The sequence below is a fragment of the Somniosus microcephalus genome, unplaced genomic scaffold (genome assembly GCF_052327205.1).
Source record: "Somniosus microcephalus isolate GS21.2 unplaced genomic scaffold, FLI_Smic_1.0 unresolved_chr5, whole genome shotgun sequence".
NCBI lineage: Eukaryota > Metazoa > Chordata > Chondrichthyes > Squaliformes > Somniosidae > Somniosus > Somniosus microcephalus.
The window spans coordinates 42,243,385-42,315,205 of record NW_028225183.1 but is presented as its reverse complement, the minus strand read 5'-3'; the positions used below and the strand labels follow the sequence as shown (position 1 = coordinate 42,315,205).

The window sequence follows — 71,821 nt, the reverse complement described above, 5'->3', positions numbered from 1 at the left end:
CAAAGAACATTACAGATATAAAGTCGCTCCTAAAAGAGAGAAATGCAGAAAGAGAGGCTGTTCCAGCATTCAGCTGATTGGACAGAACAGGCGGCTGTTGAAAACATACAGCGAGTAAAAATTGACCAAATACAACAGCACAGTTAACAGCGATTTACACCATTAACAGGTAAGATAACGACTTACCTGAAACTCCAACGGTTGCAAGAACAGGATAGTAAATGTCTTCTATCTGATGGATTACTGGTTTTCCCATTTCTGTGAGAAGCAGCGACTTCTGTTGGATTTGAACCCACAGCTCCGGCAGGCACTCTGAGCACATCCATTCCATTCTGTCCTGATTTATACAGGGGATAATTCTCCACTGACAGGTTATACCCCTGATCATTGCTATTAGTTACAGTTACTTGAACAAACACATTACATCAGCAGCTTTGACTCCCACTTAAATAATGTGGTGGGTAAAACACAAACACTCAAGGGCACATTATCTTAATCAGACCTCACTCGGGAATAACGCTGAAAGCTGTGCTCCTACAGGGCTGAACCTAAAATAAACGGCTTCAGTTACTGTTTCCAGTAATTGTACTGATCATGTTCACTCCTGTCAATTCATTTATAAATTTTACCGATTCCTCCGCAGTGTACACTGAATCCTGGGACACAGGCAGATGCGTTTTGCTCTGTCCCTGCTATTTCCCTGTTAAAATATGAAGTTTGAGTCTCTGTCACAGGGACAGTTAATGGCCATGTTCAGGACTGGAGCCCAGAAATGATTGTGGGTGATAGAAGGGGGCGGACAATGAACGGGCCACATTGACATTCCTCTATCCGCTATTTACTGCAGATAGTTCCTGTTTATCGTACATTGGTTAATGGCTCCAGTAAAATTTGAACTGTACCACCTCCTGACACCATTCCTTCAGTTCATTCCTGGCCGTCCAGCAAACCTCCACCTTCCACCAATGCCAACCGATCCTAAACTCTGCTGTCCATGTCCAGCTCTCCCCAGTCCCGCTCGCTCATCACCCTCACCCTCACTGAGTCTCAGTGTCTCTCACTTTCCCAACGACTTGAATTTTAAATTCTTATCCTTGGGTTAAAATCCCTCGATGGCCTCACCACTCGCCATGTCCACCATCTCCTCCAAACCTGCAGCAAACCCACCCATGATCTCTCCATACCTCTGACACTGGCCTCATTCGGTGGGACTGCCCTCAGTTGGTTCCAGTATTACCGATCAGATGGTAGCCAGAGCATCTCCAGCAATGGCTTCTCTTCCCACACCAGCACCGTGAACTCTCGAGTATCTGAACTTTACATTCTTGTCCCTCCTCTTCCTCATCAACATGCTGCCATTTGTGACATCATCAGTAAACATGGATTTAGCTTCCACATGTTCGCTGCCAACACCCAGCTCCAACTCTCCACCATCTCTATCCACCCTCCACTACCTCTGTGTTATCAAATTGCAACAGTCTGCTTTGCATGAGCTGCGATTTGCTCCAATTAAAGATTGGGAAGACCGAGGCTGTCATATTTGGCCCCACCACAAACTCCATACCCATGTCACCGATGCCATTCCACTCCCTTACTTTTATTTCAGGCTGCATATGAAGTTTTGTAACCTCTGATCCCTATTCATCCCTGACCTGAGCTTCCGACTTCATATCATTTCAACGAGAAGAGATTCCGTACTCTCCTCTAATCCGTCGTCTCTACATTCCTTTGTTTTTGGCCACTTTATTGGCTTTCCCTTGCTTGCTTTCATGTTTACCTAACTGAACGGAGCCCCTGCATCTACATGCTTCCCATTGAATCATTCAGTGGCACATATGGCTTCAGCTTTGACATGTACGCAGATGACACCAGTTTTACCTGTCTGTTCCACTTTCTCTATCTCTCTCTCCCTCTCTCTCTCTCACGTTCTATGTCTGTGTCTCTGTTTACCTGTCTGTGTCTCCTTCGGTCTCCATCTCTCTGGTGCTCTATATCTGTCTATCTCTGTCCGTATATTTATGTCTCTTTTTTTCATTGACTGTCTGCCTCTGTCCATGACCCTCTGAATGTGAGTCTCTGTCCGTTTCTGTCGGTCTGTCCCTGCCTCTGCCTACCATTTGTTCTGTCAGCCTATCTCTGTCCATGTACCTCTGCCTGTCAGTCTCTATCTGTATGTCCTTGCCTCTGCCTGTCTCTTTCTCTGTCTGTCTGTCTCTGTCTGTGTCCGTCTGCCTCTCTGCCTCTGTCTGTATCCCTCTCCCTGTCAGTCTCTGTCGTCTCTCTCCCTATCTCTGCGTATCCGTCCACCAATCTCTGCCTGCCTGTCTCTGTCCTTCCATTTAAGTATGTCTGTATTTATCTGACTGTCCCTGCATGTCGCTCTTTGTCCATGTAAGTATGTCTGTCTCAGTCTGTCTATCGCTGCATGTCGCTCTGGTGCCAGGGTCATGGATGTCACTGAGTGGCAGCAGGACATTCTGAAGGGTGAGGGAGAACAGCCAGATGTGGTAGTCCATATAGGTAGCAACGAAAGTGGTAGAAGGAGGGACGAGGTCCTGCAAGCAGAATATAGGCAGCTAGCATATAAATTAAAAAGCAGGATCTCAGAGGTAGTATTATCAGGATTACTCGCAGTGCCACGTGCTAGCGAGAGCTGAAATAGGTTAATAGACCAGATGTATGCGTGGCTGGAGAGATGGTTCATAATGGAGGGATTTAATTTCCTGAGGCATTGGGACTGATTCTGGGGATGGTGGAACCTGTACAAGGCAGACGTGTTACACCTCGGCAAAAACGGTACCAACATCCTCACAGTGGGGTTTGCTTGTGCTGTTGGGGAGGATTTAATCTACTTTGTCAGGCGGCTGGGTACTTAAGTGTGGGCCCAGAATGGAGAGAAACAAAGCTGGAAGTGCAAGTTAGAAAATACTCCGTAAAACTAGTAGGGAGCAGAAACAAAAGCCAACAGTAAAGAGGGTCAAAGTGCAGAAAAATATTAAACAGGCAAAGTTGAAGGCACTTTATCTAAATGAACGTAGCATTCGCAAAAAGTTGGATGAATTAATAGGACTAATAGAAGTAAATGTTTTTGCCCTTACAGAGACAAGGTTGCAGGATAACCAAAGCTGGGAAATGAATGTTCCAGGGTACTCAATATTTAGGAAGGACTGACAAAAAGGAAAAGGAGGTGGCGTAGCGCTGTTAATAAGGGATGAAGTCGGTATGGTAGAGATACCAGATCTTGGCTCGGCAGATATGATGTCGAACTGGAATCAGTTTGGGTGTAGCTAAGGAACTGCGAAGGGCAGAAACCATTGGTGGGTGTTGTGTGTAGACCATCTAACAGTAATGGTAATGTAGGGCACAGTATCAATCAAAGGATTAGAAGTGCATGTAACAAGGGCAATACGGTAAACATGGGGGACATTAATCTACACATTGACTGGCCGAATTAATTCCCACTAATGGTGTAGAGGTCGAATCTTTGGAATGCATGATAGATGGTTTCCTGGATCAGTATGTGAAGGAACCAACCAGGGAGCAGTCTATTCTGGATCTGGTACTGTGTAATGAGAAAAGGCTCATGAATAATCACGTGATAAATGGGCCTTTAGGGACAAGTGACCATAATATGATTGAATTTTATATTAAGTTTGAGAGTGATGTAGTCCAATGTGAAACTAATGTCTTCAATCTAAACAGAGGAAACTACAATGGTATGAGTGACAAGTTGGCCGTGGTAGATTGGGAGACTACACTAAAAGTTATGAAGTTCGCCATACAATGGCTAACATTCAAGGAATAATGAATAATTTGCAACAAACATATATTCATCTAGAGCTTAAAAACCCAAAACGAAAAATGATCCAACCATGGCCAATAAAATAAATTAAAGCTAGTATTAAGTCAAAGGAGTAGGCTTATAAAGGTGTCAGAAAAAGCGGTCAGCCTGAGGATTGGGATCTTTTTAGAAATCAGCAAAATGGGACGAAGAAATTGAAAAGTGGAATATGAGCAGAAACTAGCGAAAAATATAAAAACGGATTGTAAAAGCTTCGATAGATATGTTAAAAGGAAAAGACTGGAGAAGGTAAATGTAGGTCCTTTACAGTCAAAGACGAGAGAATTTATAATGGGGAATGAGGAAATGGCAGAGAAATAAAATAATTACGTTGTATCTGTCTTCACGGAGATAGACACAAAAAACCTCCCAGAAATACGAGAAAACCAAGGGTGCGAGGAGAATGAGGAACATAAAGAAATTATTAACGGTAAAAAAAGAGTACTAGCAAAATTAATGGGACTAAAGGTCGATAAATCCCAAGGACCAGATGACCTACATCCTAGGATTTTGAAAGAGGTGGCCATTGGAATAGTGGACGCATTGTTTGACACCTTCCAAGATTCTATAGCTTCTGAAACGGTTCCTGCAGATTGGAGGATTGCAAATGAAACCCCACTATTTAAGAAAGGACGGATAGAGAAAGCGGGGAACTACAGTCTTGTGAGCCTCGGAAGAGTAGTTGGGAAAATGCTGGAATCTATTATAAAGGATGCAATAACTGGGCACTTAGAAACTAATAGTAAGATTGGGCAGAGTCAACATGGAGTTCTTTGAGGATGTAACTAGTGGAGTAGACAAAGGGCAACCGGTAGATGTGGTGTATCTGGATTTTCAGAAGACCTTCGACAAGGTCCCACACAAGTGGTTGGTGAACAAAATTCGGGCATATGGAATTGTCAGTAATATACTAGCATTGAGAATTGGTTAACAGACAGACAACAATGAGAAGGGATAAACGGGTCTTATTCAGGATGTCAGGCTGTGACTAGTGGGGTAACGCAAGGATCGGTGCTTCGGCCCCAGCTATTCACAATCTATATCAATGATTTGAATAAGGGGACTAAATGTAACATTTCCAAATTTGCTGATGATACAAAGCTAGGTGGCAGTGGCAGTTGCAAAGCGGTTGTGAAGAGGCTTCAAGGGTTTCTCGACAGGCTCAGTGAGTGGGCGAGAACATGGCAGATGGAATATAATGTCGATAATTGTGAAGTTTGGTAGAAAAAAGGGAAAGGCAATTTCTTAAATGATGGAAGATTGGGGAATACAGATGTTCAAAGGGACCTGGGTGCCTTTGTACATGAGCCACTGAAAGTGAATGTGCAGTTGCAGCAAGCATTTAGGAAGGCAAATGGTATGTTTGCCTTCATTACAAGAGGATTTGAGTACAGGAGTAAAGAAGTCCTACACCAATTATATAGGGCCTTGGTGAGACCACACCTGGAGTACTCTGTGCAATTTTGGTCTCCTTAGCTAAAGAAGGATATACTTGCCATAGAGGGAATGCAACGAAGGTTCACAAGATTGATTCCTGGGATGGCGGGACTGTCATATGAGAAGAGATTGAGTAAAGTAGGCCTGTTATCTCTTGAATTCAGATGAATGAGAGGTGATCTCATTGAAACAAATAAAATGATTACAGGACGTGTTGGAATGGATGCTGGGAGAATGATTCCCTTGGCTGGGAAGTCTAGTACCAGGGGCCACAGCCTCAAGAAAAAAGGTATGCCATTCAGGACTGAGATGAAATGAAATTACTTCACACAGCGGGTGCTGAATCTTTGGAGTTCTCTACCCCAGATGGCTGTGAAGGCTCAGTAATTGGGTATATTAAAAACAGAAGTTGATAGATTTCTGACTAGTAAGGGCATCAAGGGATATGGCGATAGGGCCGGTGAATGGAGTTGAGGCTAAAGTTCAGCCATGATGTCCTTGAATGGCACAGCAGGCTCGAAGGGACGGATGGCCTACTCCTACTCCTATTTCTTATGCTGTTATGTTCTTATGCCTTTCTCTGTCTCTGCCGGCACCTGTCTCTGACTTTCTCTGTCTTTCTGCGTACACAATTTTGTTTTTCTTCTTTTATGCTGCCTCTGTCTGTTTGTCTCTGCCCATGCCTGTCGCTGTTTCTGTCTACCTCTCTCTGTATATCTGTTTCTGTCTGTCAGCCTCTGTCTGTCTCTGTCGCTGCCTGCCGATGTCGTTGTCTTTCTCTCTCTGTCTGTTTCTGTCCTTCTGTCTCTGCCCGTCTGTCTCTGTCCGCTTTTATCTGTCCATAGTTCTCTGTTTGTCTATGCCAACATGTCTCTCTAAGCCTGTCTCTGTCCGTCTGTCTGTCAGTCACTGACCGTGTATCTCATTCTCTGTCTTTCTCTGACTGTCGGTCTGTATCTATCTCTTTGTCTCTGACTGTCTTTCTTTGTTCGGGTCCCTCTGTCTCTCAGTCTCTTTCTGTCCGTCCCTGCCTCTGCCTGTCTCTCTGTCTGTCTGTCAGTCTGTCTGTCTGTCTGCCTGTCTGGCCATGTCCGTCTGTCTCTTTGTCTCTGCCCGTCTGTCTCTTTCTGTCTGTGTCTGCATGTCTCTCTAAGCTTGTCTCTGTCTTTGTTTCTGTCTGTGAATCACTCTCCATCTGCCTCCATCCATGTGTCTCTGTCTCTGTCTGTCTCTGCCCGTTTTCTCACCCTCTGTTTCTGTATGCCTATATCTGTCTGCCCGTCTCTGTATCTCTATCTCTATCTTTCCCTTTCCTTGATTGTCTCTGTCTGTATCTGACTGTCAGCCTCTCTCTGTCTCTTTTTCTCTGTCGGCCTGTCTTGCTCCGACGTTCTCTGTCTCTTATCGTCTGTCCATTCCCGTCTGTCTTTGTCCATCTGTTTCTGTCCCTATGTCTTTACCTGCCCGTTTCTGTCCGTCTGCCTTTGTCTGTCTCTGAATTTTCCTGTCTCTTTCTCCGTCTTTCTGTCTGTCTGTCTCTGCAAATGTCCCTCTCTCTGTCGGTCTCGGCCTGTCTCTGTCTCGGTCTATCCCTTCAGGTCTCCATATCTGCCACTTTCTGTCTCTGTCTGTCTGTATCGGTCTGTATCTGTCCATCTCTCTCTGTCTCTGTCTGTCGCTTTCTCTGTCGGACGGCCACTGCCCGTTTGTCTCTGTCTCTTTCGCTGTCTGTCTCTGTTTGTCTCTGTCTCTGCCTGTCTCTGTCGGTCTCTTTTTCTGTTTCTGTCTATCTCTGCCCATCTGTCTCTTTTCGTTTGTTTCTGCCTGTCTGTCTCTGTCCGTCTGCCTCTGTCTGTAATGGCATATGTCTGTCTATATGTCTGTTTGTCTGTGTCTGTCTCTGTCCCTGCTGTCTGTCACTGTCTGTTTGTACCCATCTGCCAGTCTCTATACGTCTCTCTATGTCCCTCTGTCTATCTCTGTCTCTGTCCGCCTTCCTCTGACTCTTTGTATCTGTCCGGCAGTCTCTGTACTTCTGTTTCTGTCCACCTGTCTCTGCCATTCTCTCTCTGTCCTTCTGTCTCTGTACGTCTGTCTCGGTCTGTCTCTGCATAACTTTCTCTGCCTGTCTCAATATCTGCCTGAACTTGCCACTGCCTGTCTCTGTCTTTCTGTCGCCTCTGTCCATCTGTCTCTATATCTGTGCCTCTGTCTGTCTCTTTCCATGCCTATGTCCATCTCTCTCTGCCCGTTTGTCTCTGTCTGTCTGTGTCTGCATGTCCCTCTAAGCCGCTATCTGTTTTTTATGTGCATCTCTGTCCATATGTCTCTGTCTGTATGTCTCTGGCTCGGTCTGTCTCTGCCCGTTTGTCTCACTGTCTTTCTCTGTCTGCTTCTACCTTCCTCTGCCTATGCCTGTCTCCGTCAGTCTCTCTCTCGCTTTAACTGTCTATCTCTGTCAGTCTGCCTCTGCCCATCTCTCTCTGCCGATCTGTCTCTGTCAATCTAGTACTGTCCAACTGTCTCTGCCTATTTGCCTCTGTCCGCCTTACCCTGTCTGTACCAGCCAATTTCTGTCTGTCTGTGTCTCTCTGTCTGTCTCTTTCGCTGTCTGTCTGCCTCTGCATCTTTGTATCCATCCGTTAGTTTCTGTACTTCTGTCTCTGTCCATCTCTCTACCTGAATTTGTCTCTGACTGTCTCTGTTTTACTGCCCGTGTTTGCTCTGTCTGCCTGTCACTGTCTCATCCTGTCTCTGTCTATCTGTCTCCCTCAGTCTGTCTGTCTCTGCCTGTCTCTGTTTCTCGCTTTCTGTGACTCTGCCCTTCTGTCTATTGTTGTCTGACTTTATCTCTGTCTTTCACTCACTGTCGCTGTCTGTCTCCGACTTTCTCTGTCTCTGTCTGCCTGCCTTTGTTCGTCTCCATGTGTATGTTTGTCTCTGCCCGTCTATCTCTATCCATCTGTCTCTGTAGGTATGTCTCTTCCTCTCTGTCTCTGTGTGGCTTTGTCTGTCTCTGCCTTTGTCTGCCTGTCTAACTCTGTCTCTGTCATTCTATCTTTGTCTGTCTTTCTCTGTTGTCTGTCTCTGTGGCTACCTCTGTCTGTCTCTGTCCCTGTCAGTCAGTCTGTCTCTGTCTCGTTGTCTCCATCCCCATGTTTTTTCTCCTTCAGTTTCTGATCGTCGAACTCTGCTTATCTGTCTCTCTCTCTCTGTCTGTCTCTGTCTGTATCTGTCTGTTTATGTTTGTCTGTCTGTCTTGTTTGTCTGGCTCTGTCTCTTTAAATCCATCTGCCAGTCTCTGCACATCTGTCTCTGTACATCTTTCTCCATCAATCTGCCTCTGCCCGTCTATCTCTGTCTGTCTTTTTCTTTCTGTTTTTGTCTGTCTCTGTGTCGGTATTACTGAGACTGTGAATTTTTAATTCTCTATATCTTTGACAAAGTCTGTCTGTCTCTTTCCATCTACCTCTTTCTGTCTGTCTCTCCTTGTATGTCTCTGTCTGTCTGCCTCTCTCTGTATCTGCCTCTATCTTTCTTTCTGTCTCTGTCTGTCACTGACTCTCTCTGCCTCTGTCTGCCACATTCCGCTGTCCAACAGTCTCTGTTTATCTGTCTCTGTGCAACTGTCTCTGACTGTCTCTGTCCTTCTGTCTCTTCCCATCTCTCTATGTCTGTCTGTGTCTGCATCTCTCTCTAAGCCTGTCTCTGTCTCTGTCTGTTATTCTCTGTCCATCTGTCTGCGAACGGGCATGTCTCTCTCTGTCTGTCTTTGCCAGTTTGTCCAACCGTCTGTCTCTGTCTGAATCAGACTGTCTCTGTCTGTCTATATCTGTCTGCCTATACCTGTCTATCTGTCTGACTCTGTCTTTCACTGTTTGTCTCTGCCTGTCTCTGACTATCTGTCTGTCTCTTTCTCTTTTTCACTGCGTGTCTGTCTCTGTCCGACTCACTGTGTCTCTCTCTGACTGTCCCTTTCCATTTCCCTCTGCCTTTCAGCCTCTGCCTGTCTGTCTCTGTAGGTCAGTCTCTGTGACAGTCTGCATCTTCTGGTCTCTGTTTCTGCCTCTGTCTGGCTCTATCCGTCTGTCTCTGCCTGTCCCTCTCTGCTCATCTTCCTGCTGTCTCTGCCCATCTGTCTCTGTCTGTCTGCGTCTGCATGCCTATCTTTTTTTTGTTCATTGATGGGATGTGGGCGTCGCTGGCTAGGCCTGCATTTAGTGCCCATCCCTAATTGCCCTTGAGAAGATGGTAGTGAGCCGCCTTCTTGAACCGCTGCAGTCCATATGGTGTAGGTGCACCGACAATGCTGTTAGGAAGGGAGTTCCAGGATTTCGGCCCAGCGAAAGTGAAGGAACGGCGATACAGGTCCAAGTCAGAATGCTGTGTGGCTTGGACGGGAACATGTAGGTGGTGATGTTCCCATGCGTCTGCTGCCCTTGTCCTTCTAAGTGGTAGAGGTTGCGGGTTTGGAAGGTGCTGTTGAAGGAGTTTTGGCGAGTTGCTGCAGTGCATCTTGTACATGGTACATACTGCAGCCACAGTGCCCCATTGGTGGAGGGAGTGAATGTTGAATGTGGAGGATGGAGTGCCAATCAAGCTGGCTGCTTTATCCTGAATGGTGTCGAGCTTCTTGAGTATTGTTGGAGCTGCACTCATCCAGGCAAGTGGAGAGTATTCCACCACACTCCTGACTTGTGCCTTGTAGATGGTGGTATGGCTTTGGGCAGTCAGGAGGTGAGACACTCGCCGCAGAATTCCTAGCCTCTGGCCTGCTCTTGTAGCTACAGTATTTATATGGCTGGTCCAGTTCAGTTTCTGATCAATGGTAACCCCCAGGATGTTGATAGTGGGTGACTCAGCGACGGTAATGCCACTGAATGTCAAGGGGAGATGATTAGCGTCCCGCTTGTTGGAGATGGTCATTGCCTGGCACGTGTGTGGTACGAATGTTACTTGCCACTTGTCAGCCCAAGTCTGAATGTTGTCCAGGTCTTGTTGCATATGGACACTGACTGCGTCAGTATCTGACGAGCCTTGAATGGTGCTGAACAGTGTGCAAACATCAGCGAATATCCCCACTTCTGACCTTATGATAGAGGGAAGGTCATTCATGAAACAGCTGAAGATGGTTGGGCCTAGGACACTGCCCTGAGGAACTCCTGCAGTGATGTGATGTGATTTAGATGAATGACCTCCAACAACCACAGCCAACTTCCTTTGTGCTAGGTATGATTCCAGCCAATGGAGAGTATTCCCCTTGATTCCCATTTACTTCAGTTTTACGAGGACTCCTTGATGCCACACTCGATCAAATGCTGCCTTGATGTCAAGGGCAGTCACTCTCACCTCACCTCTTGATTTCAGCTCTTTTGTCCATGTTTGGACCAAGGCTGTAATGAGGTCAGGAGCTGAGTGGCCCTGGCGGAACACAAAGTGGGCGTCAGTTAGCAGGTTATTGCTGAGTAAGTGCCTCTTGATAGCACTGTCGACGACATCTTCCATCACTTTGCTGATGATTGAGAGTAGACTGATGGGATGGTAATTGGCCGGGTCGGATTTGTACTGTTTTTGTAGGCAGGGCATACTTGGGCAATTTTCCACATTGGCGGGTAGGTGCCAGTGTTGTAGCTGTACTGGAACAGCTTGGCTAGGGGCGCAGCTAGTTCTGGAGCACTTCAGTGCTATTGCCGGAAAGTTGTCAGGGCCCATAGCATTTGCAGTATCCAGTGTCATCAGCCGTTTCTTGACATCACGTGGAGTGAATTGAATGGGCTGAAGACTGGCATCTGTGATGATGCGGACCTCAGGAGGAGGCCGAGATGGATCATCCACTCGGCACTTCTGGCTGAAGATAGTTGCAAATGCTTCAGCCTTGTCTTTTGCACTCACGTGCTGGGCTCCACCATCATTGAGGATGGGGATATTGTTGGAGCCTCCTCCACCTGTTAGCGGTTTAATTCTCCACCACCACTCACGATTGGATGTGGCAGGACTGCAGAGCTTTGATTTGATCCGAGGGTTGTGAGATCGCTTAGCTCTGTCTATCGCATGTTGCTTCCGTTGTTTGGCATGCAAGTAGTCCTGTGTTGTAGCCTCACCAGGTTGACACCTCATTTTTCGGTATGCCTGGTGCTGTTCCCAGCATGCTCTCCTGCATTCTTCGTTAAACCAGGGTTGATCTCCTGGCTTGATGTTAATGGTAGAGTGAGCGATATGCCGGTCCATGAGGTTACAGATTGTGGTTAAATACAATTCTGCTGCTGCTGATGGCCCACAGCGCCTCATGGATGCCCAGTTTTGAGTTGCCAGGTCTGTTCGAAATCTGTCCCATTTAGCACGGTGGTAGTGCCACACAACACGGTGGAGGGTATCCTCATCATGAAGACGGGACTTCGTCTCCACAAGGACTGTGCGGTGGTCACTTCCAGCAATGCTGTCATGGACAGATGCATCTGCAAAAGGTAGATTGGTGAGGACGAGATCAAGTAGGTTTTTCTCTTCTGTTGGTTCCCTCACCACCTGTCGGAGACCCAGTCTGGCAGCAATGTCCTTTAGGACTCGGCCAGCTCGGCCAGTTGTGGTGCTACCGAGCCACTCTTGGTGATGGACATTGAAGTCCGCCACCCAGAGGACATTTTGTGCCCTTGCTACTCTCAGTGCTTCTCCCAATTGGTGTTCAACATGAAGGAGTACTGATTCATCAGCTGAGGGAGGGCGGTAGGTGGTAATTAGCAGGATGTTTCTTTGCCCATGTTTGACTTGATGCCATGAGACCTCATGGGGTCCTGAGTCAATATTGAGGACTCCCAGGGCTACTCTCTCCCGACTGTATACCACGGTGCCACCACCTCTGGTGGGTCTGCCCTGCCGGTGGGACAGGATATACCCAGGGATGGTAATGGTGGTGTCTGGGACATTGGTTGTAAGGTATGATTCGGTAATTATGACTATGTCAAGCTTTTGCTTGACTAGACTGTGGGACAGCTCTCCCAATTTTGGCACAAGCCCCCAGATGTTGGTAAGGAGGACTTTGCAGGGTCGACAACTAAGCTTGTTTATTTCTGTGATACTGTATCCATCTGTCTCTGTCCGTGTGTTACTGTCATGCCTGTCTGTCTCTGTTCGCCTGTCTCTGTCTGTCTTTCTCTGCCTGTCTCTCTCTGTCTGTCTTCGTCTCTGTTTTTCACTTTCTGTCTTGGATATCTCTGAATGTCTATCTCTCTCTTTGTCTCTGTCTGTCTGCCCCATCCTACTGAATCTTTCACTCTCACCCTGTCGCTGCCTGTGCCTCTCTGCCTGTCAGTCTCTGTCTGTCTGTCGCTGTCTGTCTGTCTCTGCCTGTCTGTCTCTGTCAGTGTGACTCTGTTTCTGACTGTCTGTCTCTGTCCCCCTGTCTCTGTACTTCTGTCTCTTTCTCTGTCTGTTTCTGTCGGTCTGTCTGTCTCTGCCTCAGTCTGTATCTGTATGTCATTATGTGGCTGTATCTGTCCGACTGTCACTTTTGCCGTTTGTCTGTCTCTCCCTGTCCGTCTCCACACATCTGCTTCTCTGTCTCTGTCCCTGTCTCTGCCTGTTTCTGTTGGTCTCTTTATCACTATGTATGTTTCTGTCTGTCTCTGTCGTTTTATTTCGCTGCTACTGTCTCTCTCTGTCATTCTATCTCTGCCCGTCTGTCTCTGTCTGTCTGTGTCTGCAGGTCACTCTAAGCCTGTCTCTGTACCTGTCTGTAAGTGTCTGTTTACCTGTCTTTTTCCATGTCCCGCTGTCTCTGGCTGTTCTGTCTCTGTCTTTAACTCTCTGTCTCTGCCTGCCTCTTCCTGTCTGTCTGTCGCTGTCTCTTTGTCTCTGTCGGTGTGTCTCTGTCAGTCTGTCTCTACCTCGGTCTGACTATCTTCCTCTGTCTGTCTGTCTCTTTGTCTGTCTGTCTCTATGTCTGTCTGAGTGTCTGTCACATTCTCTGTCTCTCGGTCTGACTTTGTCTATTTGTGTTTTTCCATCTGTCTCTGTCTGCCTCTTTCTGTCCAACCACGTTAATCTGCCTCTCTCTGCCTGTTTATGTCTCTGCCTGTACCTGTCGGTCTCTTTCTCTGTATCTGTCTGTCTCTGTCTCTGCCTGTCTCTGTCGGTCTCTTTCACTGTCACTCTCTGTCTCTGTACTTATGTCTCTACCCGTCTGTCTCTGTCTTTGTCTGCATGCCTCCCTAATCCTGACGTTACCAGTGTATGCGATTCTCGGTCCGTCTGCCTCTGTCCATGTGTCTATCTGCTAGTGTCCGTTCGACTCTCTCTGTCTGAATCATTCTCTGTCTGCCTCCATCTTTGTCTTTCACTGTCTCTTCTACAGGTCTCTGAATTTACGTCATTCTCTGACTCTTTGTCTGTGTATGTCTATCTCTGTCCGTCTTTCTCTGTCTGTGTCTGTTTTCCTCTGTCCCTGTAACTCGGTATTTCAGTCCCTCTCTGTCTGTATAGACTGTGTCCATCTGTCTCTTCAGTGTGTCACTGTTTCTGACTGTCTGTCTCTGTCCAATTGTCTCTGTCCATCTGTCTCTTTCTCTGACTCTCTCTGCCGGCCTCTGTCTCAGCCTCTGTTTGTCTCAATCCATTTGTATTTTTCTGTCTGTCTCTGTCGCTGTCTGCTCTGTCTGTCTGTTTCTCTCTGTCTTTCTCTGTCCGTCTGTTCCTCTCTGTGTGTCACTGTCTCTGCCTGTTTCTGTTGGTCTCTTTCTCTGTATCGGTTGTCGCTTTCTCCGTATATGTCTGTCTCTGTCCTTCTTTCTCTGCCTGTCACTGCAGGTCTCTTTCTTTGCCTCAGTTTGCCTCTATCGGTCCCTAACGAATATTCTCTGTCCATCTGTCTCTGTCCACCTGTCTCTGTCCACCTGTCTCTTCCTGTCTGTCTCTGTCCATCAGCCTCAATCTGTATCTGCCTCTATCTCTCTGACTCTCTATTTGTCTTTCGCTTTCTGTCTGCCTCTGTCTGTCTGTTGTGAGCTATGGGGGCGGTTTGTGGTGGATGGACAGTATGTGGCCACCAGATGGAGACAAAGTCCCCCTCTCACTCCAACTCAGGTGAAGGCCACACCCACCTCCAGCACACCTGAGGCAAATCTACCCATAGCTCAGGAGATCAAAAGGCAAACTAGTGCATCTCTTCAGGGCCAGTGCCTGAGAAGAGGGCCAGTGCATGAAGAGAGGGCCAGTGCCTGAGAAGAGGGCCAGTGCCTGAGGAGAGGGCCAGTGCCTGAGGAGAGGGCCAGTGCCTGAGGAGATCTGGGCCAGGACAGGGCCAGTACCTGAGGAGAAAGCCAAGACAAAGCCAAGACTGCTGTTGGGGCCCAGCTTGCAGCTGCCACAGGGAGGTCTGCTGTTGAACCCCGGTGGAATATTGATTAGTTCTGACAACCTGATGTGATCCCTGGACCGGCTGAGAAAGCTACAGTGGTAAACTAACCCTGGCTTATTGTTTTTGGGGGAAAACTGATTTAAGGACTGCCTTCCTAACCACCCGGGGCAGGTGATGGTTTTGTTCTACATTTTTCTTCTTGAGCTCATATGTTGTTGGATTTTGCCAGACGTGAAACTTTTTCCCCGTTTTCTAAAAATAAAAATCAGCTGACTGCTGTATTTCATTGACCAATCTTGTGACTGTGCTTGTGTCCTCCATCCCACATCAACACACCCTTCGGTCTAGGTGGTGGTTGATTACATATGGTGGAGAATGCTGGATTTAGCCCTCTGGTGGCTGGGAGGACAAAGCACACATTGTTCAAAACCCTTTGGTGGAGCGATAGAGGCCAATCTGCAGGCCTTTGAGAGGACATTCTTAACAGGTGTAGTGTGTCACGAGTTGAAAATTTATTACACTGTGCCTTATCGAGCTGTGAAGAAAGGAATCCCCATACAACTGTATTGTGCCTTTGGAAATTTGTCGAGTGACACGAAACACAGTATAGAATGGCATAAAGTAGGAAAAAGCCCACAAAAGTAAAAGCTGAGAATGGAATAACAATCATCGATTATGGGACAGAAGCTTGGCTTAAAATTGAAAAAGCAAGAAAAAGTCATTCTAGAATTTACTACTGCCGCTCTAATTTAGTGAACGATATGAGTAGCATTCTGGATCCAGATGTTTCACTCAGTGAATTGCGGGATTCCTTATCAGAAGTAGAAGAGAAATACAAAAAAAAACTATGGTCTCCAATGCACAACTAGACAAAGAAAAATCTAACCTCGTCTACCAAGTGGATACACTAGAAGTTGATATTGAGCAATTGGAGGAGCAAATGGCAGAGCTATATAGAGAAAATGAGGAAAAATCTAAGGAACTCTAAGATTGAGAATGTGCACACGTATTCTGATCGACTAGAAAATGGCAGAGATCTACAAATTCTTGAAATGCAGAGAGATGCGAAGAGGCAGTTGAGTGAGTGCAAGTTTAAACTGTCAAAAGCAGAACAGGATATTGCCACTGTTGAATAAAATGTTGCCAGACTCGAGGGACAGGTGCTTCGTTCTATAACAGCAACAGAAAACTCCGACAAAATAGAGGATGAACTAAAAGCAGAAAAGAGGAGGCCGTTTGCTCTGCCTGCGCCCCTTCCCGTAGGTCGGAGCTGAGGGGGGGGGGGATATGTGAGCTTTGGGGTCGGTTTGTGGTGGATGTACGGCATGTGGCCACCAGATGGAGACAAAGTCCCCCTCTCACTCCAATTCAGGTGAAGGCCACACCAACCTCCAACACACCTGAGGCAAATCTACCCATTAGCTCAGGAGTTAAAAAGGCAAACTAGTGCTTCCCTTCAGGGCCAGTGCCTGAGAAGAGGGCCAGTGCCTGAGGAGAGGGCCAGTGCCTGAGGAGAGGGCCAGTGCCTGAGGAGAGGGCCAGTGCCTGAGGACAGAGCCAGTGCCTGAGGAGAGGGCCTGTGCCTGAGAAGTGGGCCAGTGCCTGAGGAGAGGGCCAGTGCCTGAGGAGAGAGCCAGTGCCTGAGGAGAGGGCCAGTGCCTGAGGAGAGGGCCAGTGCCTGAGGAGAGAGCCAGTGCCTGAGGAGAGGGCCAGCGCCTGAGGAGAGGGCCAGCGCCTGAGGAGAGGGCCAGTGCCTGAGGAGAGGGCCAGTGCCTGATCCAGCCTCTGAGGAGAGGGCCAGTGCCTGAGGAGAGGGCCAGTGCCTGAGGAGAGGGCCAGTGCCTGAGGAGAGGGCCAGTGCCTGAGGAGAGGTCCAGCCCCTGAGGAGAGGGCCAGTGCCTGAGGAGAGGGCCAGTGCCTGAGGAGAGGGCCAGGACAGGGCCAGTACCTGAGGAGAAAGCCAAACAAAGCCAATACTGCTGTTGGGGCCCAGCTTGCAGCTGCCACAGGGAGGTCTGCTGTTGAACCCCGGTGGAATATTGTTGAGTTCTGAGAGCCTGATGTGATCCCTGGACTGGCTGAGAATGATCCAGCTGTAAAGTAACCCTGGCTTATTGTTTTTTGGGGAAAACTGATTTAAGGACTGCCTTCCTAACCACCCGTGGCAGGTGATGGTTTTGTTCTTCATTATTCTTTTTGAACATCATATGTTGTTGGATTTTGCCAGACGTGTACTTTTTTCCCCCGTTTTGTAAAAATTAAACACAGCTAACTGCTGTATTTCATTTATAATGTTGTGACTGTGCTTGTGTCCTCCATCCCGCATGAAAACACCCTTCGGTCTAGGTGGTGGTTGATTGCACTGTCTATCTGCCTGTATCTGGCCATCTGACTCTGTCAATCTGTCTTGCCCTTCCTATCTCTGTCCTTCTGTCTATGTACCTCTGTCACTCTTTGTCTGTCTCTGCATGTCTGTCTCTGCCTATGTCTGTCTGTGCCAGCCTCTACCAGTGCTGTCTCTGTTTCTATCTCTGTCTTTTTTTCATCCTGGCTCTCTCGTTCTGTCGCTGTCTGTCTGTCACTCTCTGTCGCTGTCTCTGCCCTGTCTCTGTCGGTTGCATTCTCTGCCTCTGTCTCTCTCCGTCTGTCTCTCTACAGCTCCCTCTGTCGCTGTCTCTGTCTTTCTCTCTCTCTCTCTTTAACTGTCTGCTTCTACCTGTCCGCCTCTGTCTCGTTGACTCTGTCAGTCTGTCTCTGTCTCGTTGACTCTATCGTTCTGTTTCAGTCTCTGCCTCTCTGTCAGTTGATCTCTGTCTGCCTGTCTCTGTCTGTCTTTCTCTGTATCTGTCTCTTTATCACTCTCTTTGTCTGTCTCTCGGGCTGTCTCTGTCTCTTTGTCGCCTTCCATCTGTCTTTGTCCTTCTGTCTCTTCCCATCTGTCTGTGCCCGACTGTCTTTTTCTGTCTGCCTCTGTCTCTGTGTCTCTGGCTTTCTGTATCTTTCCCCCTTTCTCTGTCCAACCATCTCTTGTCTGTTTGTCTCTCTATTTAAGTCTGTACCTGTCTGTCTTTGTCTTTGCCTGTCTCTTACTCTGTCTGTCAGCCTCTCTCTGTCGCTACCGATCTGTCTGTGCCTCTGCTAGTCTATTTCTCTGTCACTGTCTCTCCCTGTCTGTCACTGCCTCTGTCTTTCACTGTCTCTTTTATGTCTGTCAATATCTCTGTCTGTCTGTCTTTGTCTCTTTGTCTCTGCCCATCGTGTCTCTGTCTATTTGTCTGTATATGTCTGTCTCTGCGTTTCTCTGTCCATGCCTGCATATATCTGGGCCAGTCTTTGTTTCCGTCACTGTATTGATGTTTATGCTTGCTTTTCCATTTTCTCTGTCTGTCTGTCTGTCTCTGTCTGTCTGTCATTAATGGTCACATACGCTGCCGTGTCTCTGTCGTGCTCTTTCTCTGTCTCAATCACTGACCTTCTGCCTTTGCCCGACTCTCTGTGTCTGTCTGCATTTCTCTCTAAGTCTGTCTTTGTCCCTGTCTGTCAGTCTCTGTCCATCTGTCACTATCTGTGTCCCACTGTCACTGTCTGTCTCTGTCTCTGTTTCTGTATTTCACTCTCGATCGCTGCCTGTCTCTGACTGTCTGTCTGTCTCCATCTTTTTGTCTCTGTCGATCTCTCTCTATTTATCTATACCTCTCCGTCTGTCTCTGTCTGTATGTCTCTGTCAGGCTGTATCCACCTCGGTATTTCTGTCTTCCTCTGCCTCTCTGTCTCTGTATTTCTGTCTCTTTGTCTATCTCAGTTTCTGTCTATTTGTCTGCCTCTCGGTCCACCTCTGTCGCTTTGTCTCTGGCCGTCTGTCTCTTCCCATCTGCCACTGCCCATCTGTCTCTGTCTCTTTCTCTTTGCCCATCTGCCTCTTTCCGTCCATCTCTGTCTGCCGGTCTCTCTCTGTCTATCTCTCTCTCTGCCTGTTTCTGTTGGTCTCTTTCTCTTTCATTGTCTTTATCTGTCCTTCTGTCTCTGCCAGTCTTTCTCTGTTTTTGTGCGTCTCTATGATTCTATAAACATTTTTTTATCCATGTCTCTTATTCTCTGTCCATCTGTCTCTGTCGGTGTGTCTCGCTCTGTCTCTCTCTTTCTCTTTCTCTCTGTGCCGGTCTCTGGCTCTGCATCTCTCTGTCTCTATCCGTCTGCATCTGTCGTTCTGTTTCTGTCGGCGTCTGTCTCTGTCTGTCTGCCTCTCTCCTTCTATCTCTGTCCATTTGTCTCTCTTTGTCTGTCTCCATCTCCTCCTGTTTCTGTCAGTCTCTTTCGCTGCATCAGTCTGTCTCTGTCCTTCTTTCTCTGCCTATCACTGCAGGTCTCTTTCTGTGCCTCAGTTTGACTCTGTCGGTCGCTACCGAACAGTCTCTGTCCATCTGTCTCTGTCCGCCTGTCTCTGTCCATCTGTCCCTTCCTGCCTGATTCTGTCCGTCAGCCTCAATCTGTATCTGCCTCTATCTATCTGACTCTCCCTTTGTCTTTCGCTTTCTGTCTGTCTCTGTCTGTCTGTCTATCTGCCTGTATCTGGCCATCTGTCTCTGTCAATCTGTCTCGCCCTTCCTATCTCTGTCCTTCTGTTTATGTACCTCTGTCACTCTTTGTCTGTCTCTGCATGTCTGTCTCTGCCTATCTCTGTCTGTGCCTGGATCTATCAGTGCTGTCTCTGTTTTTATCTCTGTCTTTGTTTCTATCCTGTCTCTCTCTGTCTGTCGCTTTCTGTCTGTCACTCTCTGTCGCTGTCTCTGCCCTGTCTCTGTCGGTTGCATTCTCTGTCTCTGTCTCTCTCCGTCTGCCTCTGTACATCTGCCTCTGTCGCTGTCACTGTCTTTCTCTGTCTCGGTCTTTAACTGTTTGCCTCTGCCTTTCTGTCTCTGTCTCGTTGACTCTGTCGGCCTGTCTCTGTCTCGTTGGCTCTGTCGGTCTGTCTCAGCCTCTGCCCCTCTGTCTGTCGGCCTCTATCTGTCTGTCTCTGTCTGTCTTTCCCTGTGTCTGTCTCTGTATCAATCTCTTTGTCTGTCTCTCGGGCTGTCTCTGTCTCTTTGGCACTCTCCGTCTGTCTCTGTCCTTCTGTCTCTTCCCTTCACCCTCTGCAAGACCCTCTCTTTCCATCTGTCTCGGTCTCTGAATCTCTGGCCTTCTGTCTCCTTCCACCTTTCTCTGTCCGTCCATCTTCGTCTGTCTGTCTCTCTATTCAAGTCTGTACCTGTCTGTCTTTGTCTTTGCCTGTCTCTTACTCTGTCTGTCAGCCTCTCTCTGTCGCTACCCATCGGTCTGTGCCTCTGCCAGTCTATTTCTCTGTCACTGTCTATCCCTGTCTGTCACTGCCTCTGTCTTTCACTGTATTTTTCATGCCTGTCAATATCTCTGTCTGTCTGTCTTTGTTTCTTTGTCTCTGTCCATCCTGTCTCTGTCTTTTTGTCTGTGTATATCTGTCTCTGCGTTTCTCTCTCCATACCAGCATATATCTGGGACAGTCTTTGTTTCTGTCTCTTTATTGCTGTCTATGCTTGCTTTTCCATCTTTCTCTGTCTGCCTGTCTGTCTCTGCCTGCCGTCATTTACTGTCGCTTACTCTGCCATGTCTCTGTCGGTCTTTTTCTCTGTCTCAGTCTCTGTCCCTTTGCCTTTCCCCGACTCTCTGTGTCTGTCTGCATTTCTCTCTAAGAGTGTCTTTGTCCCTGTCTCTCAGTCTCTGTCCATCTGTCACTATCTGTGTCCTGCTCTCACTGTCTGGCTCTGTCTCTGTTTCTGTCTTTAACTGTCTGTCACTGCCTGTCTCTGACTTTCTGCCTGTCTCCGTCTCTTTGTCTCTGTCGATCTCTCTCTACTTATCTATATCTGTCCATATGTCTATGTCTCTCTGTCTCTGTCAGGCTGTCTCTACCTCGGTCTTTCTGTCTCCCTCTCTCTCCCTGTCTCTGTATTTCTGTCTCTATGTCTATCTCTGTGTCTGACTATTTATCTGTCTCTCGGACGGCCTCTGACACTTTGTCTCTGACCGTTTGACTCTTTCCATCTACCACTGCCCATCTCTCTCTTTCCATCTGTCTCTGTCTCTTTGTTTTTGCCCTACTGTCTCTTTCTGTCCATCTCCATCTGACGGCCTTTCTCTGTCTACCTCTGCCTCTGCCTATTTCTGTCGTTCTCTTTCTCTTTCCCTGTCTGTATCTGTCCTTCTGTCTCTGCCAGTCTTTCTCTATTTTTGTGCGTCTCTATGATTCTAAAAACATTATTTATCTGTATCTGTGATTTTCTGTCCATCTGTCTCTGTCCGTGTGTCTCTCTCCGACTCTCTCTTTCTCTTCCTCTCTCTGCCAGTCTCTGACACTGCATCTGTCTGTCTCTATCTGTCTGCATCTGTCCTTATGTTTCTGTCGGCGTCTGTCTCTGTCTCTCTGTCTCTCTCCGTCTATCTCTGTCCGTTTGTCTCTCTCTGTCTGTCTCCGTCTCCTCCAGTTTCTGTCAGTCTCTTTTGCTGTATCAGTCGTCTCTGTCATTCTGTCTCTGTCTGTCGCGGCTGCTCTCTTTTTCTGCCTCCATCTGTCTCTGTCTCATTTCTTTCACTGTTTGACTCTGTCTCTTTGTCTCTTGTCTATCTGTCTTTATCTGACTCTCTAGGAAGTTCTGTCCCTGTCATTCTTTGTTTATGCCTGTCTTTATTCTAGCTGTCATCCTCTCTCTGTCCCGGCCCATGTCTGTGTCTCTGCCTGTCTATGTACCTGTCACTGTCTACCTCTGCATGTTACTGCCTCTGTCTTTCATTGTATGTCTCTGTCTCTCACTGCATCTGTCTGGCTGTCTTTGCCTCTTTGTCTTGGCCCCTCTTTTCTCTGCCTTCTGGCTCGGCCCGTCTCTCTCTGTCTTTCTCTCTCTGTCTTTTTGACTCTGCATGTCTCTCTCTCTGTGCATGTCTGACCGCCTCCCTCTGTCCCTGGCCATCTGTCTCTCTCTCTCTCTGCCTGTCTATACCTCTGAATCTGTCTATCCCTGTCTGTAACTGCTTCAATCTTTCAATTTCTGTCTCCTGTACGATAGAGTTTACCTGTAGGATTTAGTAAACATTATTAACATTCTACAACCATTTTTATATAACTATAAAATGTGAAATTGTATGTTAAAAACCTAAAATTCCTGTGTAACTGGCGAATGGCTGAGACCAAAGCAGGATGGGAAAATTATGCCAACCTGACTAAAAACCTCTGTTTGAAATGACTGAATTATGGAATGCAGTGCTAAAGAAACACGGTGACTGTCAGGGACATGGGTTTCGGTAATGTTATGGGGAAGTGATAAGAGCTATAGGAGAGAGAATGGAGTTGGAGCCTTCATTTTAAGCAGCAGAAAAATAAACTCTTTACAAAACACCTCAAGGATGTTCTGTAAAGTGAAGTTCTTAGATAAGGTTAATTTGTAATGCACAGAAATAGGCTGAGTGGAACTAACGAGGTCATCAGATCATTGTTAAGAAAAGGGGAGGTAATCATAGACCGTACTTGTGAAGGTCAGAATGGTGAGACAGCCCAAGCAGCTGCAAGTTGCTATGTATTTTGAAGGGGTAAGAAAGGTACAAAGGAACAGCTATTGAACACTGGAAGCAGCGCAACACCAGAGGATGAGAAGCTTCAGTCAACAGAACAGAGCAAGAGAGTAAAGAGACCGCGCCACAGTCACTCAGAAGGAATGCCGGATTTCATGAAACAGACTGCGACTATCGTCTGGTGAAGTATTACTTCTTTCTACTGGATGTTTAATGCTTAATAAACCTCGTTTACTTACACACAATATACCTGGACCCAGAGTGGTTTGTGTAGCCATGGACTGTTTTACTGATACACAATGTACCTGGACCCGGAGTGGTTTGTGTCGTCACAGACTGTTTTACTGACACACAATGTACCTGAACCCAGAGTGGTTTGTGTAGTCAAGGACTGTTTTACTGACACACAATGTACCTGAACCCAGAGTGGTTTGTGTAGTCAAGGACTGTTTTACTGATACACAATATACCTGAACCCGGAGTGGTTGGTGTAGTCACGGACTCTTTTACTGATGCACAATATACCTGAACCCAGAGTGGTTTGTGTAGTCAAGGACTTTTTTACTGATACACAATATGCCTGAACCCAGAGTGGTTTGTGTAGTCACGGACTGTTTTACGGATACCCAGTATAACTGAACCCAGAGTGGTTTGTGCAGTCATGGACTATTTTACTGATACACAATATACCTGGACCCGGAGTGGTTTGTGTAATCATGGACTGTTTTACTGATACACAATATACCTGGACCCAGAGTGGTTTGTGTTAACATGGACTGTTTTACTGATACACAATATACCTGGATCCAGAGTGGTTTGTATAGTCACGGACAAATTATTATAAAGAGCTTCTGAAAGCTACAGATTGGTGGCCAACGTGGGGGTGTGATGTTTTACTGAAACCAGATCTATTGTAGATAAGGCAGGAGCTTGGATTTTTGCTTAGATTTTCGTCTGATCAACGAAAGTCCTGGTGGAAAGTTAGGTTATCTAACATATTGTTTCTCTTTTACGTACAGCAAGATGTCATGGGAGAATATTTTTGCAGACTTTGAAATGGTTAATGAAGATGTGCGGGAATGTACAGTTACAGTTGTTAGTAGAATAATGTCTATCAAATGTTAAAACCAAGTCAGAGGACAATCAGGATAAATTAGAAAAAGACAAGCTACGGCAGATAGAAGAGAATCTAACGTTAACGGAGGTAACAAAAACGTTAACGGGCGAGAAGTCAAACTGGGAAAAAGAGGCTGTAGAGTTAAAAAGTAAGATTTATGTTCTTCAGTGCCTGGTCGATGCTTCGACAGCAATAATTCAGCAACAGAGCATTAATACAGTTCAAGCCAGCACTGCAATGCAGAACCTTGAGGAGGCTTGCTGTCAGGTAGGCTCCTAAACAAAAGACAATGAACATCTTACCAGAAAATTAAATGGTTCACAAAAAACCCTAAGAGAGGCTCTTCAGCACCCCGAAATGGAATCGGACCACTGAGAGTTTCATATTAATATACAGCAGTTGGAAAACCAGTTGGGTAAACAACGGGCTGTAATAGCGGCGCAAGAATGGCAGTAAGCATGGTGCGGTTGATAGATTGTAAGAAATGGAAGAAACGTTTAACCGAGGCCTCAGATGTTGGAATTCATCAAACAACATTTTGCAGAAAACGACGGTGGAAAAATTAACATTTGGAGATGGTGTGGATTGAACACAGTACCTTACCATGGAGCTACATCCGCAACTAGTGTTTTGCTGTATTGAAGGATAGAAGGACTGGCAGCCTTATCTTTCTAATCTTCCTTTGTGTTCCAAGGCTATGCTGAAGTAGGAGCACCTGATACAACTGAGTGAAGAGAAGAATTCTGGGCTGGTCAATCCGAGAACAGAGAAAGTGGAAATGAAAACGAAGAGTTGGGGAATTTTTTGGCCTCTTCCCTCTAGGAAAAAGTAGAGTGAGTGGAGAGCTCACATCGGCCTTTATCATTATGGAGGGGTTAAAATCATAGAATATTACAGCACAACAGGGGCCATTCAGCCTGACGTGCCTGTGCCGGCTCTTTGAAAGAGCTGTCCAATTTCCTCCAACACCCCAGCGTTTTTCCAACAACGCTGCGAATTAGTTCCCTTCAAACATATGTCTAATTGCCGTTTGAAGTTGCTGTCGAATCTGACTCCACTACCTTTTTAGGTAATGCGTCCCCGCACTTTAAAAACATCTGTGTGGCAATATATATTACATGTATGACGTCTGGTTACTTGTCAGAGGTATTAGTTTCTCTACCTGCTCTATCAAATCCCTTAATTATTATGCATATCTCTATGAAGCAACCCTTATTGGCATAGGGTCAAGCAATCAGAGAGTTAAATGCGTGGCTCAAAGAGTGGTGTGTGAAAAGTGGTTTTAATTCATGGGGCACAGGCTCCAGAACTGAAGAATGAGAGATCTGTTCCATTGGGACGGGCTCCACATATACCGGGCTGGGACCAGCATCCTGGCGAATCGAGTAACTAGGGTTGTAGATAGGGCTTTAAACTAAAACAAGGAGTGGGAAGGATGAGTTGTGGGGAAATTTGGAAATCTAAAGAGAAAAGTCAAGGCCACACAGCAATGTAGTGATTGGGTAAAAATAAGCATAATGTAACAGGAAGGGACAGAATTTAATGGTACCACTGCAGAAGAGAATAAGTTCAAAGCTGGGAATAGTGGTCAAAAATTAAAATAAACCTTCTTTATCTGAATGCGTGAAAGATTCGTAACAAGATAGACGAATTAATGGCACAAACAGAGATAAATGGGTTTGCTCTAATAGCCATTACAGAGATATGGTTGCATGGTGGCTAATGTTGGGAACTAAATGTTCCAGCATAATTGACGTTTCTAAAAGACAGCCAGAGGGGAAACGGAGGGGGAATGGCCCTCCTAATTTCAAGATGGCATAAGGAAAGTAGTGAGAAAGTAACTTGGCTCAGAAGATCAGAAAGTAGAATAAGTATGGGTGGAGATAAGGAATAACAAGGGACAGTAAACACCCGTAGGTGTAACATTTAGGCCACATAGGAGTAGCAATACCGTTGGGCAGAATATTAATCAAGAAATAGTAGGAGCTTGCAACAAATGTAATGCAATGATATTGAGGGATGGTAATCTTCATATAGACTGGGGAAATCAAATTAGCAAAGGTAGTCTGGAGAAGGAGTTCATGGAATGCTTTCGGGACAGTTTCCCAGAATAATATGTCATGGAATCAACCAGGGACCAGACTGTTTTAGATCTTGTATTGTGTAATGCGACAGGGTTAATAAGCAGTCTCATAATAAAGGATTCTGTGGGGCAGAGTGTTCATAATATGATGGAATTTTACATTACTTTTGAGATGGATTTGCCTGAATCGGAAACTAGAGTTTTAAACTTAAATAAAACCAATTACGTAACTATGAGGGGTGAGAGGTAGAGGTAGATTGGGAAAATGTATGCCATTAGATAAGCAGTGTCTAGCACTTAACGAAATATTTCATAATTCTCAACAAGATACATTCCATTGTGAAACATAAACTCCACTGGAAAAGTGATCCAACCGTGGCTAATTAAAAAAGTTAAGGATAGCATTAGATTGAAAGAAGAAGCTCACAATGTTGCAAATATTAACAGTAAGCCTGAGGATTGGGAGAGTGTCAGAAACCAGCAGATGTTGACCAAAAGTTAGATAAAAAGGGAAAAATTAGAATATGAGAAAACTAGCAAGAAATAGAAAAGCAGATTGTAAGAGTTCCTACAAGTATGTAAAAAGTGAAAGATTATCTCAAGTAATCGATGGCTTAGAGGTTGAGACAGGAGAAATTATTATGGGGAATAAGGAAATGGCAGAAACTTTAACAAATATTTTGTATCTGTCTTCACAGTAGAAGACACACAAAGCACACCGAAAATCGCGGGCAACTAATGGTGTAATGAGGGTCAGGAACTTAACTTAATTACTATAAGTAGAGAAAAAGTACAAGTGAAACTGCGGGTGTAAAATCCGACAAATCCCCTACAACTGACGGCCTACATCCAAGGTTCTAAAAGCGGCGGCTGAAGAGATAGTGGATGCATTGGTTTTGATATTTCAATATTGCCTAGACTCTCGAAAGGTTCCAGCGGATCGGAAGGTCGCAAATGTAACACTGCTATTCAAGGAAAGATGGAGAGAAACAACAGGGAACCACAGGTCAGTTAGCCTGACATCCGTTGTCGGAAAAATGCTGGAATCCATTGTTAAGGAAGTGGTATCAAGTCACTTAGAAAATCATAACTTTATTAGGCAAAGACAACATGGTTTTATGAAAGGGAAATAATTTTTGACAAAATTATTATAGTTTTTGGAGTATGTAACTGCCAGAGTAGATAAAAGCGAACCAGTGCATATAGTATATTTGGATTGACAAAAGGCATTCGATAAGTTGCCATATAAAAGTGTATTACACAAGATTAGGGCTGATGGCTTGGGGGTAATTTAGTAGCAGGGATAGAGGATTGGTTAATGGATAGAAAAAAGAGAGTACGTCTAAACGGACCTTTTTCAGGTTAGCAGGAAGTAACTAGTGGGGTATCGCAAGGAGCAGTGTTGGGGCCTCAACTATTTACAATTTATATTTATAATCTAGATGAAGGGACCGAAAATAATGTATCCAAGTTTGCTGATGACACAAAGCAGGGTGGGACAGTAAGCTGTGAGGAGAACTCAAAGAGGAAGCAATGGGATATAGATAGGCTAAGTGAATGGGCAGTAAGTTGACTGATGGAGTATAATGTAGAGAAATGAGAGGTTATTCACTTTGGTAGGAATAATAGAAAAACAGAATATTTTTTAAATGGTGAGAAACTTTCAAATGTTGGTGTTCAGAGAGATGTGGGTGTCCTCATGCAAGAAACACAGAAAGTTAGCATGCAGGTACAGCAAGCAATAAGGAAGGCAATTGGCATAGTGGCCTTTATTGCAAGGGGTTTCGAGTATAAGATAAGGAAGTATTGATACCATTGTACAGGGCCTTGGTGAGACCACACCTGGAGTACTGTGCACAGTTCTGGTCTCCTTATCAAAGGAAGGATATACTTGCCTTGGAGGCGGTGCAACATAGGTTCACTAAATTGATTCCTGGGATGAGAGTGCTGCCATATGATGAGAGATTGTGTAGAATGGGCCTATGCTCTCTGGAGTTTAGAAGAATGAAGGTGATCTCTTGAAACAATAAAGATTCAGAAGGGGATTGACAGGGTAGATGCTGAGAGGGGTATTCCACTGGCTGAATTGTTTGGAATAAGGGGGCATAGTCGCAGGTTTATGGGTAGTCCATTTGAGACTGAGATGAGGAGGAATTTTTTCACTCAAAAAGTTGTGAATCTTTATAATTCGCTGCCCCAGAGGGCTGCGAATGCTGAGTCTCTGAGTATATTCAAGGTTGAGATAGATATATTTTTGGACCCTCTGAGAATCAAGGGATAAGGCGATCGGGCGGGAAAGATGACTTGAGGTCAGTGATCTGCCATGCTCTTATTGCATGACGGAGCAGGCTCCAGGGGTCGTATGGTCTAATACTGCTCTTACTTCTTAAGTGTTTATGTTCTTATATTATTTTGTTAATCCTCTCTGCTCTAAGGAGAACAATACCAGGCTATCCAATTTCTCCAAATAACTGAAATCCCTTAACCCTGGTAGCATTCTCGTAAATCTTCTCTGAGCCCTCTCCAAGGCCTTGCCATCCTTCCCAAAGTGTATGCCCATATTTGAATGCAATACTCCAGCTGAGGCTAACCAGTGTTTTATGAAGATCATAAAGCCATCAGTCGTGTTTTTTTTAACGCTCTTAGGCCTATTAGAATTATTATTTAATGTGGCCACGTTTGGTTTAAACCGTTGATTTCTCTGGCTGCCACTTTTTTTTTCTCCTTCCTGTCTTTTGCTTTTGATCTTGTTTCCCATTCCTCTGTCTTCCTGCTCAGGTACCCACCCCCCTGCCATTTTAGTTTAACCCCTCCCCCACAGCACTAGCAAAGACTCTCCCTAGGACATTGGTTCCAGCCCTGCCTAGGTGCAAACCGTCCGGTTTGAACTGGCCCCACCTCCCCCAGAAACGGATCCAATATCCCAGGAACATGAATCCCTCTCCCTGGCACCATTCCTCTAGCCAAGTATTCATCTGAAGTATCCTTCTATTTATACTCTGACTAGCACGTGGCGCTGGTAGCAATCCTAATCTCCTAACTCCCTATATTACGCTTTTAGGACATCATCCCGCTTTTTAACTATATCCTTGGTGCCTATATGCACCACAACAACTGGCTGTTCACCCTCCCCTGCCAAGATGTTCTGCAACCGCTCGGAGACATCCTTGACCCTTGCACCAGGGAGGCAACACACCAACCTGGAGTCTCGTTTGCGGCTGCAGAAACGACTATCTATTCCCCTTACAATAGAATCCCCTATTACTATAGCTCTACCCCTCTTTTCATTCCATTCTCTGCAGCAGATCCAACCCTGGTGCCAGGAAGTTGGCTGCTGCTGCCATCCTCTGATAAGCCATCCCCCCCAACTGTACTCAAAGTGGTGCATCTGTTGGAGAGGGGGATGGCCACAGGGGACCCCTGCACTACCTTCCTGGGCCTAGTACTCTGCCTGTTGGTAACCCATTCCCTTTCTTCCTGTCCAAAGTCTACCTGCGGTGCGTCCAACTCCGTAAACGTGCTATTCACGATTCCCTGAGCATCGTGAACGCTCCACTATGCATCCAATCGCAGCTCCAGTGCCGCAATAACTTCGTCCAGCATGGTCATTGCTTCCAGTAAGGCTTGCTCCTGTTCCATTTCAGTCTTGCCTTAAATCAAAATGATATCCTGTCGCAGGGAAAATCATCAGGACATTCTAATAAACGTGGCGTTTTCCTGAGCAAACAACATGAGAGGGCTGTCCTATGATGAGAGATGGGCCTATACTCTCGGGAGTTTAGAAGAATGAAAGCTGATCTCATTGAACCATTCAAGATTCTGAAAGGGATTGAAAGGGTAGATGCTGACAGGTTGTTTCCCTTGGCTGGAGTGTTTAGAACTTGGGGGAATAGTCTCAGGATAAGGGTTAGGCCATTTAAGACCGAGATGAGGAGGAATTTCTTCACTCAGAGGATTGTGCATCTTTGGAGTACTCTGCCCCAGAGGGATGTGAATGCTGAGTGTTTGAGTATATTCAAGGCTGAGATAGATAGAGTATTACGGCTCAATGGGCCACATGGCTCTAACCACACACACTCATCAATACATAAAGAAGTAATGGAAAAGGTTTACTTCTCTAAAAATCCTGCTGCCGGTATCATGACTCGCACCAAGTTTCGTTCACCGACCACCCACTGTGCTCGCTGTCCTGCATTAGGTTACGGTCCAGCAACACCTCGATTTCAAAATTCTCTTGTTTTCAAATCTCTCCACGGGCTCGCCCCTCCTTTTCCTTGGAAACTCCAACCAACACACAGAGTACAACCAGTACACACTTCAAGGCCATGCAGAAACGCAGCGCGCTGCAGGTCACGTGCATCCGGCGATCCGGCATTTAAAGAGAAAAAACGTGCATGTGCTGAATTTTGAATAGGTCGCACAGCCCGTTGATGGGCCGGGCGGGACAAAGCAACAAATTAGAGGGACCATTGCCTATAACTCCCCGAGATCATATAATAGAATGGTTGCAGCACAGAACGAGGACATTCGGCCTGTCGAGACCGTGCCGGCTCTCTGAAACAGCACTTCCGCTATTCCCACACCCCCACCCTTTCCCCGTAGTCCTGCATTTTTTTTCCTTTCAGGTCCATATCGAATTCCCTTTTGAAAGCCACAAATGAATCTGCCTGCAGCACCCTTTCAGGCAGTGAATTCCAGATGCTATCCACACGATACATAAACAATTTTCCCTCATGTTGCCTTTGATCTCTGTGCTCCTATTTTGTGTATACCTATTTTATTTGCTTCAGCTTTGACGGGTGTGCTTTCAGCTGCCTAGGCCCTAAAATCAGGAATTCCCTCCCGAAACTGCGCCACTTCTCTGTCTCTCCTCCTTTAAGACGCTTCTTAATACCTAATTTTTCGACCAAGCTTTTGGGCATGTATCCTAAAATCTGAAATACAAAAGCAAAATACTGCGGATGCTGGAATACTGAAATAAAAACCGAAAATGCAGCAAATACACAGCAAGTCCTGCAGCATCTGTGGAGAGCGTAACAGAGTTGTTGGAGAGAAGAGCAGAACTTCATCAATGTGGGCATTCTTAAAACAGAACTGGCAGTAAATTAAACACTAATACAGTTCTGACGAAGGGTCATCGACCTGAAAAGTTAACCCTGTTTTTCTCTCTCCACAGATGCTGCATGACCTGCTGAGTATTTCCAGCATTTTCTGTTTTTATGCCCTAATAACTTCTTGTGCGGCAGGGTGCGAAATTGTGTTTGATTACGCTCCTGTGGAGTGCCTTGGGACGCTTTACTACATTAATGGTGCTATATAAATACACGATAACAAGTCAATAAGGAGGAACTGTTTCCAGTGTCAGTTACAGGGGCATCAGAATTAAGAAAATTTGCAAAAGAACCAGTAGGATGTTTCCCCGCCTCGCCCTCGAGAAGGTGCAGAAAAGTGATGCAGCAAATTGTTGTGAGTGCCTGCAATGCTCTGCCTGAAAGGGTGGTGGAAGAAATTGAATAGTAATGTGGAAAAGTTAATTTGGATAATATTTGAAGGGAAAATAAATGCAGGGATTTAGTGAAAGAACAGAGGAATATGATTAATTGGATAGCCCTTTGAAAGAGGCAGCAGAGGTAGGTTGGGCAGAATGACCTGGTTCTGTGCTGTTTCATTGTTTCGGTAGTTAACAAGGTTAAACATTTTGCCAAAGTGCAGATTCGGCAGGCAGATTTGAAATTCGGGTTGTACGCGGTGTGGACTTGTAAGTGTAAATAATTTTTGATTTTTTGTGCAAAATATGTAATTTCTTAGTTGTAAGGATGTATATCAATGTGAACGTAGAGAGAAATTGAAATGTGAGCTTTGGGAATCGCTTATGAGTCAATTTGAATAGGCTGTGTTTTGGAGAAAGGCCCTTTTGTATCACAGCTCTCTCTGCCGGGAATAAAGCAAAGTTAACATTGAACACAAAATAACAGTGCATTTGAGAACTTAGTTGAAAGTCTAACTTTAATTGTAAAGCCAGGGGGGAGCAGGAACGCAGTATTCACTATCACAAATGTTGCAGTCGAGTATCCCGCATTTGAGGACATCGCAGGCGTCAGCACACCCGAAATGCATGGGCTAGACTCGTCCTGTAAAAATCACCTTCATGATCATGGTCACTCTCCCCTGCCAGGTAAGTATGCTTTCCATTGGCACACATTGCCTTGCCACATCATTCACTGCCTCTTACCGACTCAACGATTATTTTTTTTTAACCAAAATTCCCCATTCATTCAGGAAGTGCTGCTGTTTTCTCATGTCGATTCTGCTAAAATATTGCATTATATAATGATATACCCTTTGACATAACGCTGCAATAATTAAGAGCCAGGCATTTATATTTGCATGTTGCCCTGAAAAGGAAACGAATGCTCCCTCAGTATCTATTCTTCAGGCCACGGAATGATTTCTGGAAATAAGTCTCTCCTTATATGTATTGCATCTGCAGTAAATATTTGTCATATCTTCACATGAACAATAATTCAGAATCTGATGTGTTTGAAAAAGCAATTTTCAACTTTTGCCCATAAAGACCGACAGGGACATAGTGAGGTTCTGGCCCATCAAGTCTTCATCACTTGTCACATTCACTCACTCTGGTTGAAATGTTTCACCAATAAACCTACATTCTTTTGTCTAAGCGGGTTTCACATTGTTGTCTTATAATAGTCCTGTGAAGTGTCTTGGGACGTTTTAACTATTTTAAAGGCGCTATATAAATACAAGTTGTTGTTGTCGTTTGTAATCTTTCTCACTCTTTTCAGTATGATCATTCAGTATAAGCATAGCCGCTAAATGATATAAGGAAAAGCCACATTAACAGCTTAGAGACGGAGGTGGTTAATAAATGTCCCTTTATGTTGTTATATGTAAGGGAGACACCGGAAATATTGAAGTATTCGAGGCAACAGTGCAGCAATCCTAACTTCCTCCAGCATGGTCAGTGCTTGCAGTAAGGCTTTCTCCTGTTCCATTTCAGTCTTGCCTAAACCAAAAATATGTCCTGTAGCAGGGAATATCATCAGGACATTCTAGTAACCGTGGAGTTTTCCTGAGCAAACAGCATGAGAGGGCTGTCCTATGATGAGAGATGGGCCTATGCTCTCGGGAGTTTAGAAGAATGAGAGGTGATTTCATTGAACCATACAAGATTCTGAAAGGTATTGAAAGTGTCGATGCTGAGAGATTGTTTCCCTTGGCTGGAGGGTCTAGAAGTTGGGCGCATAGTCTCAGGGTAAGGGTTAGGCCATTTAAGACCGAGATGAGGAGGAATTTCTTCACTAAGAGGGTTGTGCATCTTTAGAATTCTATGCCCCAGAGGGATGTGAATGCTGAGTGTTTGAGTATATTCAATGCTGAGATAGAGAGGTTATTATGGCTCAATGGGCCGCATGGCTCTAACCACACACACACATCAATACATAAAGAAGTAACAGAAAAGGGTTACTTCTCCAAAAACCAAGCTGCTCATATCGTGACTCGCACCAAGTCTCGTTCACCCATCACCCCCTGTGCTCGCTGACCTGCATTGGGTCACAGTCCAGCAACGCCCCGATTTTAATAATCTACTGTTTTCAAATCCCTCACGGGCTCGCCCCTCCCTTTGCCTGTAACTTCTAGGGATATGGTGTTGGGTAAGTTGAGGGGATTGAAGGCCGACAAATCCCCGGTGCCTGATAAACTACATCCTAGGGTACTTAAGGAGGTGGCCCTGGAGATAGCAGATGCTCTAAGGATCATCTTCCGGAACTCCATTGACTCGGGAACAGTGCCCGTGGATTGGAGGGTAGCTAATGTTACCCCAATATTTAAAAAGGGGGGTAGAGAGAAAGCAGGGAATTATAGACCAGTAAGCCTTACATCGGTTGTGGGCAAAATGCTGGAGTCCATTATTAAGGATAAAATAGCGGAGCACTTGACAAATGGGGAAAGGATCGGACAGAGTCAACATGGATTTACAAAGGGTAAATCGTGTTTGACTAATCTGCTGGAATTTTTTGAGGAAGTAACTGGTAAAATAGATGGGGGAGAGCCAGTGGATGTGGTGTACCTTGACTTCCAGAAAGCATTCGATAAGGTTCCACACAAAAGATTATCATGCAAAATTAAGGCTCATGGAATTGGGGGCAAAGTATTAACGTGGATAGAGAACTGGCTGGCGGATAGAAAACAGAGAGTTGGAATAAACGGCTCGTTTTCGGAGTGGCAGGCAGTGACCAGCGGGGTGCCGCAAGGATCTGTCCTGGGACCCCAGCTGTTCACAATATATATAAATGATCTGGATCAGGGAATTGGATGCAATATTTCCAAATTCGCTGACGACACTAAACTAGGAGGAGGAGTGGGCTCTGATGAGGATGTCAGGAGGCTACAGTGCGATTTGGACAGGTTGGGGGAATGGGCGGATACGTGGCAGATGCACTATAATGTGGATAAATGCGAGGTTATCCACTTTGGGGGTAAAAACAGGAGGGTAGATTATTATCTAAATGGCAATAGATTGGGAGATGGAGAAGTGCAGAGGGACCTGGGTGTTCTTGTGCACCAGTCACTGAAGGAGAGCATGCAGGTGCAACAGGCGATTAAGAAGGCAAATGGTATGTTGGCCTTCATATCAAGGGGGTTCGAGTATAGGAATAGGGATACCTTACTACAGCTGTACAAGGTGCTGGTGAGACCGCATCTGGAGTATTGTGTACAGTTTTGGTCGCCCCATCTGCGGAAGGATGTTCTTGCCATGGAAAGAGTGCAACGGCGATTCACCAGGCTGATACCTGGAATGGCGGGAATGACCTACGAAGAGAGATTAAATAGTTTGAGCTTGTACTCACTGGAGTTTAGAAGATTGAGAGGGGATCTCATCGAAACATATAAAATTATGGCAGGCCTGGACAGGCTGAATTCAGAGAGAATGTTTCCAATGGCCGGGGAGCACAGAACCAGGGGCCACAGTCTAAAAATAGCGGGCAAATCATTTAAAACAGAGATGAGGAAGAATTTCTTCACTCAAAGAGTGGTGAGCCTGTGGAATTCCCTGCCACAGAGGGCTGTGAAGGCTAATTCAATAAATATTTTCAAGAGAGAATTGGATATATTTCTGAAGGCTAAGGGGATTAAGGGTTACGGAGAAAAGGCGGGGACGGGGTACTGAACTGGTAAGATCAGCCATGATCTCATTGAATGGCGGAGCAGGCTCGAAGGGCCGAATGGCCTACTCCTGTTCCTATCTCTATGTAATACACACTACAACCAATACACACTTAAAGGCCGCGCAGAAACGCAGCGCGCTACAGTCCCCGTGCATCTGGTGAGCCAGCATTTAAAGAGAAAATACGTGCACGTGCTGATTTCTGAATAGGTCGCACAGCCCGTTGACGGGGCCGGGCGGGCCAAACAAACAAATTAGAGGGACCATTGCCTACAACTCTCCGAGAACATATAATAGAATGGTTGCAGTACAGAAGGAGGCCATTCGGCCGGTGGAGCCCGTGTCAGCTCTCTGAAACAGCACTTCAGCTAGTCCCACTCCCCCACCCTTTCCCCGTAGCCCTGCAATATTTTTCCTTTCAGGTCCATATCCAATTCCGTTTTTAAACCCACAACTGAATCTGCCTCCAACACCCTTTCGGGCAGTGAATTCCAAAAGCTATCCACACGCTACATAATCAATGTTCCCTAATGTTGCCTTTGATCTCTGTGCTCCTGCAACTCGGACCTCTTGCATTTTACTGTTTTATTTGGTTCACCGTTGACGAGCATGCTTTCAGCTGCGTGGCCCTAAAATCAGTAATTCCCTCATGAAACTGCGCCACTTCTCTGTCTCTCCTCCTTTAAGATGCTCCTTAAAACCTGACTTTTCGACCAAGCTTTTGGTCATCTGCCCTAATATCTCAAATACAAAAACAAAATACTGCGGATGCTTCAAAATCTGACGTAAAAACCGAAAATGCTGCAAATACACAGCAAGTCCTGCAGCATCTGTGGAGAGAGTAACAGAGTTGTTGGAGAGAAGAGCAGAACTTCATCAATGTGGGCATTCTTAAAAGAGAACTGGCAGTAAAATAAACACTAATACAGTTCTGACGAAGGGTCATCGACCTGAAAAGTTAACCCTGTTTTCTCTCTCCACAGATGCTGCCTGACCTGTTGAGTATTTCCAGCATTTTCTGTTTTTATGTCCTAATATCTCCTTGTGCGGCAGGGTGTGATATTTGGTTTGATAACGCTCCTGTGGAGTGCCTTTGTGACGTTTAACTACATTAATGGTGCTATATAAATACAAGATAACAAGTCAATAAGGAGAAACTGTTTCCAGTGTCAGTTACAGGCACAACAGATTTAAGAAAATTTGCAAAAGAACCAGTCGGATGTTTCCCCGCCTCCCCATCGTGAAGATGAAAATAAGTGATGCAGAAAATTGTTGTGAGTGCCTGCAATGCTCTGCCTGAAAGGGTGGTTGAAGCAAATTGAATAGTAATGTTGAAAAGGTAATTTGGATAATACTTGAAGGTAAAATAATTGCAGGGATTTGGTGAATTAACAGAGGAGTATGATTAATTGGATAGCCCTTTGAAAGAGCCAGCAAAGGTACGATGGGCCGAATGTCCTGGTTCTGTGCTGCATCATTGTTTCTGTAGTTAACAAGGATAAACATGTGGCCAAAGTGTAGAGTTGGCAGGCAGATTTGAAAATCTGGTTGTACGCGGTGTGGACATGTAAGTCTGAATAATTTTTGATCTTTTGTGCAAAATATGTATTTTCTTAGTTGTAAGGATGAATATGAACGTGAGCGTAGAGAGAAATTGAAATGTGAGCTTTGGGAATCGCTTGTGAGTCAATTTGAATAGGCTGTGTTTTGGAGAAAGGCCCTTTTGTATCGCAGCTCACTCTGTGGAGAATAAAGCAAAATATTACAAGCAGAATAACGCTGCATTTGAGAGCTAGTTGAAAATCTAACTTTTAATTATAAAGCCAGGTGAGAGCGCGAACGCAGTCCCGCACTACCACAGATCTTGCAGCCGAGTATCCCGCATTTGAAGACATCGCAGGCATCAGCACACCCGAAGTGCAATGGACTAACCTCATCGTGGTAAAACCATCTTCATGATCATGGTTTTTCCACTGCCAGGTAAGTATAATTTCCATCGGCACACATTGCCTCGCCACATCATTCACTGCCTCTTACCGTCTCAATGACTCATTTTTTAAATCAAAATTCCCCCTTCATTCAAAGAGTGCTGTTTTTTTCTCATGTCGATTCCGCTAAAATATTGCAATATATAATGATATACCCTTTGACAAATCGCTGCAATAATAAAGAGCCGGACAAGCATATTTGCATATCACCCTTAAAAGGAAACGAACTCTCCCTCAGTAACTTTTCTTCAGGCCATAGAAAGTGTTCGGGAAATAAATCTCTCCTTATATGTATTGCATCTGAAGTAAATGTTTGTCTTATCTTCACATGAACAATCATTCGGAATCTGATGTGATTATAAAAGCAAGTTTCAACTTTTGCCCTTAAAGACCGATAGGGACATAGTGAGGTTCTGGCCGATCAAGTCTTCATCACTTGTCACATTCACTCACTGTGGTTGAAATAATTCACCAATAAACCTACCTTCTTTTGTTTAAGCGGGTTTCACATTGTTGTCTTATAATAGTCCTGTGAAGCGTCTTGGGACGTTTTAACAATGTTAATGGCGATGTATAAATACAAGTTGTTGTTGTCATTTGCAATCTTTCTCACTCTTTTCAGTCTGATAATTCAGTATAATCATAGTGATTAAATGATATAAGGAAAAGCCACATTAAGAGCTTAGAGACGAAGGTGGATAACAAATGTTCCTTTATCTTGTTATATGTAAGGGAGACACCGGAAATATTGAATTATTCTAGCCAGCAGTGCAGCAATCCTAACTTCCTCCCGCATGGTCAGTGCTTCCAGTAAGGCTTTCTCCTGTTCCATTTCAGACTTGCCTTAAATCAAAATGATGTCCTGTAGCAGGGAATATCACCAGGACACTCTAATAATTGGCGTGTTCCTGAGCAAACAACATTAGAGGGCTGTCCTATGATGAGAGATGGTGATACACTCTCGGGAGTTTAGAAGAATGAGAGGTGATCTCATGGAACTAGACAAGATTCTGAAAGGGATTGAAAGGGTAGATGCTGAGAGGTTGCTTCCCTTGGCTGGAGTGCCTAGAACTTGGGGGCATAGACTCAGGATAAGGGTTAGGCCATTTCAGACTGAGATGAGGAGGAATTTATTCTCTCGGAGGGTTGTGCATCTTTGGAATTCTCTGCCCCAGAGGGATGAGAATGCTGAGTGTTTGAGTTTATTAAAGGCAGAGATAGATAGCTTATTACGGCTCAATGGGCCGCATGGCTCTAACCACACGCACTCATCAATACATAAAGAAGTAACAGAAAAGTGTTACTTCTCCAAAAACCCTGCTGCCCATATCGTGATTCGCAGCAAGAAAATAAAATAGGAATACGCAAGAGGCCCGAATTGCAGGAGCACAGAGATCAAAAGCAACTTGAGGCAAAATTGTTTATGTAGCGTATGGATAGCATCTGGAATTCACTGCCTGAAAGGGTGCTGGAGGCAGATTCAACTGTGGCTTTCAAAAGGGAATTGGATATGGACATGAAAGGAAAACATTTACAGGGCTACGGGGAAAGGGTGGGGGAGGGAGACTAGCTGAAGTGCTGTTTCGGAGAGCCGGCACAATCTCGGCAGGCCCATCACCCCCTCTGCACCCTCACCTGCATTGGGTCACGGTCCAGCAAAGCCTCGATTTTAAAATTCTCTTGTGTTCAAATCCCTCCATGGGCTCACCCCTCACTTTCCCTGTAACCTCCAACCAATACACACTACAACCAATATGCACTTCAAGGCGGCGCAGAAACGCAGCGTGCTGCAGGGCCCGTGCATCCGGTGAGTCGGCATTTAAAGAGAAAAAACGTGCACGTGCTGATTTTTGAATAGGCCGCACAGCCCGTTGACGGGGCCGGGCGAACCAAAGCATAAATTAGATGGACCATTGCCTACAACTCTCCGAGATCATATAATAGAATGGTTGCAGCACAGAAGGAGGCCATTCGGCCTGCCGAGATTGTGCCGGCTCTCCGAAACAGCACTTCAGCTAGTCTCCCTCCCCCACCCTTTCCCCGTAGCCCTGTAAATGTTTTCCTTTCATGTCCATATCCAATTCCCTTTTGAAAGCCACAGTTGAATCTGCCTCCAGCACCCTTTCAGGCAGTGAATTCCAGATGCTATCCATACGCTACATAAACAATTTTGCCTCAAGTTGCTTTTGATCTCTGTGCTCCTGCAATTCGGGCCTCTTGCGTATTCCTATTTTATTTTCTTCGCCGTTGACGGGCGTGCTTTCAGCTTCCTGGGCACTAAAATCAGGAATTCCCTCCCGAAACTGCGTCACTTCTCTGTCTCTCCTCCTTTAAGACGCTTCGTAAAACATAACTTTTCAACCAAGCTTTTGGTCATCTGTCTTAATATCTCAAATACAAAAGCAAAATACTGCGGATGCTGGAAATCTGAAAAAAAAACAAAATGCTCCAAATACACAGCAAGTCAGGCAGCATCTTTGGAGTGAGTAACAGAGTTTTTCGAGAAAGGAGCAGAAATTCTTCCATGTTGGCATTCTTAAAAGTGAAGTGGCAGTGAATTAAACTGTAATACAGTTCTGACGAAGGGTCATCGATCTGAAACGTTAACCCTGTTTTTCTCTCTCCACAGATGCTGCCTGACCTGCTGAGTATTTCCAGCATTTTCTGTTTTTACGTTTTAACATCTTCTTGTGACCCAGGGTGTGAAATTTTGTTTGATAACACTCCTGTGGAGTGGCTTGGTACGTTTTACTACATTAATGGTGCCATATAAATACAAGATAACAAGTCAATAAGGAGAAACTGTTTCCAGTGTCATTTAGAGGGGCAACAGATTTAAGAAAATTTGCAGAAGAACCAGAAGGATGTTTCCCCACCTCCCCCTCGAGAAGGTGAAAAAAGTGATGCAGAAAATTGTTGTGAGTGCCTGCAATGCTCTGCCTGAAAGGGTGGTTAAAGCTAATTGAATAGTAATGTTGAAAAGGTAATTTGGATAATATTTGAAGGTAAAATAATTGCAGGGATTTGGTGAAAGAACAGAGGAGTATGATTAATTGGATAGCCCTTTGAAAGAGCCAGCAGAGGAAAGATGGGCCGAATGACGTTTTTCTGTGCTGTATCATTGTTTCTGTAGTTAACAAGGTTAAACATTTTGCCAAAGTGCAGAGTTGTCAGGCAGATTTGAACATCTGGTGGTACGCGGTGTGGACTTGTAAGTGAATAATTTTAGATTTCTTGCGCAAAATATGTTTTATTAGTTGTAAGGATGAATATCAACGTGAGCGTAGAGAGAAATTGAAATGTGAGCTTTGGGATTCGCTTATGAGTCAATTTGAAAAGGCTGTGTTTTGGAGAAAGGCTCTTTTGCATCACAACTCTCTCTGTCGGGAATAAAGCAAAGTTAAAATTGAAAGCAAAATAACAGCGCATTTGAGAGTTTAGTTGAAAATATAACTTTAATTGTAAAGTCAGGAGAGAGCGCGAATGCAGTCCACCACTACCACAAATTTTACAGTCGAGTAACCCGCATTTGAGGACATCGCATGCGTCAGCACACCCAAAGTACGATGGACTAGCCTCAGCCTGGGAGAACCACCTTCATAATCATGGTCTCTCCACTGACAAGTAAAGATGCTTTCCATACATTGGCTCGCCACTTGCCTCTTACTGTCTCGATGACACATTTTTTAAATCAAAATTCCCCTTCATTCAGAAAGTGCTGCTGTTTTCTCATGTCGATTCTGCTAAAATATTGCATTATATAATGATATACCCTTTGACGAAACTCTGCAATAACAAAGAGCCGGATATGCATAGTTGCCTATTGTCATTAAAAGGAAACGAACGCTCCCTCAGTAACTTTTCTTCAGGCCACGGAAAGTTTTCTGGAAATAAATCTCTCCTTATATGTATTGCATCTGAAGTAATAATCTGAAGTTTGTCTTATCTTCACATGAACAATAATTCGGAATCTGATGTGTTTGAAAAAGCAATTTTCAAGTTTTGCCCATAACGATCGGTAGGGACAACGTGAGGTTTTGGCCCATGAATTCTTCATCACTTGTCACATTCACTCGCTGTGGTTGAAATATTTCACCAATAAACCTACCTCCTTCTGTTTGAGTGTGTTTCACATTGTTTCTTATTCTAGTCCTGTGAAGTGTCTTGGGACGTTTTAACTATGTTAAAGGCGCTATATAAATACAAGTTGTTGTTGTCGTTTGCAATCTTTCTCACTCTTTCAGTATGATCATTCATTATAATCATACTGATTAAATGATATAAGGAAAAGCCACATTAAGAGCTTAGGGACGGAGGTGGATAATAAATGTCCCTTGATCTTGTTATATGTAAGGGAGACACCGGAAATATTGAAGTATTCGAGCCAACAGTGCAGCAATCCTAACTTCCTCCAGCATGGTCAGTGCTTGCAGTAAGGCTTTCTCCTGTTCCTTTTCAGTCTTGCATTAAATCAAAATGATGTCATGTAGCAGGGGCTATCACCAGGACATTCGAATAACCGTGGCGTCATCCTGAGCATACAATTTTCACAATTCACAATTCAAATCGCTTTATTGGCATGATAAGTTACATCTTATGTTGCCAAAGCATCAAAATACATTTATGGTTTAGCACATAAACGCAGTTCTATTCATACAGTATATAAACAGTTATATCCCTGAGTGTATAAATATACATTCGCATTGTTTATATATATTCTTTTCTTAGTTTACTGGTTGTCCCTCTGTTCATGGCAAGCTGTAACATAGTGTGCCGCCAGTGTTATACAGCTTCTCTCCTCTCCCAGTAGGAATGGGAGTTTTTGGTTGTCATTCAGATTTCTGAAATCAGGGCATATTTGTGAGAATTTTTGGTAGAAATTCTCCCTGATGCCCTGATATTTTCCACACGCTGTGAGGAAGTGCATCTCTGTCTCCACCACTCCCTGACTGCAGTGAGAGCATATCCTGTCCTCTCTTGGCAGCCTGGTCTGCCTGTGTCTGCCTTTTTCGATCGCTAGGCTATGCTCGCTAAGTCTGTACCTTGTCAAGGTTCTTCTCAGTTTGTTATCCTTTACCATGGTCAGGTAATCAGCTATGTTGTATTGTCTGTTTAGGGCCAAGTAGCAATTGAGTTTGCTTTGGGTTTTTGTTGTTTCTGCCCAATATGTCAGATATTTTTCCTTTTGCTTAGTGACGATTGTGTTGGGTCGAATTCTTTGTGTTACCCTGTCACTGTCCTGGGGCTGGTTATTGTTAGTATTGTTAGTAGTTACTTCACTGAGTACCAGGATTAGTTGACTGAGGGTATTCTTCTTTATGATCAGCTCTTGGCATTTCAGGGCGTCGGAGTGATAGCATTGGGGATTGCTCATTTGTAGGTGATTCCAAAATTTGGTGGCTCTTTTTTGGATAGTGATTATTAATGGATATTGGCCTAGTTCCGCCCTGCATGCATTGTTTACTGTTTTCCTTTGAGTCCGGAGGATACTTTTACAGAATTCTGCATGTAGGATCTCAATTGGGTGTTTGTCCCATTTTGCAAATTCTTTTTGAGTTAGCGGTCCCCATACCTCACTGCCATAGAGTGCAATTGGTTCAATTACTGATTTGAAAATTTTGAGCCAAATGCTAATTGGGATTTCTATTTGGATTGATTTTTTGATGGCATAGAAAGCCCTTCTTGCTTTCTCTTTCAGTTCATTCACAGCCAGTTTGAAGTTTCCCGTAGAACTGATTTTTAAGCCCAAGTATGTGTAGTTAGTGGTTTGTTCAATTTTGGTTGTTCCTACTGTGAAATTTATTTTGGGTCCCTGATGTTTGGATCTTTGCTGGAACACAAGGACTTTGGTTTTTTGGGGATTTATTGTCAGGGCCCAAGTCTGGCAGTACGACTCCAGCAGGTCCAGGTTTTGCTGTAGCCCCTCTTTAGTAGGTGACAGCAGAACCAGGTCGTCTGCATAGAGGAGGAATTTAACCTTGGATTCATATAGGATGAGGCCGTGTGCTGTAGATTGTTCAAGTAGTTTTGCCAATCCATTTATGTAAATATTAAAGAGTGTCGGTGAGATTGGCGAGCCCTGCGTCACCCCCCGCCCCTGTGGGAAGTATTTTGTTTGTTTGTCTCCAATTTTAACTGCACATTTGTTGTTTGTATACATTGATTTAATTACATCATATGTTTTCCCTCCTACCCCACTTTCGATAAGTTTCAGGAATAAACCGTCATGCCAGATGGAGTCGAAAGCCTTCTGGAAGTCTACAAAGCATGCGTAGATTTTGCTTTTGTTATGGTGAACGTGTTTGTCAATTAGGGTCTGTAGGGTGAAGATATGATCGGATGTTCTATAGTTTGGTAGGAATCCAATTTGGCTTTTACTCAAGACATTGTGCTCCTCAAGGAAGTTTATAAGTCTTTTGTTTATGATGCTACAGAATACCTTCCCCAGGTTACTGTTTACACAGATGCCTCGATAGTTGTTTGGGTCGATTTTGTCCCCACTTTTGTATATGGGCGTTATGAGTCCTTTGTTCCAGATATCAGGGAAATAACCGACACTCAGAACCAAGTTGAAGAGTTTTAGGATAGCCAGTTTCATTTTGTTGTCTGTGTGTTTAATCATCTCGTTTAGTATGCCGTCTGTCCCGCAGGCTTTTCCTGGTCGCAGGTCCTTGAGTTTTTCAAGAAGTTCTTTTTCTGTTATTATGGCGTCCAGCGGGTTTTGGTTATCTTTTATGGCCATTTCTAGCTTTTCCAGTTTTTTGCATATTTGGTGTTGCTCTGGTCTTAGTGTGTTTTTCTGGTATAATTTTTCAAAGTGGATTACCCATGTGTCCCCATTTTGAATGGCCAAATCGTCGTGTTGTTTTTTGTGTAGTGTTTTCAAGTTTTCCCAGAAACAAGTGGAATCAATGGATTCCTCCATGGAGCTGAGTGTATTCTTAATATATTGCTCTTTTTTGGTTCTGAGTGTGTTTCTGTATTGTGTTAGTATCTGACAATAAGTAAGGCGTAGTTCCTCGTTTTCTGGATGTCTGTGTTTTCGGTTTGATATTTTTCTAAGTTTTTTCCTCATGTTATGGCGGGCTGTCCTATGATGAGAGATGGTGATATACTCTCGGGAGTTTAGAAGAATGAGAGGCGATCTCATTGAACCAGACAAGATTCTGAAAGGGATTGAAAGGGTAGATGCTGAGAGGTTGTTACCCTTGGCTGGAGCGCCTAAAACTTGGGGGCATAGACTCAGGATAAGGGTTAGGCCATTTAAGACTGAGATGAGGAGGAATTTCTCCACTCAGAGGGTTGTGCATCTTTGGAATTCACTGACTCAGAGGGTTGTGAATTCTGAGTGTTTGAGTATATTCAAGGCTGCGATAGATAGATTATTACGGCTCAATGGGCCACATGGCTCCAACCACACGCACTCATCAATACATAAAGAAGTAACAGAAAAGGGTTACTTCTCCAAAAATCCTGCTGCCCGTATCGGGACTCGCACCAAGTCTCGCTCACCCATTACCCCCTCTGCTCGCTCACCTGCATTGGGTCACGGTCCAGCAACGCCTCGATTTTAAAATTCTCTTGTTTTCAAATCCCTCCACGGGCTCGCCCCTCCCTTTCCCTGTAACCTCCAACCAATACACACTACAACCAATACATACATAGATACATACATAGAAGATAGGAGCAGCAGTAGGCCTTTTGGCCCTTCGAGCCTGCTCCGCCATTCAATTAGATCATGGCTGATCATCCAAATTCAGGACCCGGTCCCTGCCTTCTCCCCATATCCCTTGATCACTTTAGACTTAAGAAATATATCCAACTCTTTCTTGAATATACTTAATGAACTGGCATCCACCGCCCTCTGTGGCAGAGAATTCCACAGGTTCACCACTCTCTGGGTGAAGAAATTCCTCCACATTTCAGTCCTAAATGGCTTACCCCTTATCCTTAGACTATGACCCGTGGTTCTGGACTCCCCGGCCATCAGAAACATCCTTCCTGCATCTAGTCTGTCCAGGCCTGACAGAATTTTATAGTTTTCGATGAGATACCCTCTCAGTCTTCTAAACTCCAGTGAGCATAAGCCCAATCGACACAATCTCTCCTCATACGTCATTCCTGCCATCCCAGTTATCAGCCTGGTGAACCTTCGCTGCACTCCTTCCATGGCAAGAACGTCCTTCCTCAGGTAAGGCGATCAAAACTGCACACAATACTCAAGGTGTGGTCTCACCAAGGCCCTGCACAACTGCAGCAAGACATCGTTGATCTTGTACTCGAGCCCTCTTGCTACGAAGGCCAACATACCATTTGCCTTCTTAACCGCCTGCTGCACCTGCATGCTTACCTTCAGCGACTGGTGTACAAGAACACCCAGGTCTCTTTGCACTTCCCCTTCTCCCAATCTATTACCATTCAAATATTAATCTGCCTTCCTGTTTTTGCCACCAAAGTTGATAACCTCACATTTATCCACATTATAGTGCATTTGCCATGTTTCTGCCCAATCACCCAGCCTGTCCAAATCGTGCTGGAGTTTCACGACATCCTCCTCACAGCATACCCTCCCCCCCAGCTTTGTGTCGATTGCAAATTTGGAGATATTACATCCAATTCCCTCGTCCAGATCATTAATATATATTGTAAACAGCTGGGGTCCTAGGACCGAACCTTGCGGTACCCCACTAGTCACTGCCTGCCACTCGGAAAACGACCCATTTATTCCAAATCTTTGCTTTCTGTCCGCCAACCAGTTCTCTATCCAATTCAATACCTTGCCCCCAATCCCATGTGCCTTAATTTTGCACGCTAATCGCTTATGCGGGACCTTATGGAAAGCCTTCTGAAAGTCCAAATACACCACATCCACTCGTTCTCCCTTATCTATTTTACCAGTTACATCCTCAAAAAATTCCAGTATAGTCAAGCATGATTTACCTTTTGTAAATCCATGTTGACTTTGTCTGATCCAGTCACTGCTTTCCAAGTGCTCTGCTATTACATATTTTATAAAGTACTCTAGCATTTTCCCCACTACCGATGTCAAGCTTACCGGTCTATAATTCCCCGCCTTTTCTCTACCATCTTTTTTGAATAGTGTGGTAACATTAGCTACCCGCCAATCTATGGGTACCATTCCTGAGTCTATCGAGTTCTGGAAGATGACCAGCAATGCATCTACTATTTCTAGGGCCACTTCCTTAAGTTCCCTGGGATGTAGATTATCAGGCCCTGGGGATTTATCGGCCTTCAGTCCCATCAATTTTCCTAACACAATTTCCCTACAAATACTGATTTTTTCAGTTCCACCCTTTCATCAGACCCTATGTTCATCGGATACACACTTCAAGGCCGTGCAGAAACGCAGTGCGCTGCAGGTCCCGTGCATCCGGTGAGCCTTAAAGAGAAAAAATATGCACGTGCTGAATTTTGAATAGGTCGCACAGCCCGTTGACGGGGTCGGGCGGGCCAAAGAAACAAATTAGAGGGACCATTGCCTACAAATTTCCGAGATCATATAATAGAATGGTTGCAGCACAGAAGAAGGCCATTCGGTCTGTCGAGACCGTGCCGGCTCTCTGAAACAGCACTTCAGCTAGTCCCACTCTCCCGCCCTTTGCCTGTAACCCTGCAATTTTTTTCCTTTCAGGTACATATCCAATTCCCTTTTGATAGCCACAATTGAATCTGCCTGCAGCACCCTTTCAGGCTGTGAATGCTAGATGTTATCCACACGCAACAGAAACAATTTTCCCTCATGTTGCCTTTGAACTCTGTGCTCCTGCAATTCGGGCCTCTTGCGTATTCCTATTTTATTTGCTTCACCGTTGATGGGCGTGCTTTCAGCTGCTTAGCCCCAAAATCAGGAATTCCCTCCCGAAGCTGCGCCACTTCTCTGTCTCTCCTCCTTTAAGGTGCTCCTTAATGCCTAACATATCGATCAAGCTTTTGGTCATCTGTCCTAATATCTCAAGTACAAAAGCAAAATACTGTGGCTGTTGGAAATCTGAAATGAAATCCGAAAATCCTGCACATACACAGCATGTAAGGCAGCATCTGTGGAGAGAGTAACAGAGTTGCTGGAGAGAAGATGCAGAACTTCAGCAATGTGGGCATTCTTAAAAGAGTAGTGGCAGTGAATTAAACAGTAATGCGGTTCTGACGAAGGGTCATCGACCTGAAACATTAACTCTGTTTTTCTCTCTCCACAGATGCTGCCTGACCTGCTGAGTATTTCCAGCATTTTCTGTTTTTCTGTCCTAATATCTTCTTGTGCGGCAGTGTGAAAATTTTTTTGATAATGCACCTGTGGAGTGCCTTCGGATGTTTTACTGCATTAATGGTGCTATATAAATATAAGATAACAAGTCAATATAGTGAAACTGTTTCCAGTGTCAGTTACAGGGGCAACATATTTAAGAAAAGTTGCAAAAGAACCAGTAGGATGTTTCCCCGCCTCCCCCTCGAGAAGGTGAAAAAAAGTGATACAGAAAATTGTTGTGAGTGCCTGCAATGCTCTGCCGGAAAGGGTGGTTGAAGCAAACTGATAGTAATGTTGAAAAGGTAATCTGGATAATATTTGAATGTAAAATTTTTGCAGGGAATTGGTGAAAGAACAGAGGATTATTATTAATTGGATAGCCGTTTGAAAGAGCCAGCAGAGATACGATGGACCTGGTTCTGTGCTGTATCAATGTTTCTGCAGTTAACAAGGTTAAACATTTTGCCAAAGTGCAGAGCTGGCAGGCAGCTTCGAAAATCTGGTTGTAAGCGGTGTGGACTTGTAAGTGTAAATAATTTGAGATATTTTGTGCAAAATATGTAATTTCTCAGTTGTCAGGATAAATATCAACGTGAGCGTAGAGAGAAATTGAAATGTAAGCTTTGGGAATCGCTTATGAGTCAATTTGAATACGCTATGTTTTGGAGAAAGGCCGTTTTGTGTCACAGCTCCCTCTATCGGGAATAAAGCAAAGTTAGGATTGAAAGCAAAATAACTGTGCATTTGAGAGGTCAGTTGAAAAATCTAACTTTAATTGCAAAGCCAGTGAAGAGCGCGAACGCAGTGCCCGGCTATCAGGAATTTTGCAGTCGAGTATCCCGCATTTGGGGACATCACAGGCGTCAGTACACCCGAAGTACAATGAGCTAACCTCATCCTGGCAAAACTACCTTCTTGATCATGGTTTCTCCCAGGTAAGTAAGTTTTCCAGGTGCACACACTGCCTCGCCACATCTTCCACTGCCTCTTACCGGCTCAACGACACCTTTTTTTAAATCACAATGACCATTCATTCAGAAAGTGCTGCTGTTTTCTCCTGTCGATTCTGCTAAAATATTGCAATATATAATGCTGTACCCTTTGACAAAACGCTGCAATAATGCAGAGCCGGCAATGCATATTCGCTCATTTCCCTTAAAATGAAACAAACACTCACTCACTAACTTTCTTACGGCCGCAGAATGTTTTCTGGAAATAAATCTCTCCTTATATTTATTGCATCTGAAGTAAATGTTTGTCATATCTTCATATGAACCATAATTCGGAATCTGGTGTGTTTGAAAAAGCAATTTTCAAGTTTTGCCCATAAGGACCGAAAGGGACATAGTGAGGTTCTGGCCCAGCAAGACATCATCACTTGTCACATTCACTCACTGTGGTTGCAATATTACACCAATAAACCTACCTTCTTTTTTTTAAGCGGGTTTCACATTTTTTGTCTTATTTACTTTTTTACTACGTTAAAGACGCTATAGAAATAAAATTTGTTGTTGTTTGCAATCTTTCTCTTTATTTTCAGTCTGATCATTGTCCTCATAGTGATTAAATTATATAAGGAAAAGCCACATTAAGAGCTGAGAGACGGAGGTGGAAAATAAATGTTTCTTAATGTTGTTATATGTAAGGGAGTCACTGGAAATATTGAAGTATTCGAGCCAACAGTGCAGCAAACCCAACTTCCTCCAGCATGGTCATTGCTTCCAATAAGGCATTCTCCTGTTCCGCTTCAGTCTTTCCTTAAATCAAAATGATGTCCTGCAGCAGGGAATATCACCAGGACCTTTTAGGAACTGTGGCATTTTCCTTTGCAAACAACATCAAAGGGCTGCCCTATGATGAAAGGTTGTTTAGAACAGGTAGATAAGGTGGTTAAAAAGGCATATGGGATACTTGCCTTCACTAGCCGAGGCATAGAATATAAGAGCAGGGAGGTTATGATGGAGCTGTACAAAACGCTGGTAAGGCCACAGCTGGAGTACTGTGTGCAGTTCTGGTCGCCTCACTATAGGAAGGATGTGATTGCTTTGGAGAGGGTGCAGAGAAGATTCACCAGGATGTTACCTGGGATGGAGCGCCTCAGCTATGAAGAAAGACTAAACAGGCTGGGGTTGTTTTCCTTGGAGCAAAGAAGGCTGAGGGGGGACCTGATTGAGGTGTACAAAATGATGAGGGGCATAGATAGGGTAGATAAAGAGGAACTTTTCCCCTTAGTAGGGGGGTCAATAACAAGGGGGCATAGATTCAAGGTAAGGGGCAGGAGGTTTAGAGGGGATTTGAGGAGGAACTTTTTCACCCAGAGGGTGGTTCGGATCTGGAACTCACTGCCTGAAAGGGTGGTAGAGGCAGGAACCCTCACAACATTCAAGAAGCATTTGGATGAGCACTTGAAATGCCATTGCATACAAGGCTATGGACCAAATGCTGGAAAATGGGATTAGATTGGACAGGGCTTGATGGACGGCGCAGACACGAAGGGCCGAAGGGCCTCTTTCTGTGCTGTATAACTCTATGGTCTATGGCCTATGGCCTAGAATGGGCCTATACTCTCGGGAGTTGAGATGAATGAGAGGTGATCTCATTGAACCAGACAAGATTCTGAAAGGCTTTGAAAGGGTAGATGCTGAGAGGTTGTTTCCCTTGGCTGGAGTGTCTAGAACTAGGGGGCATAGTCTCAGGATAAGGGGTAGGCCATTGAAGTCAGAGATGAGGAGGAATTTCTTTACTCAGAGGGTTGTGCATCTTTGGAATTCTCTGCCCTCGTGGGCTATGAAAGCTGAGCGTTTGAGTGTATTCAAGGCTGTGATCAAAAGATTTTTATGGCTCAAGGGGATGCATGGCCTGCTCCTGCTCTAACCACACGCACACATCAATAAATAAAGAAGAAACGGAAAGGGTTACTTCGCCAAAAACCCTGCTGTGCATATCATGACTCACAGCAAGTCTCGTTCACTCATCACCCCCTCTGCTCGCTGACCTGCATTGGGCCACGGTCCAGCAACGCCTCGATTTTAAAATTCACTAGTTTTGAAATCCCTCCACGGGTTCGCCCCTCCCTTTCACTGTAACCTCCAACCAATACACACTATAACCAATATACACTTTAAGGCCACGCAGAAATGCAGCGTGCTGCACGTCCCACGCATACGGTGAGCCGGCATTTAACGAGAAAGAACATGCATCTGCTGAATTTTGAATAGGTCTCACAGCCCGTTGACGGGTCGGCCGGGCCAAAGAAACAAATTAGAGGGATCAATGTTTACAACTCTCCGAGATCATATAATAGAATGGTTGCAGCACATAAGGAGGCCATATCGACCTTTCGAGCCCGTGCCGTCTCTCTGAAACAACACTTCAGCTAGCCCCACTCTTCCGCACTTACCCCGTAGCCCTGCAATTTTTTTCCTTTCTGGTCCATATCCAATTCCCTTTTGAAAGCCACAATTGAATCTGCCTACAGCACATTTTCTGGCAGTGAATTCCAGATGCTATCCACACTCATCGTAAAAAAAGTTCTCTCATGTTGTCTTTTATCTCTGTGCGCTGCAATTCGGGCTTCTTGCGTATTCCCACTTTATGCTCACATTTATATTCATCCTTACAACTGAGAAATTACATATTTTTCCACAAAAAATCAAAACTTATTCACACTTACAATTCCTCATCGCGTACAACCAGATTTTCAAAGCTGCCTGCCAACTCTGCACTTCGGCAAAATGTTTAACCTTGTTAACTGCAGAAAAAATGATACCGCACAGAACCAGGTCATTCAGCCCATCGTACCTCTGCTGGCTCTTTCAAAGGGCTATCCAATTAATCATACTCCTCTGTTCTTTCACCAAATCCCTGCAATGATTTTACCTTCAAAGATTATCCAATTTACCTTTTCAACATTACTATTCAATTTGCTTCAACCACCCTTTCAGGCAGAGCATTGCAGGCACTCACAACTATTTTCTGCATCACTTTTTTCACCTCGAGAGGGAGGTGGGGAAACATCCTATTGGTTATTTTGCAAATTTTCTTAAATCTGTTGCCCCTGTAACTGACACTGGAAACAGTTTCTCCTTATTGACTTGTTATCTTGTATTTATATCGCACCATTAATGTAGTAAAGCGTCCCAAGGCACTCCACAGGAGCGTTATCAAACAAAATTCACATCCTGCCGCACAAGAAGATATTAGGACATAAAAACAGAAAATGCTGGAAATGCTCAGCAGGACAGCCAGCATCTGTGGAGAGAGAAAAACATGGTTAAAGTTTCAGTTCGATGGCCCTTCGTAAGAACTGTATTACTGTTTAACTCACTGCCACTTCTCTTTTAAGAATGCCCATATTGATGACGTTCTGCTCTTCTCTCCAACAACTCTGTTACTCTCTCCACAAATGCTGCAGGACTTGCTGTGTATTTGCAGCATTTTCGGTTTTTATTTCAGATTTCCAGCATCCGCAGTATATTGCTTTTGCATTTGAGATATTAGGGCAGATGACCAAAAGCTTGGTCGAAAAGTTAGGTTTTAAGGAGAATCTTAAAGGAGGAGAGGCAGAGAAGTGGCGCAGTTTCGGGAGGGATTTCCCGATTTTAGTGCCTAGGCAGCTGAAAGCACGCCCGTCAAAGGTGAAGCAAAAGGCCCGAATTGCAGGAGCACAGAGATCAAAGGCAACATGAGGGAAAATTGATTATGTAGCGTGTGGATAGCATCTGGATTTCACTGCCTGAAAGGATGCTGCAGGCAGATTCAATTGTGGCTTTCAAAAGGGAATTGGATATGGACCTGAAAGGAACAAAATTGCAGGGCTACGGGGAAAGGGTGGGGGAGTGAGTCTAGCTCAAGTGATGTTTTAGTGAGCCGGGATGGGCTCGACAGGCCGAATGGCCTCCTCCTGTGCTGCAACCATTCTATTATATGATCTCGGAGAGTTATAGGCAATGGTCCCTCTAATTTGTTTCTTTGGCCTGCCCGGCCTCGTCAACGGGTTCTGCGACCTATTCAAAATTCAGCACGTGCACGTATTTTCTCTTTAAATGCCAGCTCACTGGATGCACGGGACCTGCAGCACGCTGCGTTTCTGCGTTGCCTTAAAGTGTGTATTGGTTGTAGTGTGTATTGCTTGGACGTTACAGGGAAATAGAGGGGCGAGCTGTTGGAGGGATTTCAAAACAAGAGAATTTTAAATTCGAGGCGTTGCTGGATCGTGACCCAATGCAGGTCAGCGAGCACATGGGGTGATGTGTGAAGGAGCCTTGGTGCGAGTCACAATACGGGCAGCAGGGTTATTGGAGAAGTAACCATTTTCTGTTATTCATTATGTATTGATGAGTGCTTGTGGTTAGAGCCATGCGGCCCATTGAGCCGTAATAATCTATCTATCTCAGCCTTGAATATACTCAAACACTCAGCATTCACATCCCTCTGGGGCAGAGAATTCTAAAGATGCACAACCCTCTGAGTGAAGAAATACCTCCTCATCTCCTTCTTAAATGGCCTAACCCTTATCCTGAGACTATGCCCCCAAGTTCTAGACACTCCAGCCAAGGGAAACAACCTCTCAGCCTCTACCCTTTCAATCCCTTTCAGAATCTTGTATGGTTCAATGAGATCGCCTCTCATTCTTCTAAACTCCCGAGAGTATAGGCCCATTTCTCATCATAGGACAGCCCTTTAATGTTGTTTGCTCAGGAAAACGCCACGGTTATTAGAAGGTCCTGGTGATATTCCCTGCTACAGGACATCATTTTGATTTAAGGCAAGACTGAAATGGAACAAAGCCTTACTGCAAGTACTGACCATGCTGGAGGAAGTTAGGATTGCTGAACTGATGGCTCGAATACTTCAATATTTCCGGTGTCTCCCTTACATATAACAACATAAAGGGACATGATATCCACCTCCTTCTCTAAGCATTTAATGTGGCTTTCCCTTATATCATTTAATCACTATTATTATACCGAATGATCACACTGAAAAGAGTGAGAAAGATTGCAAATGACAACAACAACTTGTATTTATATAGCGCCTTTAACTTAGTTAAAACATCCCAAGACACTTCACAGGACTATTATAAGACAACAATGTGAAACCCGCTTAAACAAAAGAAGGTAGGTTTATTGGTGAAATATTTCAACCACAGTGAGTGAATGTGACAAGTGTTGAAGACTTGATGGGCCAGAACCTCACTATGTCCCTATGCCTATCGGACTTTATGGGCAAAAGTTGATAATTGCTTTTTCAAACACATCAGATTCCGAATTATTGTTCATATGAAGATAAGACAAACATTTACTTCAGATGCAATACATAGAAGGAGAGATTAATTTCCAGAAAACTTTCCGTTGCCTGAAGAAAGGTTACTGAGGGATCATTCGTTTCCTTTTAAGGGTTATATGTAAATATGCATGTCCGGCTCTTTATTATTGCAGCGTTTTGTGAAAGGGTATATCATTATAATTTGCAATATTTTAGCAGAATCGACATGAGAAAACAGCAGCACTTTGTGAATGAAGGGGAAATTACTTGTAAAGAATGAGTCGTTGAGACGCTTAGATGATGTGGAGATGCCGGTCTTGGAATGGGGTGGACAAATGTAAGAAATCACACAACACCAGGTTATAGTCCAACAGCTTTACTTCAAATTACAAGCTTTCGCAGCGCTGCTCCTTCGTCAGTGGAAGTGGAGAAGTGCATAAATGCACAGCGAATATAGTCAGAGAATACTGCCAGATGATTACAGGTAATCTTGTTAACTGCCCTTTATCACACAGCAGCAGAGAGATAAATGGTGTCCAAACAGCTCATTCAGGAAAACAACATTTCAAGTGCAGCTTTCTTGCAATGAAAATCCAGCTGGAAAATCAGCCACAGTTGACAATCCATTCTGAAAACCCTTTTCTACTCTTTCCTCAGTTTTACACTTACATGGATTAGAACGGAAAGCTTGAAACAATAAAAATTGCCAGACAACTTCAGCTTCCTTACATTGCCCCATACACTGATCACGTGAAAACAACCATTCAATAAAATACAGCGGCGCAAGAACGCCCCCATTGAATGTGTCCAATCAGGGGCTGAGGATTGAGCTGTTCCATCACAATTATTCCACAGGATCCCAAGTGATTATGTGCCAGAGCGTTCACAGCAGAGGCACCGATTTTGCAGCAATTGAGAAGCAGCGTGTGTTCAAGCCAGCGTCGGTGTAGTTGTGGCCGAGTGGTTAGGATGATGGTTTAGGTTACTCGCGCAGGTTCGAATCCTGTCAAACTACGGCAACGAGGCTGTCATCCCAAATCGTCCGGATTTTACTTAATTTTAACTGCAGCCTTTTGGTTCCTGTGCAGAGATTCAAAGCTACAATCAAACAACGGTTCAAGCAGAAAGTAAAACAAGCACTTCACCACGTTATTACATCACGGCATCACGAGAGGCCTAGGCCACAGGAGAATACTATAGTACATTGCTAAATGCTCTTGAAACCGGGAAAGCAATGTTTTAGCCGTCGAAAATATTTATTTTGCAACCCATGGAAGAAAATGCATGTCATCCACTCAGCCATCTCCCAGTTGATGCTGCTTCCTACTGCGATGCTTCTTTAATGAACTAAGCCAGACGAGCCACAGTTCTCAACACCGCCGTCAAAGATCGGTACATTAGGTCATGAGAAATAGGAGCAGGATTTGACCATGCGGCCGTCGATCCTGCTCCGCCATTCGATAAATCATGGCTGATCCTGTGCCTCAACTGAAAATACCGACCTAGCCCCATATACCTTGATTTCCGTAATGGACAAATCCATCTCCGTTAGGAATGTACTCAAAGACTGAACAGCTACAGCCCTGATTGGACACATTCAAATGGGGGCGTTCTCGCGCCGCTGTATGTGATTGGTTGGTTGTTGTCACGTGATCAGGGTGCGGTGCGATGCAAGGAAGCTGAAGTTGTCTGGCAATTGTTATTGTTTCACGCTTTCCTTTCTTATCCATGTAAGTGTAAAATTTAGGAAAGTGTAGGGAAGGGTTTTCAGAATAGATTATCTACAGTGGACAATTTTCCTGCTCGATTTTCATTGCAAGAACGCTGCACTTGGAATATTGGTTCAAGGGAAGCAGAATATCCAGGCTGCCTGGCAGAAGACTGATCGATGAAGCGATTGTTCCCATTGGAAGTAGGAAGGCAGCAGCAGTATGCTCACCACTATTCATTTCAAGGAATCAAAGAATCAATTTTTATACAATAGGTATGTTTGCAAAAATTAAAAACTGCTCACGTCCCTGGGTGGGCTCGAACCACCAACCTTTTAGTTAACAGCCGAATGCGCTGGCCCATTGCGCGACAAAGACGGCGAAAACACACTTTGCAATTGGAACTATTCTACCGGAACACAAGTGGTTATATACCAGACCGTTCACAGCAAAGCACACAGCAGAGGCACCGATTTTGCAGCAAGTGAGATGATTCGTCGTTCTAATTATCCGTCGGAGATGTCGTGGCCAGCGCGTTCGGCTGTTAACTGAAAGGTTGGTGGTTCGAGCCCACCCAGGGGCTTGAGCAGATTTTAATTTTTGGAAACTTATCTATTGTTTAAAAATGCAGTCCTTGATTCCGTGAAATGAACAGTGGTGAGTATACTGCTGCTGCCTTCCTGCTTCCAATGGGAACAATCGCTTCATCGATCAGTCTTCTGCCAGGCAGCCTGGATATTCTACTTCCCTTATACCAATATTCCAAGTGCAGCGTTCTTGCATGAAAATCCAGCAGGAAAATCGGCCTCAGTAGATAATCCATTCTGAAGACTTTTTTCTACACTTTCCTCAGTTTTACACTTACATGGATAAAAACAGAAAGCTTGAAACAATAACAATTGCCAGACAATTTCAGCTTCCTTGAATCGCCCTGTACCCTGATCACGTGACAACAACCAACCAATCACATAGAGCGGCGCGAGAACGCTACCATTGAATGTGTCCAATCAGGTCCTGAGGATTGAACTGCTCCGTCACAATAAGCTCCTGTACATTGGAGGACTCGGTTGTGAGCGGATGACTTGTTCCTGTCACTGGCGCCGCGGCCGAGAAGCAAGCAGCCCCTGCAATCTCTTGTTTTCAGCCAAAAGCTAGAGGTATGAATTTCTAATCACAAAATCTTTGACGCGAGCTGAGTTGGTTGCTGTATTTGAATGCGGTTTAGTGACTCGCACGAGCCTTGTGCTTTTCTTTTTGCGTACGGTTTGCAGTGTGTGATCACTTAATGTTTTGAGACTGAAAATAAATGCAATGTCTGATTCAAATTGCTGCTTCATAAGGCGTTCGGCCAAAGTGAGGCAATTCGAGATTAAGAACGGGATCCAAATCGCCTTTTCAGTCGTGTGCTACATTTGCCCCTTCAAACGGCCGCGTACATGTCAAGGAATGTGGTTGGCGCATAATTCTGCGGTTGCATTGTATTTCCCGCTGGGTGTCCATCCAGTTAAACATTGTTTTCTGTGGGGAAATGAAATCAGCAGACTGTACAAAGAAAGAACATATAAATTCTTTCAGGGCTTGACTGGGCGGAAGCTGAGAGGTTGTTTACCCTGGCTGTGGAGTCCTGAGCTAGGCGTCAAAGTTTCAGAATCAGGGGCCGGCCAGTTAGGATTTAGATGAGGAGAAATTGCTTAATTCTAGGGATTGTGCATCTTTGGAATTTTTTTACCGCAGAGGGCTGTGGCTGTTCAGTCATTGAGTACATTCCTAAACCGAGAAAAATTTGTACATTATGGAAATTAAGGTATATGGGGCTAGGTCGGTAATTTTCAGTTGAGGTAGAGGATTAGCCATGATGTTATTGAATGGCGGAGCAGGATCGAGTGCCGCATGGCCAATTCCTGCTCCTATTTCTTATGATCTAATGTACCGATCTTGGCCGGCGGGGTTGAGAATTGTGGCTCGTCTGGCTTAGTGCATTAAATAAGCATCGCAGTAGGAAGCAGCATCAACTGGAAGATGGCTGTGCGGACGACGTCCATTTTCTACAATGGGTTGCAAACTAAATATTTTCGATGGTTAAAATTGCTTTCACGGTTTCAAAAGCATTAAATAACGTAGTATTCTCCTGTGGCCTAGCACTCTCGTGATGCCGTGATTTAATAATGGGTGAAGTGCTTGTTATACTTTCTGCTTCAATCGTTGTTTGATTCTAGCTTTGAACCTTGGCACAGGAACCGAAAAGCAGCAGTTCAAGTTAAGTGAAAACGGGTCATTTGGGACGACGTCCTCGTTGCTATAGTCGGCAGGAGTGCGAACCTCTGCAGGTAAACCCCAATGGATTTCCATTCCATCGCCTTAACCACTCGGCCACGACTACCCCAACGGGGCTTCGGAACCATGCAGCTTCTCATTTGCTGCAAAATCGGTGCCTCTGCTGTGAACGCTCTGGCACATAATCACTTGGGTTCCTGTGGAATAATTCCAATTGCAAAACGTTTTTTGTCTGTCTATGTGGCGCAATGGGCCAGCGCGTTCGGTTATTACCTCAAAGGTTGGTGGCTCGAGCCCACCCAGGGACGGAAGCAGCTTTTAATTTTTTCAAACTTATCTATTGTGTAAAAATGGAGTCTTTGATACCGTGCAATGAACAGTGGTGAGCAAACTGCTGCTGCCTTCCTGCATCCAATGGGAACAATCGCTTCATTGATCAGTCTTCTGCCAGGCAGCCTGGATATTCTACTTCACTTATACCAATATTCCAAGTGCAACGTTCTTGCCATGAAAATCCAGCAGGATAATCGGCCATAGTAGATCATCCACTCTGAAAACACGTTTCTACACTTTCCTCAGTTTTACACTTACATGGATATTTAACGGAAAGCTTGAAACAATAACAATTGCCAGATAACTTCAGATTCCTTGCATCGCCCCGCACCCTGATCACGTGACAGCAACCAATAAATCACATAGAGCGGCGCGAGAACGCCCCCATTTTAATGTGTCCCATCAGGGCCTGAGGATTGAGCTGCTCTGTTAGAAGCAGCTCCAGCACGTTGGAGGACTCGGTTGTGAGCGATTTGTTCCTGTCGCTGGCGCAGCGGCCGAGAAGCGAGCAGGCCCTGCAATCTCTTGTTTTCAGCCAAATGTGAGAGGTATGAATTTCTAATCAAAAAATCTTTGACGCGAACTTATTTGGTTGCTGTGTTTGAATGCGCTTTAGTGAATCGCACGGGCCCTGTGCCTTTCTTTTTGCGTGCGGATAGCAGTGTGTGATCGCTTAACGTTTTGAGAATGAAATGAAGTGCAATGTCTGATTCAAATTGTTGCTTCATATGGCGTTCGGTCAAAATGAGGCAATTCGACACTACGAACGGGATTCAAATCGCCTTTTCTCTCGTGTGCTGCTTTTGTCCCTTTTTCCGGCCGCGTGCGTGTCAGAGAATGTGGTTGGAGAATAAATCTGCGGCTGCATTGTATTTCCTGCTGCTTGTCCATCCAGGTAAACATTGCTTTCTGTGCTGAAATGAAATCAGCAGGAAGAACATATAAATTCTTTCAGGGCTTGACTGGGCGAATGCTGAGAGTTTGTTTAACTTGGCTGTGTAGTCCAGAACTAGGGGTCAACGATACAGAATAAGGGGCCGGCCGTTTAGCATTGCGATGAGGAGAAATTGCTTCAGTCTAATGGTTGTGCATCTTTGGAATTTTCTACCGCAGAGGGCTGTGGCTTTTCAGTCGTTGAGTACATTCCTAACAGAGATGGATTTGTACATTACGGAAATCAAGGTATATGGGGCTAGGTGAGTAACTTTCAGTTGAGGTAGAGGATTAGCCATGACCTTATTGAATGGCGGCGCATGATCGAGGGCCGCATGACCAAATCCTGCTCCTATTTCTTATAATCTAAGGTACCGATCTTGGCCGGCAGTGTTGAGAACTGTGGCTCGTCTGGCTTAGTTCATTAAATAAGCATCGAAGTAGGAAGCAGCATCAACTGGAAAATGGCTGCGCGGACGACGTGCAATTCCTTCAATGGGTTGCAAAATATGTATTTTCGACGGTCAAGAGCATTAAACAACGTATTTTCTCCTGTGGCCTAGGCCTCTCGTGATGCCCTGATGTAATAATGGTGTGAACTGGTTGTATTACTTTCTGCTTGAATCGTTGTTTGATTGTAGCTTTGAATCTCGGCACAGCCTTTACCTGCCTTTACCTGCCTTTACCTGCGGTCTGTCCAACTCTCTAATCGTGTTTTACACAACCTGCTCAGCATCACAAATGATCCAGTATGTAGGCACTCGCAGCTCCAGTGCCGCAATGCGGTCTGTCATTAGTTGCAACTGGATACACTTCCCGCACACATGGTCAGCAAGGACACAGGAAGTGTCCCTGATTTCCCACAAAGTGCAGGAGGAGCATGCCACGGTGCCGAGCCGTCCTGCCATGATGTACCCTTTAATTAATTCAAATTAAATTAAATCAAATCAATCCCACCAATTACACTACAATTAAATGATATACTTAAGGGCCCTGGTTTACCAGCAGTCCCCACTACACCACAGACACCCTATAAAGTATAAAACACAAATTTAAGTTTGGAAAAAAGGAGAAAGAGGGAAATACTCACCAACCATTCATTTACCTGCTTTCTGGTGAAGTCACACTTCCATTACTTTTTACGTCTATCTCTCCATTGTTCTGAGCTCGGAGATTGGGAAGCCTACCTGCGCCTCTCCCCTCTTTAAATCATCGCCGCCACCTCGCTCCACTCAGGTCCACCACTGTGGGGCCTACCTGCGCCTCTCACACCCTTTAATTCGCCGCCGCTGTCTTGCTCCATTCAGGTCCGCCGCCGCCGCCGCTGTGGGACCTACCTGCGCCCCTCTGCTCTGTAAATCGCCGCCACTGCCTTGCTCCACTCAGGACCGACACCGCCGCCGCTGAGGGGCCTACCTTCGCCTCTCCCGTTCTTTAAGTCGCGGCCACTGCCTCGCTGCACTCTGGTCCGCCGCTGCCGCCGCTGTGGGGCGTATCTGCGCCTCTCCCACTCTTTAAATTGCCGCCGCTGCCTCGCTCCACTCAGATGCGCCGCCGCTGCTGGGGAGAATCAGTGGCAGAGAGTCAGTGAGAGCGGAGAGAACGAGCCTGAGGGAAGAAAGTAACAACAGTAGAAAGACAACCATTTCCATAGGGAAATAATTGAGAATTGTGCCAATTGTGGTAATAATATTCTGAGCACAGATAGCACATTGTTATCTTCCTTCTAACGCTCTCTCAACTGACCTATTCCTGCCGCGTTGAGCCTGAAAGTTACCACAGTTATAAGAGGAGAGATTGAAAGGGAATATGTGCCCTCCAAATCACCCGTTCCTCAGACTAATGGAATGAAAAATTCATGTGACCCACATCCTGAACACAAACCCCTGCTCGCCCACTGTTTATAGAGGACGGATCTTCTCTTATACTTGTCTTAATGTATTTTCACTGTCTGGAAAGGTTAGATTGAAAAAAGCTATTCGTGTTCTATTAATCGGATTGGTGCACAGGAGCAGATGGCAGGTGCGGTTCAACTGGCAAGTTTGGAAGGGGGAACGGGGAAACGGCGGAGAGATGGTGGATGCGAGAGTGGCAGCAATGGGGGGTGCGGGCGACAGATTATAAGAAATGGAAGAAGCAAAAATGTAAAAGTGGTCGCTATCTGAATAACTGAGAGGCAGCAGGTGTGGAGACGATTGAGTGAACGATCTGAATTCAGTTGGTTGAGTGACGGTGTTTGCAGTGCTCGGTGCTGGGATCAGGTCAATTATGGACCAGAGGAAGGTCTGCACATCGTATCTGCCTGTCAATAGCAACTGAAGGAAAAGGTTAGCATGGACATCCATGAACAAAATAGTGAAGATGTGTCATAATACTGAATGGTGTAAAGGCGCTCCCTGTTGTGTAAATGTTTTTGCAGCTGTGTAAGTGCGTTCCCTGTTTTTTAATGGTGTTCTGTGTTACTGTTCGGCTCCCCACTGTGACCATGTGCCAGTGTTTCACGGTGGCCAAGATCACCATCTGGTGGTCGAGTGGCGGCGCTGCAGGAATGGTTTGAGAGAAAGAGGAAAGCCAAGGCTGCTGCGAGTTTGCAGCATTTGCAGCTTATTTTGGTGCGAATAAAAGTGATTTGATTTGAAATTTGTTTTGCAGGTATTTGCATTAACTCTAAGCAGGAAGTTGATACAAGTAAAGTTTAAAGTGTGATAAAATAAATAAGTGTGATACGATTGTGGGTAGCAATAGTTGTTTTTATTGTTGGTGATAATAAGAATGCAAATATCATAATTTGGTTTCAATCCATCGAACTCTGGGTTATGGGCCCAGCACGCTTCCGCTGCACTTTCTTCTTCTTCTTAGGCCGTCCCTAGGACTTGCTTCACACGAAAAATGAGTTCCCAGGTGACTGATGAGTCGAATGCCGGACCGACAGTCTCTGTCACGCTGATTGAAGGGGCGGGTGTTTAAAGTGCTTGGGTTGACGTGCGCCCATTGTGCTGTTTGCACTTGCCTTCTGCTTGCTCCTGACTAAGAGACTCGAGGTGCTCAGCGCCTTCCTGGATGCTTGTTCTCCACTTTGTGCAGCATTGGGCCAGGGATTCCCAGGTGTCGGTGGGGATGTTCAACCTTTTCAAGGAGGCTTTGAGGGTTTCCTTGAAGCGTTTCCTCTGGCCACCTGGGGCTCGCCTGCCGTGTCGAAGCTCCACGTAGAGAGTTTGTTTTGAGAGTCTCGTATCGGGCATGCGGATGATGTGACCCGTCCATCGGAGCTGATCGAGTGTGTTCAAAGCTTCGATGCTGGGGATGATGGCGTGAGCAAAAAAACTGACGTTTTGAGCCTATCCTGCCAATGAAATTGCAGGACCTTGAAGAGGTCCAGTGGTGGTAAATATCCAGTACATTGAGATGCCTGCTGTACATGGTCCATGTCTCAGTGGCATACAGGAGGGTGGGTATCACTACTGCACCTTAGACGATGAGCTTGGTGCCTGGTTTAAGGTTCTGGTCTTCGAAACTCTCTTCATCAGGCGACCGAAGCCTGCACTGGCACACTGAAGGCGGTGTTGGACTTCGTCATCGACATCTGCCCTTGTTGACAGTAGTCTCCCGAGGCATGGAAAGTGGTCCACGTTAAACAAGACCGTGTCGTGGATTTTGATAATCGGGGGGTAGTACTGTACGGCAGGGGAAGTTGCTAGAGGGCATATGTCTTTTGGATGTTTACTGTGAGGCGCATGCGCTGGAGTGCTTCAGCGAAGGTGTTGATGATGGGTTGGAGTGCGTCCTCAGAGTGTGCGCAGATGCAAGTGTCATCTGCATACTGAAATTCGACTACAGAGGATGGAACGACCTTGGATCTGGACTGCAGGTGACGGAGGTTGAACAGTTTCCCGTTGGTTCTGCAAATTAGCTCCACTCCAGTGGGGAGCTTACTGAGAGTGAGATGGAGAATTGCAGCCAGGAAGATCGAGAAGTGCGCTGGTGCGATGACACAGCCTTGCTTGACCCCGGTCTATACGTGAATTGGGTCTGTGGTGGCACCGTTGGTCAGCATCATGGCTGTCATGTCGTCATACGCAGGTGGAGGATGGTGACAAACTTTTGACTGCGGCCGAAATTGAGCAGGACACTCCATAATCCCTCACGATTGACAGTGTTGAAGGCCTTTCTGAGGTCAAAGAAGGCCATGTACAGCGGTTGGCGCTGTTCCCTGTATTTCTCTTGTAATTGATGCGCAGTGAAGATCATGTCCATTGTGTCCCTTAGTGTGCGGAATCTACATTGTGACTCTGGGAGGAGCATTTCAGCCACTGCGAGAAGGCAATTGAGGAGGATTCTTGCGATGACTTTCCCTGTGGCAGACAGCAGGAAAATTGCTCTGTAATAAGCGCAATCGGACTTGTCACCTTTCTTGAAGATGGCCGCAATTATGGCGTCTCTGAGATCGCCTGGCATGCTCTCCCACTATCTGATAAGAGACATGAGTTCATGAATTCGAGTCAGTAGTGATTCTACGCCATGCTTTCGTGCCTCGGCATGGATTTGATCTGCTCCTGAGGCCTTGTTGTTCCTCAGTTGTCAGCTGGCATTTTCAACCACATGCCGGGCTGGGGTTACGCTGAGGCGGTGGTGGGTATCATGCGACGGGAGGGAGTTGAGGACACTCGCATCAAAGACAGAGTCTCGGTTAAGGAGCTTCTCGAAGTGTTCCTTCCAGCAGGCACTGACTGCCTCCCTGTCTTTGATGAGTACCTCTCCGTTCTTGGCCCGCAGTGGGATAGAAACTTGTGTGCTTGGGCCGTATATGGTCTTGACTGCACTAAAGAATCCACTCACGTCATGATAGTGAGAAATGGAAGAAACAAAATTCTAAAAGTGGTGGATATAAGTGAGTCACAGCGGCTATGGAGACGAGTGACTGAACGTTCTGAATTCAGTTGGTTGGATGTCGGTGTTTGTCGTGTCTGGTGCTGGATTCAGGCCAATGATGGACCAGAGGAAATTCTGCAAATAGTTTCTGCCTGTCAATAACAGCTGAAGGGAAAGGATAGCACGGACCTCCATGACGAAAATGGCGAAGAAGTGATATGATAATGTGCAGAACCGCTCACCCTGCATGCTTTACTGCTGTTGGTGAAGCGACGAAATTTATGATTGTTCAATTATGGACGTACACTTCGGGAAGGATGGCAAGGCCCTGGCGAGGGTGCAGAGGAGATCTACTAGAATGGTACCAGGGTTATTGGATTTAAGTTATGTGGATAATACTACCGCTGCCAGATATTGTGTTTTTTTGTAAATTTCGTCGCTAAAACCATTACACTGTGCAGGCTGGCCAGTTTTGACAATATTTATGCCACACTTAAACTTTCGATGCTGACATTTCCGTTCCCTCACACATCTCCACACGCGCTGGGTCTCACTTACTCAAAGATTCTACCACTAATACAATTTTTTTGCTTGCATTTCTTACAACCCATCGACCGCACCCTCCTTGCTGCCACTCTCACAGCCACCATCTCCCCACCGCTTCCCCGTTCACCCTTCCAAATTTACCGGTTGAACAGCACCTCCAACCTGCTCCTGCGCTCGAATCCGATCAATATAACCAGAAGATATTCTCAGCGTGACACAGGGAGGAATAGACTGGATTTTAGGAGGTGTTACTTTTCCCAGAGAGCATTGTGCCTCAGGAATGCGTTGCCAGTCGGTGTTGTGGGTACTGACTCTCTGATCGCCTTCAAGAAGGATGGGATCACATGGCAGATGGATGTTAATGCAAAGAAGTGTGATGTGATATATTTTGGATGGACGAATGGGGAGAGGCGTTATGAAACAGAGAGATCTGGATGTGCATGCGCACAAGTCTTTGGAGGTGGCAGGACACGATCAGGGCTGTTAAAAAGCATATGGGATGCTTGGCTTTCTCAATAGAGCAATAGAGAAGAAAAGTAAAGAAATTATGCTAAACCATCTTGAAACACTGGTTAGTCTCAGTTGAGTATTGTGTTCAATTATGGGCATAAACTTTGACCAGAATAGCAAAGCCTTGGAGAGGGCACAGAGGAGATTTACTAGAATGGTACCAGGGTTAATTGATCTTAGTTGTGTGGAGAGATTGGAGAACGTCGGATTATTCTCCTAGAGCAGAGACGGTTAAGGGGAGGCTTAATAGAGATATTCAAATACTTGAAGTGGTTTGATAGAACAAGTAGGAAAACTATTTCCCCTGACAATTGGAATGGTAACCAGAGGTCACAGATATAATATAAATCGGCGCACAGATGGTTGTTAATTGCAGGAATGCATTGCCTAAAAAGGTAGTGGAGTCAGACTCGACAGCAACTTCCAAAGACAATTGGACATTTATTTGAAGATAACTCGCAGGGTGGTGGGAAAAACGTTGGGGTATGGGGTGAAAATGGACAGCTCTTTCAAAGAGCCGGGACAGGCACGACAGGCCGAATGGCCCTTGTTGTGATGTAATATTCTATGACTTTAACCCCTCCATAATGATAAAGGCCTATGTGAGGTCTCCTCTCAGTCTACTTTTTCCTTGAGGGAAGATGCAATATAATCCCTCAAGTCTTCCTTCTCATTTCCCCTTTCTCTGTTCCTGGAGTGATGAGGCCAGAATTCTTCTCTTCACACACAGTTGCATCCGTTGAACCTACTTCAGCACAGATTGGAACACAGAGGGAGATTAGAAAGATAATACAGCCGGTTCTTCTGTTTTACATTACAGCAAAGCATCAGCTGGGGATGTAGCTCAGTAATACAGCGCATTCATGTCTGAGGTCCTGGGTTCTATCCCCAGCCTCTCCAAATATTGTGATAAACACTATAGTTTTCGGCAAAATGTTATTTTATGAGTTCCAGCGTATCCCATCCGCTCCTGCGCGTCAATTCGATCAATATTACAAGTTAATATTCTCAACCTGACCTAGCCAGACAGCGAAACTTACATTAAGACAAGGATAAGAGAAGATTTATTCGCTGGAAACAGGTGGTGGGCTGGTCTCCGTGTTGAGGATAAGGGTCAGATGTTGTTTGAATTCCATTAGTCTGAGGAACTTTTGATTATGAGGGCAAATATCCCCTATTATTCTCTCCTCTTTAATTATGGTAAATTTCAGGCTCAATACGGCAGGAATAGTTCAGTTGTGAGAGCATTAGAAGGACGATCAGAAGTGCCGGCTACGCTCAGAATTTTATTAACACAATTGGCAAAATTCTGTAATATTTCCCTGAGGAAATTATTATCTTTCCTTTTTTCTACCATTGTTTATTTCTTCCCTCTGACTCGATATCTTCCGTTTCGCTTACTTTCTGCCGACGGTTGTCACGATATTATTTGTTGTCATCTTGCAATGTTTCCCCTCAGGCTCGCACGCTCTTCTCAGACATGTATTGCCTTATCGTTTTTCACCTCCTCAGGATGTTCCACAGCGCTTAACAACAAATGAAGTATTTTGAAGTGTAGTTATTGTTGGGATGTTGGAAACGTTAAAGTTAACTCGACCTGAAACATTAACTCTGTTTCTCTCTCCACAGATGCTGCCTGACCTGCTGAGTATTTCCAGCATTTTGTTTTTTTATTTCAGATTTCCAGCATGCACAGTATTTTGCTTTTGTATCTGTTTATTAGTGTTCAAACAGAGTAACCAAATCAGATCGGGTCAAATATTTTCTGATTAGAAATTCATACCTCTAGCATTTGTCTGAAAATAAGCGATTGCAGGGGCTGCTCGCTTATCAGCCGCGGCGCCAGCGACAGGAAAAATTCATCCGCTCACAACTGAGTCCTCCAATGTACTGGACCTGATCGTGACGGAGCAGCTCAATCCGCAGGCCCTGATTGGACACATTCAATGGGGCATTTTCGCGCCGATGTATGTGATTGGTTGGTTGTTGTCACATGATCAGGGTGCGGGGCGATGCAAGGAAGCTGAAGTTGTCTGGCAATTCTATTGCTTCAAGCTTTCCGTTCTTATCCATGTAAGTGTAAAACTGAGCAAAGTGTTGAAAAGGGTTTCCAGAATGGATTATCTACTGTGGCCGATTTTCCAGCTGGATTTTCATGGCAAGAACGCTGCACTTGGAATATTGGTACAAGGGAAGTACAATATCGAGGCTGCCTGGCAGAAGACTGAACGATGAAGCGATAGTTCCCATTGGAAGCAGGAAGGCAGCAGCAGTATGCACACCACTGTTCATTTCACGGAATCAAAGACTCCATTTTTATACAACAGATAATTTTGCAAAAATTGAAATCTGTTCCTGGGTGGGCTCGAACCACCAACCTTTCAATTAAAAGATGAATGCGCTGGCCCATTGCGCCACAGAAACAGCCGAGAAACGCTTTGAAATTCGAATTATTCCACGGCAACCCAAGTGATTATGCTCCAGAAAGTTCACACCAGAGGCACCGATTTTACAGCAAATGAGAAGCTGCGTGGGGCTAGTTGAAATTCCGGTCAGTTGTGGCCGATTGGTTAAGGCAAGGAAATAAAAACCCGCTTTGCTTTCCCTGCATAAGTTCGAATTCTGCCGACTACGGAAATGAAAACGTCGTCCGCAATGCCCTGTCTTTAATTCTGGCCCATTGCGCCACACAGACAGACGAGCGACACTTTGCAATTGGATTAATTCCACAGGAAGCCAAGTGTTTATGTAACAGAGCGTTCACAGCAGAGGCACCGATATTGCAGCAAATGAAAAGGTGCGTGGATCGAATCAACCATTGGAGTAGTCGTGGCCGAGTGTTTAAGGCGACAGACTTGAAACCTATTCGGTGTTTCCTCGCAGAAATTCGATTTCTGCTGACTACGAAATGAGGACGTCGTTCCAAATAACACGTTTTTACTTCATTTTAACCGCTGCCTTTCGGTTCCTGTGCCGAGACACATTCAAAGCTACAATCAAACAAAGATTCAAGCAGAAAGTAAAACAAGCAATTCGCCCCATAATTTCATCACGGCATCACGAGAGGCCTAGGTCACAGGAGAAATGCTACATTGTTCAATGCTCTTGAAACCGTGAAAGCAATGTTAACCGTCGAAAATATTTATTTCGCAACCCATTGAAGAAAATACACGTCCTCCGCGCAGCCATTTTCCAGTTTATGCTACTTCCTACTGCGATGCTTATTAATGAACTAAGCCAGACCGGCCACAGTTCTCAACCCCGCCGGCCAAGATCGGTACATGACAACAGAAGAAATAGGAACAGGATTTGGCCATGCGGCCCTCGATCCTGCTCCGCCATTCAGTAAGGTCATGGCTGATCCTCTACCTCAACTGATAATTACCGAACTAGCCCCATATACCTTGATTTCCGTAAAGTACAAATCCATCTCAGTTAGGAATTTACTCTACGACTGAACACCACAGCCCTCTGCGGTTGACAATTACAAAGATACACAATCCTTACAATTAAGCAATTTCTCCTCTTCTCAATCCTAAATGGCCGGCCCCTTATTCTGAAACTTTGACCCCTAGTTCGGGAATCCACAGCCAGGGTAAACAGCCTCTCAGCGTCCGCCCAGTCAAGACCTGAAAGAATTTATATGTTCTTCCTTCATACAATCTGTTGCTTTCATTTCACCACAGAAAACAATGTTTAACTGGATGGACACACAGCAGGAAATACAATGTAGCCGCAGATTTATTCTCCAACCACATTCTCTGACACGCACGCGACTGTATAAAGGGACAAAAGCAGCACACGGGAGAAAAAGGCGATTTGAATCCCGTTCGTAGCGTCGAATTGCCTCAATTTAGCCGATCGCCTTATGAAGCAGCAATTTGAATCAGACTGAAAACGATACGCGATCACACACTGCAAACCGCACGCAAAAAGAAAAGCACAAGGCCCGTGACAGTCACTAAACCGCATTCAAACATAGCAACCAAATCAGCTCGCATCAAAAATTTTGTGATTAGAAATTCAAACTTCTAGAATTTGGCCGAAAACAAGAGATTGCAGGGGCTGCTCGCTTCTCGGCCGCGGCGCCAGCGGCAGGAACAAGTCATCCGCTCACAACTGAGTCCCCCAACGTACTGGAGCTGCTTGTGACGGAGCAGTTCAATCCTCAGGTGCCTTATTGGAGATATTCAAAGGGGGCGTTCTCGCGCCGCTGTTTGTGATTGGTTGGTTGTTGTCACGTGATCAGGGTGCGGGGCGATGCAATGAAGCTGAAGTTGTCTGGCAATTGATATTGTTTCAAGCTTTCCATTCTTATCCATGTAAGTGTAAAACTGAGGAAAGTGTAGGAAAGGGTTTTCGGCATGGATTATGTACTGTGGCCGATTATCCTGCTGGATTTTCTTGGCAAGAGCTCTGCAGTTGGAATATTGGTATAAGGGAAGTAGAATACGGAGGCTGCCTGGCAGGAGACTGATCGATGAAGCGATTGTTCCCATTGGAAGCAGGAAGGCAGCAGCAGTTTGCTCACCACTGTTCATTTCACGGAATCAAAGACTCCATTTTTATACAATAGGTATGTTTGCAAAAATTAAAAGCTACGCACGTCCCTGGGCGGGCTCGAACCACCGACTTTTCAGTTAACACCTGAAAGTGCTGGCACATTGTGCCACAGAGACAGATGTAAAACGCTTTGCAATTCGAATTATTCCACGGGAACCCAAGTGATTATGTAACAGAGCGTTCACAGCAGAGGCACCGATTTTGCGGCAGAGAGGGGCTATAAAACGCCCCAGAGACCAGGTTATGCCTCACAGCGTCGGCGGGAGTCCTGAGCGGCAGAGCGGGGCTATAAAAAGCCCCAGAGACCAGATCCGGTTTACCAGTCTCCAGTCTGGGAACTCTGAGGGAAGGAGAGAGGTCAAAAGTAATCCAAGTGTGACGTCACCAGAAAGCGGGTAAGTGATTGGTTGGTGAGTATTTCTCCCATTTGAAGCTTAAATCTCTTTGGTTTATAGTTTCTAAGGTGTGATATTCACCATCTAAAATCGGGGCAGAGGGTATTTAAGAATAATATTAACAAATTTTATTAATTACATAGAATGGGAGATCAGGTGATGTGTTGCTGCTGCAATGTGTGGGAGCTGGTGGACACCATTGATGCTCACGGTGATCACATTTGCAGTAAGTGTTGGCTGCTCGAGGAATTCCGGCTCTGTGTTGAAGAGCTGGAGTCCGAGCTTCAAGCACTGAGACACATCAGGGAGGGGGAGAGTTACCTGGACTCTGTTTATCATGAGATATTCACACCAATTAGATTAATTAATTCAGATGTAGTCCGTGGCCAGGGTCAGCATGGTGTGACTAGAAGTGAGACAGGTACGGGGATCCATGAGGTAGTGCTGGAGGAGCCGCAGCCCTTGCACTTGTCCAACAGGTTCGAGGGTCTTACTCCCTGTGGGGTTGGGAACAGGGACTGCGGGGAGGATGAGCAACCTGGCCACAGCACCGTGGAGCAGGGGGCCATTCAAGTGGGGGGAGTTAAAAGAAATGTGGTAGTGGTAGGGGATAGTATCGTTAGGGGGATAAATAGAGTTCTTTGCAGCCGAGAGCGAGAGACCCGAAGGCTGTGTTGCCTGCCTGGTGCCAGGGTTAAGGACATCTCCTCTGGACTGGAGAGAAACTTGGAGTGGGAGGGGGAGGATCTAGTTGTCGTGGTCTATGTTGGTACCAACGATATAGACAGGACAAGGAAAGTGGTTCTGCTGAGGGAGTTTGAGCTGCTAGGGGCCAAATTAAAAAGCAGAACCACAAGGGTAATAATCTCTGGATTATTACCTGAGCCACGAGCGAATTTGGCTAGGACGAATAAATGCGTGTCTCAAAGACTGGTGTGGGAGAAATGGGTTTTGCTTCCTGGGACACTGGCACCAGTACTGGGGCAGGAGGGAGCTGTGCCATTGGGACGGGCTTCACTTGGCCAGTGCTGGGACTAGAGTCCTGGTGGATCATATAACTACGGCTGTAGAGAGGGCTTTAAACTAACTAGTGGGGGGGAGGTTCCTAGAGAGCAAATAATAAAAATGACAACAGAGAAGGTCATAGACTTAGGTAGCAGTGGGAAAATTGAAAGCCAGAGCGTGTCAGGAAGGGGCAGAAGGTATGGAGTAAAAGCTAAAGTAATAAAAAGGGCAAAAGCAGGAACTAAGTGTCACAAAGCATCTTTGAAAGTTCTCTATCTGAGTGCACGTAGCATTCGCAACAAAATAGATGAGTTCATGGCACAAATAATTACATATGGGTATGGTCTTGTGGCCATTACAGAAACATGGCTGCAGGGTGACAATGCCTGGGAATTAAACATACCAGGTTATTTAACGATCAGGAAGGACAGGCAGGAAGGAAGGGGAAGTGGCGTGGCTATGTTAATAAAGGAAGGAATCACTGTAATACAGAGAAATGATATTGGGTCAAAAGATCACGATAATGAAACAGTTTGGGTGGAGGTAAGGAATAAAAAGGGGAAAAAAACACTAGTGGGCGGAGTCTATAGGCCTCCGAACAGTGGCAACTCTGTTGGACGGAGTATCAATCAGGAAATAGTTGAGGCTTGTAATAAGGGAACATCTATAATTATGGGGGATTTTAACTATCATATTAATTGGACAAATCAAATTGGGCAGGGCTGCCTTGAGGATGAGTTCATTGAGTGTATTAGGGATGGGTTTCTTGAGCAGTATGTAACTGAACCGACCAGGGGGCAAGCAACCTTAGATCTCGTTCTGTGTAACGAGAAACGATTAATTAAAAATGTAAATGATCCCCTTGGAATGAGTGACCATAACATGGTTGAATTCCATATTCAATTAGAGGGTGAGAAGGTTGGATCTCAAACAAGCGTGCTAAGCTTGAATAAAGGAGACTATGGAGTTATGAGAGCGGAATTGAGTAGAGTAGATTGGGAAAATAGATTAAAGGGTAGGACGATACATGATCAGTGGTGTACATTTAAGGAATTATTTTACAACTTCCAAAAAGTATATATTCCACTTAGAAGAAAAGGTTGTAAAAGAAAAGACAGCCATCCGTGGCTAAGTAAAGAAATTAAGGATAGTATTCGACTAAAAACAAGGGAATATAAGGTAGCCAGTGGGAGGATAGAGGATTGGGAAAACTTTAAAAGACAGCCAAAAATAACAAAAAGATTGATAAGAAAGGGAAGATAGATTATGAAAGTAAATTAGCAAAAAATATAAAAACAGATAGTAAGAGTTTTTATAGTTATATAAAAAGAAAAAGGGTGGCTAAAGTAAAGTTGGTCCCTTAGAGGATGAGACTGGGAAATTAATGGTGGGAAATATGGAGATGGCAAAAACACTGAATGAATATTTTGTATCAGTCTTTACAGTAGAAGACACTAAGAATATCCCAACACTGGACAAACAGGGGGCTAAAGGGGGGGGAAGGAGCTAAACACGATCAAAATCACTGAGGAAGTGGTACTCGGTAAAATAATGGGACTCAAGGCGG

At 45.0% G+C, this 71,821-nt stretch overlaps 4 non-coding genes across 4 annotated transcripts; all 4 read right to left on the bottom strand.

Annotated features, from left to right (window-relative positions):
* Positions 1-31,432: 31,432 nt before the first annotated feature.
* LOC147088002 (U1 spliceosomal RNA) lies at positions 31,433-31,591 on the bottom strand. Its single transcript, XR_015075466.1, has one exon. It is a non-coding gene; the product is annotated as a U1 spliceosomal RNA (small nuclear RNA).
* Positions 31,592-36,422: 4,831 nt separating this feature from the next.
* On the bottom strand, positions 36,423-36,586 carry LOC147088001 (U1 spliceosomal RNA). The gene has a single exon (XR_015075562.1). It is a non-coding gene; the product is annotated as a U1 spliceosomal RNA (small nuclear RNA).
* A 3,468-nt stretch (positions 36,587-40,054) lies between these two features.
* On the bottom strand, positions 40,055-40,218 carry LOC147088000 (U1 spliceosomal RNA). Its single transcript, XR_015075565.1, has one exon. It is a non-coding gene; the product is annotated as a U1 spliceosomal RNA (small nuclear RNA).
* Positions 40,219-47,633: 7,415 nt separating this feature from the next.
* Positions 47,634-47,793, bottom strand: LOC147087999 (U1 spliceosomal RNA). Its single transcript, XR_015075455.1, has one exon. It is a non-coding gene; the product is annotated as a U1 spliceosomal RNA (small nuclear RNA).
* Positions 47,794-71,821: the final 24,028 nt, after the last annotated feature.